Genomic DNA, 72,089 nt, shown 5'->3' with positions numbered 1-72,089 from the left:
TTTTAAGATGTTTTTTTTAAATTTTAAATTTGTGTTGCCCGCTACTGGATCATAAGTCGTAGCGCTTGGTTGAGTTAATAATAAATAATAAAAAGAACGAAAAATGGAAACTAATTAATGCTAATATTTATTAATTAGGCTAGCAAATTATTTGAGATAAAGACTTTTTCCATAAAATATTTGCTTACATTACTTATGTATTTTTTTAATCCATAGACAGCTCATTAGCGTTATCTGAATGGGTGGGAAATATTTTGGCACTTATTTCGAAACATCCTGGATTAAATTTCTTAGATTTTTTGAAACATAATAACCATCTAGACAAAATTTTAAAACTTACAAAAGAACCATTTTTAACATTTAAATATCCAAATGATCATTTAAAATCCTAATAATATTACCCATAATCAGTCGCAAACTGTATTTGTAAAAAGAACAATAATAGATAATATAGAAAACTAACCCTCCTGGAAATTAGAATTTGTAAAGTATTTATCTAGGTGCAGATATTTGTATGTCAAAGCATCACCCTTAGATACCCAGTATTGCTTTTTAGGGTTGTTTTTCCATTGTGTTATATAATAAAAAAATGTCAGTTGCTATATTATATTTTTGAAAACAATGCTGTTAATAATCAACTGGTTTTGTATATCAAAATAAACAACCTTTCAATTCTTTTTCACGGAGCCAAAAATTAAAAGGTAATACTAAAACCTGTATTTGCTATATTTATAGTATCTTTTTACCAAAAGTTACCAATTTTAGAATAAAAGCAAACCACTAGCCTTAATAGACTTATGGCATACAAGGCATTATACAAAGCTGCAGCAACATTTATAATATAACTTATACTTTAAATGTTAAAAAATACCTAAGAAATGTAGAATGTTACTAAAATTGGTACCACTGAATAAATATTAAGAAGGTAGAACCAGTTGTATTGGATCAAATTTCTTGTCCAATTTGTCGAAGTTAGGAAATTTGACACAATGGTTGTTACATGTCTCAAAATATAACCATTCCCTTGATCAATCTACTGGTTCAAAGATTGATAACTGAAAAACAGCTTTAAATATGGTAGGACACATAATGATATAAAAATGCAGAGTAATTATAACGAAATAGAATAGTCACATTTTAATTCAGTTACGAGCATAATTTCCATACGGTTTGACTCTGGTTCAATTAGGAATTGCATTATTTATAATTAATAATGTAGGTATAATACTGACTTAAATTAATGAACATTCAAAAATATATTTAGGTTAATTTATATGTGCATAAGTTCCACTTAAAGTGGCATTAATACATGGAAAATTGTGTTTGGTCATAATTAGTGGAGTGATAGTGTGGAATAAATATTTTTCACTGTTACTTCCGCTGCGTAGGTTTTCTCCCGTAATAATATGAAACTAATTAATATTATTCACGAAATTAATCATTAATTTATAAATGTACTACACAAAAAACTATATTATCTTCGAACAAGAAGTTATTTCTTTGGGTACTCTTTGCACTTTCTTATCTTAAATAAATAAGTTGTTTAATTTGTAATTATGGCCATACACTCCATATAAATGTGTAAATTAAAAATATTATTTTTATTTGTGCACATTTGTGGAGATAAATTGTGTCAAAATTTTGTAATAAAGGAAGACATTATTTTTTATCACTTTTCACATTACTGAAAAATTATGAACATATCTAGTAATGTCGTTAATCCAGATCTACAGTTTGAGAATTAATAACATATTTTGCTGGATTCTTTTGAAGTTAATATACCTACATAATTATTAAAGTAATTCTTGAAAATTTAAATAAATATCTGATCTAAACAAAAAAATATACCGACATTTATAAAATTATAATTCAACCCTATCACTTCACTCAAAGTGAAAATATTTCCTAATATTTCGTTTAAAAATAATGAGACACTGGAATATATTTTGTACGAATATGTGCTGCGGCATAATTTTATGTAATAAACATTACTTGTACAAATACGTTTTCTAAATCTCAGTATGTTGGTAATTTGCTCAACTCAACCAGTCAAGTGTGTTTAGGTGTATTTAAATCACTGATGTGCTTAAATTATACAATGGACTGTTAAGAAAAAAAACGAATTGTTAATTATGTACGGTTATTAAAATAATTGTTAAATATTTGTGACTCTACCGACTGAGCATTGTCACTGATTAATATTAATTTTCCCAAACCTAAGAAACGTATTATTTAAAAATTATAATCTAAGAATTGAAGGGTTAATAATAATTTTAATCATTTTTAAAAGGAGAACTCACGTTGTTGTACCAAAAAATAACTCAGTAATACAGGGCATATAAATCATTCTTATATATACTTTTAGAATGTACCTATATGCGTATTAGCAGAACGTTGTAGAAAAATTTTTATTGAATACATAGATTTATATTTCGTTATTGCGTGAAATATTTATCAAATGTGCTTTCTAAGAAATTTTACGATTTTACTGAAATATGTTACAATTATTTTATTATATCTTATGAAACAAACAAACGAGTACGAAAGAATACACTAAAACTGAAAATATTTAAAATTTTCCATAAAATATATCCAAATCTAATCGTTTTATGTAAAAATCAATATGTGCTCTAACTTTCTAGATTTTTATACAAAAAAAAACGTTGAACTTTTCCTAATTTCAACTTATATGTATACCGTTTTCTTTTGAACAAGGTGGTTAAATCCAAACTAAATCATGATTTAAATACGACATTTCCTCCAAACGTGATTCATATTCATTCCAGTGTATTAATTTAATAATTTCCACTTTGATATTATGATTGAGTTTTGATTCCATAATCTTTGTGCAAAAGAAAATGGTTAACCTCAAAAAAATATTTATCCAGACAGTTTATAAAAGTTTTACTGATGCTATTGTATTACAGAAAATTTTATTTTTGTTCCAATTATAACTTACAGTATTTGGCCAATCTTATGTGATTTGTCCGCAACTTACTTGGCATACAAGTTCCCTAAATAAAAACGCTACATGTCAGCTTCTGAAAATAAACAATTTTACAGTATGATTATAATTTAACTCGCCTAAATAATTTCATTAACATCTTGGTATATTAAATAACTTTCTCCTATTAATTAAAATAACAAGCATAGTTTGCTGCAAAATATTACGTTATTATACAGTGTGTCAGTTATAATATGTCAAGTATTGGTATTTATAGGTAACTAAAATGGGCAATTTTTGTAAATTAGTAAACCTGCTATTATTTATTTAAAAGTTGCTGGCATTCAAAACAAATACTTCTTCAAGATGTTGCGCGTTAGATTCTACCAAGGACTAAAATTTTTGAAAAAGAATAAACTACATCAATTTTAATTAATTTACATCCTATTTTAATTACTAAAATACTTTAATGACATTATCTAAATTAATGAAAATAACATGGTTTATTTCAAGTTGTAATAAACAGTTGATGGACGCCATGTAAATAATACTCTTGTTTAATAAATAATTTGATGTTTTGGTACTTTTAATAACAATTGTCTAGGCGACTTAATTTCTATAAAGGTACATTATAGCAAGTGAAAAAATAAATGATAATTTGCCTCGATCATAGTAGCGAGTCAATTGGAAATGCCTTCTCCTGAAATTACGCTCCTGTATTATTCGTCGACAATAAAAAATTGAAGTAATTTTAACAAAATCGCTTCAACTTCAAACATATATTTTTTATTTATTAATGACACTGAATCCGTCATTAAAGTTTAGCTAAATATTTTATTATACCCTTGAAAGACCAATGATATTACTTTATAAGAATGAAATAACGGATTTTACATATAACACATTGAAAATAGAATTTTTTTTAAGTCTCACTCAGAGATAAACTTCTAGATAAGGACTACGTGAAATGCGAATTAAAGAAATAATTAACAAATTAGTATTATAAACCAATTGTCCCGGGGTCAGGCAAAAGCCGCTCAGGAATTCGCTCTTTTTTAATTTTTATTTCTGTAAGTATGGCAACTCTCAATGAAGAAAATACTTTATTGGTAATTTCGTAAAATTTTCTTGAAAGCAGACACTTCGAATAAGTTTAGATCTCATATAGCATATTCCTATATACAAAATAATTTGTTAGCATTTAAAAATAAATTTATTTATTTGCCATTTGAAATGGTTTGAATTTTACAAAAACCTTAATGTAATTTAATGCAATCAAGTGAATCAGTAGAAAAAGGGACTAGAACATTGTCTCATCATTATTATTGAATATATAAAATTTAGTAATAGTTGATCCGTATGTAGTTTTAATGAAATAGATATGTATTTTTAAAGAAATACATAATAGTTTAATAATTTAATATTAATACTTATGTCATAGACACTAACTGTAATTAATTAAATATGTTAATTACTCTCTTAATAAAAAAATAATATAATTTACCTTCACAGATAACTTAATTATAACTATAATTAGCAAAATTAAAGCTAGAATTATATTCGACAATAGTGAAAAAATAAACAAATATGTATTGAGTAACCTTTAATTTTTTAAATTTGTAACAGTTACAAAACCCGCTTTCTAATATAAACGATTTTTTTATGTACAGTTTATTAATGTTTTTTTTTTTCATAGTTATTTTTAAGTAATTAACGTATTTCATTAATCAAATAGGTATGTTTACAAAGAAAATATCCGATCACATAAAAAATGTCAAATTCTGCTATCGACAAGAGGATATTACATCGCACAATTCAGTTAACAAACTTTATTTACGAACTTGGTGCATTTTAATTTCTTAAATGCCAAGTTGCTCAATATATCCTAGTTGTTTATATTATTAAGTATACCTTCGTTACATTTTTTATAATTATTTTACATATTTATATTTATTGTAAATTTTGTTTTCATACCCGTTGTAAATTTCATTTGATCGTAAACCATATAGATCTAAGACTATTTTATTTGTTTAGTAAATTTTTCACAACTTAGAGCAAGTTTACTTGAAGATCAATGCATAATTATACTGAAAATATGTAAAATTTGCCATTGTAATTGTCAGTAAGGAAAAGCCAAGTGCCAAAATCAAAAGAAACGAATTTAAAGTATTTAAACCTATAATGTATACCACATACTTGTTGGTTGCGCAAACTCTACATATTTTCCTCATTAAACTAAGATTTTTCCTGATTTTCGATTTTTCTAGAAGTAAGAATTTCCTGTATGTCTGTATGTATGTAAAATCAACATAAATGTGCGTATGTATGGACCTACGAAAAGGAAAATTTCAATTATACAATTAAAAAGATGCCCGAGTGTTATTTAATATACCCCTTCGAATTAAATTTTTATAATGAAAGTTGAGTACAATATGCAAAATTGTATACCTATATGTACAGGGTGTTCTGAAAGTCGTCAGGAAACTCCGGGAAGTGATTTTACAGATTAAAATAGTAACGGTATGTAACGAAAAATTTTTTCGAATTGTCAGTTGTTTGCAAGTTATAACTTGCCAAAGGTCAATTTTTTTTATTTTTCTATTTAAATAATTTATTTACTTCATGTTCGATTAGTCTCTCATTTGTAGAGACCGACCGATTAATCGGCTTCGGCGTCGGCTTCGGACAAAATTAAGCCGAACTTTTCGCCGAAGCCGAAGGTACCGTCGGGACGCCGCTGGACTTAACAAATCTAATCAAATTAGGGTTAAATTAGCCCCTTAACACTTCAAATAACACTACCAATTTACAACAAAATTGGGTAAAAGATGTTTAAAATATTTACGAAATAGCATTTTTTTTTATAAAAGATTAACACCCTGTATCTTGAAAACGAAGCATCTGCGGACCAATGTTTATATGAACTTTTTGTATTAAAATCACTCAAATAATCGTCTGTTGAATTTATTGTACATACTTAATTAACACCTTATATACAGAGTGTCCCAAAAGTGACGCCCGTCCCTCTGGGTTTTGATTAAGGGGACAAAAACAAATCGAAAATCAAGAATGGAACATTTTAAGATTGTTTTTCTTTATTGAGTTATTCAAAAAAAATATTTAAAAAAAAATAGAAATAAACATTTGGGCTGGGTTATTAAATAATTATGTAGTTTAGAGCGATATTTACTGCAACTGTATGTTTTTAAATGAAAACTTACCATTGCCATTGCTGGATGACGTTCCGTTAGCAGTTAGACTAAATTATTGATTTCAACATGATGGAGCTCCATCACATTATGGTTTGCGAGTATGAAATTATCTGAATCAAAACTTCACAGGCAGATGGATTGGAAGAGGTGGACCCATAGCATGGCCTCCTAGGTCACCAGATCTGAATTCCTTAGATTTTTTTTGGGGTTATTTAAAAGAAAATATTTACAGCGAACCTGTTGTAAATCCAAAAAGTGTAATAGCCTGTATATACGCTCCTGTCGCGGTAATAGACCAACCGACAATCGGAAACTATACTTACCTACTAATGGTTATAAATTATTTGTCTTGGTCCCCATAAGTATAGACCTCAATTTTGAGAAGAAAAATTGAATTTTCACTTTTTTAGTTTTTTGAATAACTCGACAAAGAAAACCAATCGGAAAATTTTCCATTCTTGATTTTCGATTTGTTTTTGTCTCCTTAATCAAATCCCAAAAGGACGGGCGTCACTTTTGGGACACCCAAGTAAAACTACAAGGGCTGGAGATCGGATTAGGTCTGCGGGGGCGATCATCCCTATGTATATTATACAGAGTTTCCCGAAATTCATGCAACAAAATTTATTCATAGATTCTTAAGACAAATTTAGGGGACCCGTATTTTTTCGTTTTGCCAACTGGCCCCCTTTTTCGGAGTTACAGCCCCCTGAAATCTGCCCATAAAAGTCTTTTTTATATCTCAAAACCATGTTGTACGTGAATCACTAAATTTGGTACACAGGGGTTTTATGACATGTAGAATCTCACAGTGCTACGCTTTTTGGCGAGAAACCCCCCTTGTCATTGGAACCAGAAAAATTTGGTCGCAATTTTTTTTTTAATTATTAGTTAGCTAGAAAGCCATTGAATTTAGAAACTTTTTTGTCTCTTGATATTTGTTTCGTAAAACGCAATGTTTTTGAGGAAAATGGCGAATCATGATATACATTAGATCACATTATGACATTTTTCTCGAAAACATTGCGTTTTACGAAAAAAGTATAAAGAGACAAAAAGTTTTTAAATTTAATGGCTTTCTAGTGGACTGATAATTTTTAAGAAATTTAAATATGCGACCAAATTTTTTTGGCTCCAAAGACAAGTGGGCCCACGAAATATTGTCTTAAGGGAGTTCCCCGCCAAAAAACGTAACACCATCAGATTCCACATATCATAAAACCCCTGTGTACCAAATTTAGTGATTTTCGTACAACAGGGTTCAGGGGCCTGTAACTCCGAAAAAGGAGGCCACTTGGCAAAAATAAAAAAACGGGTCCCCTAAATTTGTCTTAAGAATCTGTGGCCAAATTTTGTTGCATGAATTTCGGGACACCCTGTATTTCCAAAGTATTATACTTTTATTTTTGACCTACTTTTATGTTATCATATTTTTGTTATTAATTAAGATTTTCAAGTCAATAAAAATATCTTCGGCTTCGGCCGATTAAACCGAAGTTCGGCTTCGGCTTATGGGCACACCCACTAAGTAGGTGAAGCTTCATTGGACCAGTCAGAGAAAAATTTCATTATACGCCGCTAGAGGACGCTTTACCTAAAACGCAAAATTTGTTCTGTTCATAACTTTTTTCTCTTTCTAAACATCCAGAAACTTTGTAAAATAGTGCACTAACAAATTCAAATTGCAATTGTGCCAAAACTAATGGTCCGACAGCGCCTGCTTTGTGCACACTTAAATTATCTAATTCTAATTATCCGATCGGATTGATCGACCTCTCGTTTTATTCATATTTCGATTCTCTACAAAATGTCTCATTATAGCATTCAGATTGCTTCGTTAGTTTTGGTTTTATAAGCAAAAAACTAAAAAATTGCTTTTTTGCAGAAAAATGTTTATAAAAAATTAATTTATGGTAAATTGGAGTAGGATACATATAAGTATATATCTACAGACTGTCTTTTACATGATGGCACAGTCCGTTTGTCACAAAATCGCTGATTTAATGCTCTATTGATTGCCTTTAATAGTTTTAACCGTGAAAATTATGTTATGGATCCGCCGCAATGTGTTATACATACACAGTTTAACTTACATAGGGGTTATTTTTTAGGGGTAATATTCCTCAGAATATAATATGAAAATATTTTGTATTTCTTTAGGCCCACAAATTTTGACGCGTTTGAACCATTAGGGTGCAGAAAAAGTACACGTACCCAAAAAGCTGAACCAGTAATATGAAAATCACATACTATTTTTTAAAATTCTTTGTATTATTTTAATACTACTTTAATATACATTATCATAATTGACAAATCATTACTGAATCTCCAGTTTCCCATAAGTTTTTCCAAATTCTTCCTTGTGGATTTAGAGTTTGGAAGGTTTCTTTTGGTCGGCGCCTTATTATTCGGTTAAAGTAAAGTTATATCTGTGCCATCTAAATTCTGAAACAATTTGACCTATATAGTCTGAGATAACCACGCCCCCAAATGCGCACTGGATACGGCAGGGCAACCACTCCAGAAACCGCTATTCCAAGTCACTAAGCCTACGTCTTATTCCTTCCAGCCGAATGCAATCTTCCTCGCGCAGTTTTGTCTGGGTCAGAAACGCGCAAACTTATTAAAGTGAATTGATTTTTATAATGGTTAAAATGTATGCGGATATTTGTATTTATTTGATTGGATTTTTTTTATGGAACTCCTCATATTAGAAGTCGCTTTTCGAGATACTCCTCTCAAAAACATGACATACACGAGTTAAGGTGTGATATGACGTGAACATCCTTTTTATATACACTCTACTATACGACCCCCATAGTTACGTATCCTTTAAACTCAAGTGCCAATTAAAATTTAAAACTGTTAAATCAAAAGTTTAAACCTCCCCTTCTGCAGTAACTGAAACCCTTTCATTACCTAATGAAGGGGTGTTGCTATAAATCTTCGTTAAAAGCGTGTATAAAACAAGGGATTGCGTACAACTTTATGGATGCCGTCATTTTACTAAATTTATGTCAACTGTTGCCGAATTTGGCCACATTAAATATTCACTCTTGTAAAAATAATTTAACTAAAACCTAAAAATAAACCTATAGAGATACCAGTACCTACTGTGTTTCTTGCCTCATTCTACGCTAACTTTTTATTTGGATGGTCAAACTGCATTAACTTTTCTGTATCTAATATGATATAGCCCCATAAAAAAAGTTAAAGAAACTTTAGTTGCTACGTGAGTTGGGACTTCAGCAATACCCCAAGGAATGTCTTTATAGAAAAGCTGGACAACAGAGATAAGAAGTTATGTAACTGGCCTACAAATAGAATAGTCTTAAATTCAAAGTGGAAATAACTTAGATTGTTTTTTTTCGTCTGTTATTTCCTTTATCTTCCACGAAAAAGGTATTTATATGTAATAATGAATAATGTTTTGTGAAGACAAATGACTTTGGTCGAAAATAAAAGAAACACACACCATGGTGAACCACATTTATTGGATATCTACAACTATCAAAATCCATCTATGAAAGGATCTTGGTTGTTTTTAAATCACATAAAACACACCCTCATTAAAAATACTGTTATAATATTAAAATTTGTCTAAATTAACGTATTATAGTTTAAAATTTGACATTGGAAAAATGCTTACAAAAATCCAAATAAAAATTGTGTACTGAAATACGAGTAAATTAATGCAATCTTTGGCTACTGATTTGTCTATATAAAATACAAGATCATGAGTGCAAAAAAATGATGGAATTATACAGGGTGTATAATTCTAACTCCTTGGGTCATTTTTGTAGGCGTTCAGGATCCCGGGGGCACTGCGATCGACGCCTTCTGATCTAATAAATTACGAATTTTTATTACATTTACCACTTTTATTATGACTACTATGACAGTTTAAGCTAGGAACTGTCTATTTTTATAGCATTTTTCCTTAGATCTGATGACGTCAATCCTGCTGCCCCCTGGCTGCGGACTGCCTAACTTACTCTAAAACTATGGGCAATGTCAACAATTCATGGACCTTGTCCATCACATCTAATGCGTACGCGCCTATCATTGTTGGCTGTTGTTACCTTTTTGAACCAATTATACAAAACAAGGATAAAACTAACAGAGTAGCAGAGAGTGAAACTGCAAAAAAATAATTTTATAAGACCAAAGTATTTTTCTCTGATCTGCAACATTATGTTAAAGCCACTATATATTTTTTTATCAATGTGAATTATGCTCCGAATGTTACCTAATAAAATATTCGATTGTTTTTAAAAAATGTGTACCACATTTTGCGTAATTTATTTAATATTAACGAATATTGGTATGTGGATAAGCACACATACTAATTGTAAGAAAACTAATTTTTGTTTTAAAATGATTATTTTGCTGTTCTATAAAATGTACATAATGAAGTTACTTAATCTGCTTTAATAAAAAATATTTGGTACTATTTGTTGAAGCAATGTGTTTAGTTTATGAAACTCAATGTGAATGACTTTTTTCGTTGATCTATAGTAGGATCGTGTTCGAAGCAAAGTAGAGCAAAAAATTGTCGGTCTTTTATCAAAGGAAAATCATGTCATCATTATTAGGACGCGTAAGATCATCATACGCATTGTTCTGGTAGTAGCTGTAGTCGCCCATGTGCATCGAGTGTACGAAGTGGTCGGTTATACGTCAAATACTATCCTGGCGAACTTGGTCGTAAATCAGAGATCGCCTCCAAAAAACAAGTATACAATAGTGGCGCGTACAGTGGTAAAATGTATTATATAATAAAAAATGAATTGTATTTATAATAAATTACATTTAAAATAAATAGTTTATGAGAATAAAGGCATTTTTGTAGGAAAAGAGGTGCCAGACGTGAACTGATCCCTTCATTCCTACATAATGCATAAAGAAATTATTCAATTTCTAAACCCCTTAAAACCGTACTGCACTTGATTCATTGACTGGTAATGATTTATTACTTTGCATCGAATTTAATCCTACTATAGTTTAGTAGTTAATATCATGATATTAATCCAGCTGATGTGAAGAAATAAACGGGCAATGAAAATTAAGCAAAATTAAGCCGAATATTTATTTTAGTTTTCAGATTATAGGTTTACGAAAAGGTGTTTGGAGTGCGGTAGGTTTCGTGATATGTAAAATATTAGTTTTTCAGTACGGTATGTTTATATAATATCTTCCATTATAAAATTTTTATGTGATATTTGGAAAAAACATGTTTACGAATCAATAAAGTTGAGATTTGTCGACAACGTATGTTGCACCAGCGGATAATGCATACTGTTGTTTTAGTATGTACTAACCTGTCCAGCGACGGGCTATGAAAATTGGGAAGAAAGGTTAAAAAATCATCTTTCACGATGAGACATGGAACAAGGTGAATCAATGTTCCAACAGACGTCTATTTTAGGTCCTTTATTATTTACAATTTACTCTTTGGAAATTCATATGTTATTTTACTGATACCTAGTACTTTTATAGAAAAAGATATACAACTAAATTGTTAATAGGTATTAGGTTATTTAATGATCAGTTGCAGCCAACAAGTCGTAAGAAATCTGGATCTAGCTATAAACACTTCCTTAAAGTTCACTGAACAGGAGAATATGATCTTTTGGTAGATCCAAATTAATATTTGCAAATAAAGAAGTACAGAAAATAGAATTGCCTCGTGTGAAGCATTGATATTATAACATTTAAACTATTATGATTCGGTTTATTTTTAATGAAATGCGATTAATTATGTAATATTAGTAGGCGTCAATACATTTCCCTGAAAATTCAGGTAATTGATTAGTTGAAAATGGGACAACAACAATTCCTCCACAGCTGTTGCTTATTTCATAAAATTTTATACCAAATCTTTACGATATAATTAAACGCAGAACTGACATTCATAACTTAAATTTAAAGTTTACATGTTATTTATATCTTTTTAACTTGATATTACATTTTTGTCAACACCTATTTAAATACATGGTATTACATTTTCCCATTTACCTTCCTTAAAATTTTATTAGGAAATCAAATTTGAGGTAACTTGAAAGAAAAAAAATAGGAACAAAAATTACTAAGAACATACCCAGAACTACACGCTTCTGTAAGAAAAAAAAACATAACGTTATGTTGGTTGAAAATCAGTAACGAAAAATTCTTATCAAATATGCTTTTTCGCAATTTCAGAAAAAAGACGTATTTTTTTTTAATCACTTCAGGTTTTACGAAAATATGTTCTTCTTAATTTCAGACGTAGAATTCACCCTTCGGAAACGTTAAACGTCAATTTATGCGCACTTTCAGTGTATTCTACTGCGAATTTATGCAGAGGTAGACAACGAAGGTGTTTAAAAATTTTTTTTTAACATTGATTTTTTCGGATGAAGAAGATATACTAAAATAAAAGACATATGTGTGAGAGTGATGACGTCACCGACGTTTTTTTAAATACAAATGAAGGCCATGCGAAACTCTTTTGAAAGGTCTTGAAATTCTCTATTTAACCATATCAATAAATTTAGATAATAGAATTTTATATAGTGCCAAAGGAAAAATTCTAAAATTAACAAACTACTTCAATACCTAATATAAATGCCATTCCTACGAGGCTTTTTAAGATTCCCGGTAAGAAATCTAAATTCAGTAAATCAATAGATTTAGAAAGCTGCTATTTTGCAAATATTCGTCTATTACCAATGCATGTATTCATACATAATTACAATATTCCTAGTAAACCCAGTTTCGTAGAAACGTGAGTTTCTCTAAATTTTATATTAACGAATAAATATTTATAAACAAATGCCATGTTGACTTGAAACGTGCTAAGATATGAATCGAAAAAAAATGCAAGATAATATAAGGTCAAATTTACTAACGGCAAACAGCAGCAATTAAAATAGTTGAAAAAATGTGTATCTCGGAGAAAGTATCTTACTTTAACGTATAAATCAGTTCCGAACTTTAATATATTGTACGTAGAAAGTACTAGTAGTCAAGCAATTAAGCAGTTAATATTTGTAATAGCTTCCTATTAATCGGGAGTCGAACAAGTCCATTTTAATCTTTTTTGAGTAACAAGTATTACTTACAATTAGTTAATTTTTCTGTCGCAGAGTGTTGAACTTTACAACAAAATCACATATACTCAAATACAGGGTGTCCGAGAGATATTTTCCCAGGTAATACCTCGGAAATGGTTGGGGATTAAAAAAAATTCTTTATACAAAAGTTGTATGCTTTTAGAAAAACCATAGAATTATGTTACAGAACCCCAGGTGGAGACTAATGAAAATGAGCAAATGAGAAGTTTTTTAAGTGGGACACTGTATTTTTTTTATTTTTTATTCTTCGTAAAATTTGAGGACCACTTTGTGTTGCATTCCCTATATACCTACAGTGGTTTAGGCGGCAATTAATATTTTATAAAAAAATTAAAATTAAAATTCCATTGTTGGCTCAGCACGAATATCTTGACAAGTTAACATCAATTATCTCCGAAACCAATGTGTTTATTTGTATATTTCAAATGTCCCGAAATATACAGCGTATCCCATTTAAAAAAAAATTAAGTTACACATTTTACAGTTTTGTTAGTTACCCTATAGATTCTATAACACAATGATTTTATGGCTTTTGTAAAACCATACAACTTTTGTATAAAGATTTTTTTATACCTCGAACCATTTTCGAGATATGGCCTGGGAAAATAGCTCTGGGGTATTTTTGCCATTCAATTATTCTGATTCTTACCTCGTCGTTGACAATATTCAACCAATAATAGTCAAAATTATTTGAATTATGTGAAACTTATCTATCATCATTTAACAAAATCAATTAAAAATAAATAATGAAAATACGAAATAAATGACACCATAAAAAGAAAATAGATGTGTCAACTAGTTCCTAAAATTTTGATTATTTTTGGTAGAATATTTTCAAGGACGAGGAAATAAAATAAATGTTATATGATATCTTATATGTATATCTAAGGAAGGTAGATAAACAAAAAGAAATAAATTATCATATTTTACTTTTGCCAATTGGTAAGAGAACACAGTCTTTCGAAACTTAGAATTATCTGCTTTGTCAGTGTGATATATTTTTGGTTAGGCAGAACTAGGTACCGTGATAAAATCAACCCTTCGACTGATCCTTTTGGTGCAATGGATTATTTATTAATTTTTTTTTTCTTTTCACTGTGATAACAACCACTTAAATAAAGACAGAAACTAAAAATACCACTAATAAATAATTACAGACAAAATCTCTGAAGAATTTATATATATTTTAATTAAGAAAAAAAGTTAATAACAACATCAAAAGGAAACTTATCTATTCTCAGATTTATTAGGAAATAGAAATTAATACGATTTCTTTAGACAAACATTTATTATTATATATGAACAGATTATCACAACTTGTTTGTCAAGTCAGAAAGTAGTAACAGGTAAAATCAATATTACCTACTAGACTAGTGTAAAACAACGGAGTCATACATAAGTGGTAACATACCAAATCTTTCGTCAAATACACTGCAATCATATAGGGCGTCCGAATATTTCATTTGTGTATTTAAACTTTACGTATAAATATATTAAAAACCTCAAATAAACATGGAACTAGGTCACCTTATATCAACATAAACATAGTGCCTTTAGAAAGAATTTTGAAATATATAACCATGTCTTCATCCATAGAATTACCTCGCAAACATACAAAATAAATTCTGGACAATCTGTACAGCAGAAAATCGGTCTGTATACATTATCGACTCAATCCTGATGATTTCGAATTATGAACTTGAGCGTGGAAACCAGTTTTCCAATCCGCATAATATTTAACAGTCCTCACATTTCCATTGTCTTCCACAAGAGAATATTCTCCTCGCACCACATCACCATTCTTCTCCTCCTTATGAGATTTTATGTCATGCGTATGATGATCGTTCACTCCGTACTCAAATTTGTAATGGTCGTTTTTGCCATGATGATGATCTGCAGCACAATTGACCTTTATCATATTCATAAACATGTAGGTATTGTAGGTATCAACACATTTTAACATATTTAAATAACTCAAAATTGATTATTAGACATTATTAAATGGACAACATCGCTTGTTTTTTTTTTTTTTTCTTATGAAAATATTACATTGTTTTAATGTTTTATATTGTTATATGTTACTATTTTCAAAAATAATTTGTTTCGCAGAAATAATATCAAATGTTACAAAACATATATTCCAACATATGTCCAAGAAATGGTTGGCAATTTCTCAGATTTGGGTAGGGCTTATAAAAATAACCTTACTTTATATGATTTTTTTTCGAGCTCACCCTATAAAGCTATTAGCCCTTAAAGTTGAGATTTCGCTATAACTTTTCATTTTTCTGTAATTTTTGGATGATATTAATTAATTAATAAGATTAATACCTACTATTTGAACCAATTTCTCAAATTTACAATTTACTGCTAGCTACTTTAATAGGACGGAAGCAGAGAGCTCTTTGTAGTCTTGGCCCCCTAAAGAAAAGGTGAATTAACCAGTATGGACTAACTTTTTAATATTTTATTTAATTTTTACGCCGTTTTTAAGAGGGTAATTCACTTAACGTTCTACCCCCCTTATGTTTTTCACCTTTCTATCTAAGAAAAATGGTAAGAATAAAAGTTTCCGGAAATTTTCCTGTGATATCAAGGAATTTTATAAAAAAACAACTGACTGCTGAATTTGGAAGATATGAACCAAATTTTTGTTTTAACGAAATACTCAAATACAGACTTATGACAAAATAATATATATTTGTCATTTATTCTTCTGACAATGGTATAAACATGTCATATATTTGGACTGTCAATTTGCAAAACATTTTGGTTTATTTACTGAAAAGTATACGGGGAGTCGAATGTTGTATGAAGAACTTTGTACGTTTATACGTATTTTATACCCATACAACAAACCGGTTTCGATATAAATAATGAAGATATACTATTTTCGAAATATCTTAATAGTAATAAAAACATAAAAACATGATTTAATCCTTTGTACAGCAAAATAACAAAATTTTCCTACATAAAAACCATTTGTTGTTTTTAGGTTTTTATTACGATTAAGTTATGTAATATACAGTATGTCCGCGGATTCAGTTTACAAGAGGACAAATCGTCCAAAAAGTGAAAGATACGAAAAAAGCCATTCTTGATAAAAGTTTTTGCTTGTTTAGAAAATACGAATTACCATGACAAACTTCATTTTTGTTTTACAGGGTGGGTCAAAAACACAAAAATGTTAATTTGCTTAAGAGTAAACATACCTTATTTTGCAGGATACGAAAAAAAGGCATTCTCAATGAAAGTTTTTTCTTGAAAAATGAATAAGAGTCTATATCTGTCCATGCCATACTTTTACAATAACACCTGCAATAGAATATCGTACTTAGAAAAACATTTACCATTAAATTTTCGCCAAGAAATGTATTTTCAACAGGGTGGTTGTTCAACATATTGTGTTCGTGAGGTAACAGAATGGCCTAACCATAGATTTGGTCTAAGATAGATTGGTAGAAATGGTCCAATTTTGTGGCCCTCTAAGACCTCTTTTATGCACGCGTTTTTCTCCTCTCAACGCGAAATTGAGAAAAACGCGGCATATTTTTGCTCCATTTTATGCACGCGTATTCTATCAGTTGTCGCCAGTTTCATGCCACACAGTAGTCAGTGAAGTACATGAAAATGGATCCGTGTATATTGTATTTGTGCTATAAAAAAATATGTAATAGAAAACGTAAGAGGCGATGGGCAGTACATCCAATTAATAGAAATAGAATTCAATTGCGTCCATTGCATCCATGTCCCGCTTGATCAATAGCTAAACTAAAACTAAAACAAACTGTGCTAAAACTATTCTTGACAGACAGAGCCACTGGACTTGCGACAAAGAGCGCTTTGCATAAAAACGCCGATATACTTTCGTGCTTTTTCGGAACGCGTGTCGCCAAGCGTTCTGTAAAGCCATCGCGACAGATTTGAAAACGCGAGAACAAATAAACGAGCGTAAAATGCATAAACGTAGTAACTCTATTCAGGGTATCTTGAAACGCGGCGTTTTTGTCAACTCCGCGTTGAGAGGAGAAAAACGCGTGCATAAAAGAGGTCTTAGAGCCCTGACTTAACCATGACCGATATCTTTGTATGGAGCCGTTTAAAACAAATTGTTTATGCTACTCCAAAACCAAATAATATTAAAAGGTTAGAAGGCAGAATGTTCCAGTCCGTCCGTTCAATATCCCAGGAAGATATCAGAAATTCCTTCAGATATTTAAGGAAGCAATTAGAATACCTAATGTGTTCAATATGGGTATGGTATTTTTGAAATTTGATATCTTCATCAATTGTTGTAATTATGTTCTTATTATTTAAAAATTACACTTAATAAGACGTATTTTAGTTTTATACTTTATTCCCTGTATAAAAAATCAAATTTTTGATAACCTGGCTCTTATTCATTTTTCAAGCAAAAACTTTTATCAAGAAAGCCTTTTTTCGTATCTTGCAAAATAAGGTAAGTTTACTTTTACGCAACATAACATTTTTGTGTTTTTGACCACCCCGTACAACAAATTTGAAGTTCGTCATGGTGATTCGTATTTTCTAGCCAAGCAAAAACTTTTATAAAGAATACCTTTTTCTCGTATCTTTCAGTTGTTGGTTCATTTGTCATCTTGTAAACTCAATCCGCGGACGTACTGTATATATTCATTGTTAAACGCGCTTATCTCGAAAACAAAACGTTATATCGATAACATACCTTTTCAACTTAAAAACATTCGAAAGTCCTAGAAATGGTGACCAAAATTATAAAAATTTAAGAGAAGCAAAAAGTTACAACGAAAAATAGATTTTCAACTCTCAACTTCAAAAGTTAATAACTCTACAGGGTAAACTCGAATAAAAGCTACTGACGCTATTTTTGCAGGCCATCCCAAATTCGAAAGATTACCCACCATTTCCTATATACCCTGTATACATATTTTCGAATTACACTCAAATTTTTTACTAAAAACTCTGAGTTAAAGATTTGTTGTTTATCCTAAATAAATATCTAAAAAATGATATATTATTCAGTATTACGTAACAATATCTAAAACTGAAGTAATACGTAGGTATATCACCTCATATTGAATTTTAGTTTTACTTGTATTATTCCATTAATATAATTGGAAGAAGGAGTCCTTAACATTTTTAATAGGTATATGTATAAACTTACCTTTCTCGTGTTCCAAACTATTGGCAGCTTCAACAGAACTATCATGAGGACTGACCTGCTGCTCAATTTTTATATAATGGTTGGCATCACTAGTGGACACCTTTGAAATCTGCTGCTGTTTCAAATTGTCATTAGATACTGTCAATTCTGTATCAGCTGCTCCCTGTCCTTTGTAATCAAATGACGGTTGTTGCGACGTCTCTTGAAGTCCCAACGCAATATCACCAACCCCCAGCTGTGGAGAAGCTCACAATAAAATAGAAGGAAAAGATTTTAAATTTGCAGATAATAAAAAATATACATCTACATACAGATGATGTCTCAGTAATGATTGAAAATGGTGAATTCTTTATTTACTTTTTCGGAAGGAAGATCAATTTTGGGGAAATTTGATATACCTGTACTTGTTAAAGTTTTTGAGAAGTCTCGGGAAAACAAATCTATTTCCAAATATATTTGACGTAGATTATTGAAGCGTGCAATTTAACTTAGAAATATAAAATTTTCTACATCACTGACTTTTTCGAGCTTAATGCTTACATATTTATTTTTAAAATTGCATTTGCAAGAAAAAATCCTATAATTTTGTTTGGTGAAATTTCTAAAATACTCAGCGGCGTTAAAATTCTGGGGTTTTCAATAACAGTATTTTCAGATATTTCCTCCACTAGTTAGTTTAGCTAAATCGTCAGCACAAGTTTAATTATTTTACATCGAATATTTTTTTAGAGGTACTTCTGTGTTTTTGATATTTTTAAATAAATTTAACACCCTATATCGAAAACTAAGTAATTTGTTCCAACCATCTCCTAGACAACCTATATAAAAGAAACGCTACAAACTGTTATACATTATGTAATATTCCTTCCATCACAGCAATATTAAATAACATGTCAGCCTTCTGATGACTATTCATTGGAGTTTTCAAATCATAATGTATTATAAGACCTTTAAATATTATGAAATTATCCTAAAGGAGTGGTGAAAAACTCGTAAACGAAGGATGAAAAAAATTGTTTAACAACGTTATTACAAGAATACTTACGAAAATTGTTATTTTTGACATAATATTTCTTCTTTACTACACATTTATTTGGTGTACCTGATTTCTGAAAGCTGTTTACAAAAAATATATTGGTACAGCTTTTAACCTTTGCACCTCCTTAATTGTTTCTTCATCATCTGTAAACTGCTAGTTCTGCAAATATTCTTTAAAAAATTCAATCAAACAATACAACACTTCTCAAATTTGAGTGAATAATGAATATAGTTTTTAAAGCAGCAGTATGCGCGAAGGTGTTTCGATTTAGCAAAAGTAATAACTATTAACAACTAACAGCAACTCAGGGTTACTCTGAACTGATAGTAGTTACTATTTTTACTAAATTGTTGTCAACAATTGCCTTTTTTACTCTACTTCCGGACAATTCGATGAGATTGTCTTATCTTGTTTACTAGCAAAGCACTGTATCAAATATCGATCACAATTTCATTTTCTTCAAAGTATATCTATGTCACTAGAGGATGGTTAGGACTTATGAGGAAATATAAAATGGCAAGTATTTGTACTACAATGACACCCATCTACAATTTGAAGGAACATTTGTTTGAAACGATAATAGAGGCAGTATGAAGTTGATTAAAATCCACACCAAAACTATTTTTTTTTTTGTAAAGGGCAAGCAGAAGGATCCTGAGGCGCAATGGATCCAAACAATTTTTGAAATCACATAACAATGTTATTAGACAATCTGTCTTATTTAATTACCTTCCCTAGTAAGAATTTAATAGGTGTAAATATTTATGATTACCTACTTAAATATTGATTTTTCAGAGATGTTAAGGTTTGAAAATTATTTTTTTTTTTTCTAATACACAAAATAATGTTGTATAAACTTTCATTTTTTTTTAAGGACGGGATTTTGTACAAAAAATATCGCCCAGCGTGAGTCACGAAACGGGACCCCGGCAGGTGCTGCTCTAGCGGCCAACGCTTCAAGTCTAATAATTTACACTGCAACCATATTCGCCCGATTTTTCAGGAACGGCTCCAATTTGTGTATATACAATCTTATAAGGAAAGAGAGTAAATATTTTATTAATCAGTAATAGATTATCGAGGACAATAATATTTTTTTATTGGGTAGGCAATAATTTTTAGTTAATAAGCTTAAACAATCTTATAATTACTATTCCTTCATTATAAAAACAGAAATACGGTTTTTAAAATTACATGTAGTTTCTTCTTCAAAAGTGACGTTAAAACACGTATAACATGGAATAGTCAACAGTCTAATGTTTATATTTTCACATTAACAATGCGATAATGTAAATTAACTGCTATTTTCAGTAAAAAAAATATATACCTAACCTGAATTATTTTTTTACTTTGGCGAGTCGTATTAACTTAAAAACACTGCTTAATTACTAAAATATATAGAAACTTGCTACTAATTACGTTTGGAGAATAATATGTATAGGCATAAAATATATATATAATATTACTGTATGTATTTAGTCCATTGAAATGAAGGCTGAACCTCCATTTTTTCCTCTGTCGATCAAACCTGGGCGCAAATATGTTTTCGACCCTCAGGAATCCGAATCCGCAAAAATTTTTGACCTAGGTGATCAGGCAAGGGGTCAAAAGGTCAAAAACCCGTAAAAATAAGGTTTTTCGCAAATATCTTAAACTACGGCAAGTAGCAAAAAAATAATTGCACCATCGTGTTCCCAGGGAAATTTTACATCGATTTTATGCTATTGCTTATTAAAATTAAATAAATTTATGTCATGTTTTGGACAATTACCAAGCAATATAATGCGATTTCAAATATAATTAGCCTGCAGTTATAGTGGATCTGAATTCAATTGCCAGATACACTATTTTTTTTGCTACTTACTTTAATTTTTAAATGGAAAACCAAAAATAATACTAATGAAGAACAGAAAAAAAACTTTTTTAGAACGAAATACTTATTGCAAAAATGAAATATAGTGCTCTGAAAAATCGACTTGTAAAGCTTATTCTACAAATACTAAAAAAGTCAAAATTTGTATAAACAATTGTTCCCAGAATGACAACTTTTTATTTCTAAATTTTGAAGACTTTTGAAGAATTGAATAATGAATAAAATAAGCCTAGTAGTCCGGGCGAATTAGGTTTTTTTTCAAAAATCGGGCCTAAATCTAATCTAAATAAATTTTAGTGTCATCTAGACACTTGAAGGAACACAGGAAAATTTGGAAAATAATTTTTAACTTGACTTTTGTTAAAGTTATTCAATTGTTAATGAACTAATTTTTCGTGGACTTAATCTTTCATAAAATTTGTTGTAAAAGTTTAAATAATGTATCTAAAAATTTTTTTCTTTCTCGAAGGTCTTTTTATATACATAATAAACAAGATTCCGTTGTAAAAGTTTATAACAGTTTTATCATTTGTTTATAATGATTTTTAAAGTTAACAAAAAATGAAAAATCCGGGAAATGTTATAAATTTTTTTTTTACCAAATGTTTGATTTTACTTGTTTTTCTATTAATATATTGCGTTTATTAACTTAGCTATAACAAATTTATAAACAAATGGACAAGTTTAATATTTTTGAAACATTTTTTTGCTATTTTATTGTCTTGGTAAAATAATGATTTTTAAAAACAAAAATTTTTCTTGAATAAATTTTTTAATTGTTTATAATCGTTTTTTTGATTTATTTGTCATTTAAATTATTTATTAAGAATTTTTTTTTAAATCATCATTTGCTATTATCAATATAATTACAAAAAAAAAATTATTCAAATTTTCATTGTTTATTTTATAACTCAAAAGTTCATTGTATTCCGTAAATATCTTCCAGGCTGCACAATTGGTTAAAATTTTGAGTTTCTGCTCTTACAAAAGTTAAGTGTTTAATTAAAAATAGACAAAATTGAAGAAAACAACAAGAAGAATATAAAATATTGACATTAGTTAGAAAAAAAGTACAGAAAATCCAGAAAATGTACCCTTAATCGTGTGATAATTTAAACAAATAAAAAAACATCGTAAACAAATGGAATAAAAAATATAAAAAAATTTTTATTGAGTAGTCCAGTAGTTACTCTATAAAATTGTCTTAAATAGTGGAATCCGTAACTTCAATAGTTTAAAAGTTTTAGTCATTTAAAGAATTAGATAATGCATTTTTTTATATACAAATGTTTATAAAAATATAACCATTGTAGATATGAAGCAGGTAAAAAAATTCATGTTATAGATCAATAAATTATCTAAAAGATCTACCTGAATGTCAAAGACCGTATCATCAATAATTTAGAAATTATAACAATTTATAAGTTTATCAAATAGGTGACCGTTTCAGCTTTGATGTGATAAAGTATTTAAAAATGCAATAAAAATTAGAAAAAAATGTTATTTACCACTTTGATGCACATAGCTGTATTTATAATTCGTTAAAGTTACGAAAAAAAAATAAAATGAAAATCAGAATTTGTTTATAACAAATTGTTTATAAAATAAACAATGAAAATTTGAATAAATTTTTTTTTTTAAATTATATTGATAATAGCAAATGATGATTTAAAAAAAAATGATTTCTTAATAAATAATTTAAATGACAAATAAATATAAAAATCGATTATAAACAATTAAAAAATTTATTTAAGAAAAATTTTTGTTTTTAAAAATCATTAATTTACCAAGACAATAAAATGGCAAAAAAATGTTTCAAAAATATTAAACTTGTCCATTTGTTTATAACAAATTTATAAACAAATAACGTTAAAATTTTTTTAGCTAAGTTAATAAACGCAATATATTAATAGAAAAACAAGTAAAATCAAACATTTGGTAAAAAAAAATTTTTATAACATTTCCCGGATTTTTCATTTTTTGTTAACTTTAAAAAATCATTATAAACAAATGAAAAAACTTTTATAAACTTTTACAACGGAATCTTGTTTATTATGTATATAAAAAGACCTCCCAGAAAGAAAAAAAATTTTAGATACATTATTTAAAGTTTTACAACAAGTTTTATGAAAGATTAGGACCACGAAAAATTAGTTCATTAACAATTGAATAACTTTAACATAAGTCAAGTTAAAAATTATTTTCCAACTGGGCTGTGTTCCTTCAAGTGTCTAGATGACACTATAATTTATTTAGATTTTTAAATTAATATTGAATACTATAAAAAAATTATTTTGTGTTGCACACTTTGCTTGGCGGCGACGCGACGACGCGGAAACCGCCGCCGCCGCGCGGAGCTATATTTTCAACGTCAAATTAAAATTATAAATAATGGAGCTACAATTCCTGACTTATTTTGCTGAAATTTTCTCCTCTTTCAGGATCTTTTTTGAAATTTCAGCTATCTTCAATATTTTTTTAGTTATAGTTAAAAAACGGAGACTCCCTTTTTTCTCTTCGTTTTTTGTTTATAACAATTGCTATTTTTAATTGCGGATAAATTAAAAAATACTTCTTTCTCTGAATTTAATTCCGAATCCAATGTACTAACAACCATATTTTTAGGATTACAATAACTATTTTTCGCAAAAAAAACTCACTTCTCGACTAGACTAGTGGTTTCCTTCTTATCGGTAAGTAGCTACTGATTTGTAGATTGAAACAGAAATCTACCTGAGCCAGACCAATTTTTAAGCTGTAAATTTATTTTGAAACTACCAAGGCTACAATATAAATAACGATTTTATGTGGGACACCCTGTACGTAAAATTTAATCTTTATTCTTAATAAAGAAAAATTAGTACATATTATTGGTTTTTTATGCGTTATATTTTCGTACTACTTAAGCTTTACAAAATCTTATTACTTAGGTACCTACCTACTTTTAAAATATTACCCATATTTATATATCAAAGATAATATCAGACCATTATGGGTCCCATATTCTGTAAATAGTGTTTTCCGCAAAGACAAATAATTTCAAACATTTAATAACTGAATAATCTAAAGCTTATCAAATAATAGGAATGTTATGTCATGCCACCTGAGTATTTTCAAAGACGCCGGCCGCAGTAAAACGAATAAACAGGTGCAAAAAACGATCAAACCATTAAGGTTTTAGGTACTGAAATCTACGAAAATACTATCTTTTTTATATATAATTCCACATGTAAATATTCTTATAACATTTACTTGCTTAGTCCTACATATAAAATTGTTTACTTTTTATAAGTACGTGAAAATAATTGTTAAAATGTGGGGTTAGGATAATAGCAAACGCATGTTTTGCAAACGCTTTTTTTTAGTTATTATTTTATTTGGGTAAATTTAAACGGTAACCATGAATAAACAAAACATCAAGGATTTTATTTTTGTGCTTACCCCTACTTTTGTTCTACACGTTTTACTTTTAAAGATTTCAGTACCTAAAAACGCCAGAAATTTCACTATTTCTCGGCCAATACAATTTACAATAAACCAACTCTGTGTTTTCGCTTTCATTTTCAAGGGTAGCGACACCTGTGACAGAGTACACAAACTAATTTTATTTAGAAATTCTTGTAGAAGATAGAAACCGCTAAAATTCTGGTTTAAATATATAATATAATATAATATAACATGGAGTCGTGTGTAAAATGTTGTCATCTTACTTGAGGACACAAATTATAGAATTGTTAATAAATATTAATCTGAAAATTAAATACAAATGATCCTAAGTGTCCGTTCTAGTGAGTGAAGTAGTTTGGTTATTGTGCCTGACTTAGTTCCGTCGTAAATGCAATATATTGTCAGACTAACAGTATGGTTAAAATTGAGGTACTTTGGCATTTATTTAAATTATTCTTCTGTTCTCATGAGCATTGAAATTTATTTCACTCACTAGCGGGAACCATTGCGAATACATTGATATATAATTCAATATAATGATAATATAATTCAATATAATGATATATAATTCAATTATGTTAGTTTCTTCGACGATTTGTGTCCTCATCTGAAGCTCTGTTACATGGTAAAAATATACATACTAAATCGCCCCCTTAAAGCAAAGTAAATTTTAGGCAGAATATTAACAAAAATTTTAATTTGTCTTTTTAATACATATTAGGATAAAATTAAAACTACCTTGCTTCCTGCATCTAAAGAATTTTCAATTCCTTGTCCATGGACATTATACTGACGATCAATACCACCAGTACTTTGATATCCAGCACCATACGAGGATTGTGTATAGCCAGCGACATCTTGGACTGACGCGTGTCCTAAGTTTTGGTAAAGTCCATGGTCAGATGAAGCTAAATGCGTAGGAGCCACTGGTAAATAGTAAAGATAAGGTTGCTGCAGTAAACCAGACTGCTGGCAGTCGCATTTACAACATTCGGCTTGTGCTGCTAACACATTAGCAAGGCATACGGTTATCTGAAACATAGTTTGATTTTTCAAAAATAATTACTCTTTCATCGAATTATTTAGTTAACGTAGCATTAGATGCGTTTTTATGAAGAAATTAAGTTTTTTAATAATATTTTTGTTGACCACTGCTTGACAGAAATTCACGTTACCTAATAAAATTGTTTTGGGATATTAAATCAGTGATTGAAAGAATCTTTAAAACTGCAAGCGACCCCTCCAAAAATAACCACCGGTACTCAAACCATCCTTAATGGCTTAGTTTGAGTGTGAGAAAGATAAAGGTAACCTACAAAGTTTATGTCATCGACACTCAAAACATGTTGGTAGATAAATATGCAAATATTTAATTAAAACTAATAACTTCCAAACCGGTCTGTGTCTGGGGGTTCTCCTGACGAATGATCTTAGTTGTTTAATTGCGAGAATGATTTAATGCTGGACGGGGCCAGTAATCTGCAGAGTCTTTGTTTTTCACGCTATGAGTAATTAAAAAATGTAATAGCTTATATCTCGGTAATTACGAATAGTAAAAAAGTGAATACGCTCCGTTAAAACAATTTTGGAGAAACGAATCTATCACGCCAAGTCCATATGTGATAGCTTTCGAAATTTCCGAAATACAGAGTGCTCAGGTTTAAATTGAAAAACATTAATGGTAGTAAGGACACACTCAACTGACTTCGAAGCATTGGTTCTTTAACATTAACCGTTATAACTTTGGAATCATTCCATATACCTGGATCAAATTTTTTAGTAGGTATAGTAACCTTTTAATCCAATCCAAAGCGAAATATAATTACTATTAAAACCTTCTAAAAACGGATTGTTTTTTAGTGTAGTCTTCAGCATCGATAATGTCACCATTAATGTACATCAATAAATGTATGTAGAAGGTGTTAGAGTTACAAAGTTTATTTTGGTTCTTCTGCGCTAAGGCTAAAATTGACAAATAAATATTTCTTTGGGTGATAAACTAGGTATATGTAGAATATTTTAAAGTAGTTCTTAGACCTCATTCAATAACTATCAAGCCCTAGCTTTTACAGATAAATATTTAGCAATTCCACGAAAAATGTTAATATCGTTACATCTAAATAAAGAAGATCTACATATAGGTGAAATGCCATTAAATTTTAGTTTTTTTTTGTCCAATTAAATAAGCCTTTAAATCGAAAATTTGGTCAACTTGCCTAAGTTAGTTTGAGGTATATTATAACAATAAGTGACAGTAATTTTTTGTTCAACCCCCGGCCAAGAGTGAAAAAAGATAAAACAAAGAAGTTTTTCAAGATAACTCAAAAGGGGCAAGGGCTAAAAAAAAAGTTTCTTATAGAAGTTGTAAAGCATACAATTCTACATAAAAATGGCATCTAGATTTTTTCTTGTACTATTAAAATTAACAGAGTTAGGGAGGCTAAAAGTTAAGGGAAGATTTCAGAAGTTTAAAAAAATCATAACAAGCAGAAAAACGAATGAATTTTATATATTTTTTTTCATTCTACTCTAAAAAATGTAAAGAGACGCGTATTTTTTTTATCGGCGGAAAAACATATTTACGGGGTGAAATACACCCTCAAAGTTCGCCCTCCAAAACAGTTTTTTCAAAATATCTGGGGTTCTAATCAATATTTTTAAATGAAACAAAATAGAAATTACTTATAATAAAAAAACAAATATTTTGCAAGTGATTCCGTGTTTGGGGATTGTTACCCTTATTTTTTATTTCAGAAAAACTATATTTTTTATTTATAAAAAAATCATATTTACTCAAAAAAATTAAAAATATGATTTATGTAAACAAATTAACAAAATTAAATTGACCTGTTTTGAGGTTTTCGTTAAAATCTCTGTTTAAGGGGGTGAACAACAAATTTGAAATTGTTATAACTTTCTTATTAAAAATTAAAAAATATAGGTTACATTTTTTAGAGTAGATCGAAAAAAAATTACAATTTCTGCTTATGATTTTTTTAAATTTCTGAAATCTTCCCTTAACTTCTAGCCTCCCTAACTCTGTATGCTTTACAACTTTTATACGAACCTTTTTTTTCTAGCGCTTGCACCTTTTGAGTTATCTTGAAAAACCCCTTTGTTTTATCTTTTTTCACCCTTGGCCGGGGGTTGAACAAAAAATTACTGTCAATTATTATTATAACATCCCTCAAACTAACTCATGTCAAAAATTCAAGCAAGTTGATCAAATTTTCGATTTAAAGGCTTATTTAATTGGACTATTTGAAACCTTTGCAATTTAAATATTCTAATTAGTCTCACGGTGAATCAATATTGATTACGATACGATCTTAGAATAAGAAATAAAAATAAACATTGTAAATCTAATGTCCAATTTGGTTAAATAATATTATTTTAGAAATATTATAAGTTCTTCTTTTTTATCTAGTGTTTATTTATTTTTTCTTAATAACAGCCACCAAGCGTGCTCCACCAAAAATTATTTTATTCTGTTCCATCACCTTTTCTAATGTTCGCCAAGGTTTGTCAGAAGATAGAAGGTTAGGTATCGTATATTATCGACACCAGAAATATCGTTAAAAAAATATTGAAGCCAACCCTAGAATTTTAGTACAGTATTTGATTTTGATTTCATCAAAAGGGTATATACTTACAAAATGTTGTCCCAATACAGGATGTTCCACCTAAGAGAGATTTTTCTGTAACTCTGTAACTGTCGTTTTGCGTTTTGTTTTAGTTGTTGTTAGTGGTTTACTTTTGCTTGTCAAACCACTTTTTAAACATGCCAGTAAATATTGACACTGTCAGTCCCAGGCTTGATAAAATATGACAGAAAAATGGTTTTGCAAGGCCTTCTTGACGCTGTTACATAGCTACTTTTTCGGACTTTAGAAAAGAATCTGATTTTTCTGCAAAACTATTAGAGATACTATGGACAACCTTATATCAGTCGAAAGGGCATTCAATTTTGCATTCACCCATGACAATTAATATGGGTCATTCCATTTGAAAAAAAAAAAAGTTTTTCAACTCGTAAAATTAAATGTAGGTCTCAGTATCTCCGAATCTGATTAAGGTACACGTTTTGCTCACAGATGACAAGATAGAGTAATTTATGCTAAAATGAACTGGGAAAACTGCAGGTTTCTAACTCTTTCGGTTTAGATGCTATCTAGCCTCATTTCGAGAGCTGAAATCGTGATTCTTTTCAAAAACAACAAATTATCTCGAAACGGTAAGTTTTAAACACCATGTACATTTAATAAACACTACCTAATATTAACAAAGGAATTCAAAAATGCAATAATATGCAGGGTGTTCCATTTAAAACAACAAAGTTATGTAGCGCTCACGCGAAATGGAACACCCTGTAAAGCTGAAAATATTTTCTTTACATGGCCCACATAATTCCAGGCAACTTTTATTAAAACCATTTTTTTATCAATTTTACAGTTGCAGTGTTACAGAAGAATCCCTCTTAGGTGGAACACCCTTTATATGGAAAGGTTCTCAAATTATAGCGGCTTTTAATTTCAGTCAAAGTCACCAGAACACCCTGAATATTAACGTTTAACGATTAACGTTAAAGATTTGAGGAGTGTTTTGAAATCATTACCTTTCAATGAAGTCTATAATTTTAAAGGACCCCGCACAAATCTTATGGAAATTGGGTCCTTGTCAAATTCGCTGAATTTTTGATATGTGATAGAGTTCATCATACTGGTCAATTGTCTCAATGGCCACAAAGCTCAAAAATGGATAGTTTGGCCGGTACAGAGCTTTAAAGCTCCGAATATCCTCCACGGATTTATGTATATGCGCAGTGTGTATAGACTTTTGAAATAGCCTATTTCATTTTTTTTATTATCTAGGTTTATATTTTTGAGGTTGCTGAATTCAGATCTGTTGTTAGATTTTCAAAATTGACAGTTGGCAGCTGTCAACTAGCTGTCAATTTGCTATAATAAAGCCAGAAACTTGTTTTTTTATGATTTATTTTTTTTTTTTTTTAGTTCGATAAGTTCAAAGACGATATCAAATCAATAACAATGACTATCGGCAGCTGTCATTTAGCTGTCAACAATTCTTCAAAGTCCGGTAATAAAGTCAAAAAATTATTTTTTGTTTATAACTTCAAGTTTTTTAGATAAGTGAATATAAATATGATATAAAATTATGTAGTCATCAGCTTACAGCTGTCAACAAGCTGTCAACTAACTGTCAAAATGCAATAATAGAGCAAGTAACTTATTTTTTGTGCTTAACTTTGTGGATAAGAAATCAAACATGATATAAGTTTATGACATCACTTTTGAACTCAGTGATCTAAGCAACTTAAAGCTTTTTAAAAAAAGTAACTTTTTGACTTTATTATTGCATTTTGACAGTTAGTTGACAGCTTGTTGACAGCTGTAAGCTGATGACTACATAATTTTATATCATATTTATATTCACTTATCTAAAAAACTTGAAGTTATAAACAAAAAATAATTTTTTGACTTTATTACCGGACTTTGAAGAATTGTTGACAGCTAAATGACAGCTGCCGATAGTCATTGTTATTGATTTGATATCGTCTTTGAACTTATCGAACTAAAAAAAAAGAAAGATAAAACATAAAAAAACAAGTTTTTGGCTTTATTATAGCACATTGACAGCTATTTGACAGCTGCCAACTGTCAATTTTGAAAATCTAACAACAGATCTGAATTCAGCAACCTCAAAAATATAAACCTAGATAATAAAAAAAATGAAATAGACTATTTCAAAAGTCTATACACACTGCGCATATACATAAATCCGTGGAGGATATTCGGAGCTTTAAAGCTCTGTACCGGCCAAACTATCCATTTTTTGAGCTTTGTGGCCATTGAGACAATTGACCAGTATGATGAACTCTATCACATATCAAAAATTCAGCGAATTTGACCGGGACCCAATTTCCATAAGATTTGTGCGGGGTCCTTTAACATAATCGTGTATAACACAGATTTGAGAAATTTCGGAATTGATTTCAAAACAACAGCTCTAATTAAAATTGAATATGAAATTTTATTTTTAATTTTAAACAACCCGCTAAATCTTAAAGAGAACTCATTTATGAACAATTTGAGACATTAAACTGAGTAAATTCGTTAAAAAATTTCATTGATACTGAAAAGTAAAGAATTTAGTTACTGTTTAGAATTAAGTTTTATAGTCTACTATTAGCTCAATAAATCTTCAAGTTTGCAACATGATTTAGTCACAACTCCTGCTCTTGAGTGTAACACTTGCAATTGTCAAAGGGACACAACTCACCGCGAATTATCTTATTATTAAACAATTTTTGTTTTATATTATTCGGCCAATAACATTCTTTGCTGAATATGAAACAGATAGTTTAACAAAAACACATCTACGATATGGTTCTAGAGATATAATGAACAAAATCTTGATGCATTCGCACATTGAAAGTTTTTCTAAGCCATTCAGAGATGTTCGAAGTAACTTTCAATCACCACAAAATCTATACCATCTCATATCCCTTCACTCAAGTAAAATGGCGATAATTATATAACATTTCTCAGGAAGTGGCTAATTATAACAGTTATATGTTTCTCAGATAAACCATATCAATTCAGTTCCATCGAACCAAGATTAATGCGTTAGATTACGACAGTGGAAAGTAACTATTATCAAGCAATAAACTTATGTATACAAATAAAATTCCACAACTTCATGGTACATCTAGATCACGACATGAGTATAATATAATAAATTACAAATTTAAATAAAAAGCTTAAGTATGGTTCATAAAATAGTGTTTGAAAATTCAGCATTCTAGAAAAACTGTTATTTAAATAATTTCAACAATATACTGTCTGATTCTCTTAAGATGTCGAAGATGCTGAGTGGAAAGAGTACAATACGGTAAGAGGTAAGAGTACCTACAATGTTGTTTAATTATAAAAACGTAGTAGTAGTAGTAGTAGTAGTAGTAGTAGTAATAGTAGTAGTAGTAGTAGTAGTAGTAGTAGTAGTGGTAGTAGTTTTCTTATATTTTCTTCTTTCTTCAATTATTTTGTAACACAAATACTAGACACTTTAAATTTTCAGTTATTAGTGCATATACATATTTGCATCCATCGGTACTATTAGTATTTTTATTATAACATTGGCCATAGTCAACATTGCAAAATTATGTTTTTATTCAACTGTAATTGAACATTTTTAAACTTACAGAATTTGTCCTTGAAGGGCATTAAAAGTTCCTTTTAAGAAAAAACAATTGAACAACACCTATGCAACTTTTAAATGAATGTATTTTTTATATTTCGGTCTGTTTTATTTTTTATATTTCTACCTGTTTCTGTGATTTCAATAATATAAATATGTTATAAATTTGCTTCACAGTGTTTTTTTTTCTATAGGTATAAGACTTTTTAATTCTTTTCGCCACTATGGATATTCCAATCTGCAACTCTATCCCATATACAGGATGTTCCATTATGACAACATTTACCATTATTTTTTTCTCATGTAGTCATGTATTTGAAGGAGTGAATATGTCCTCACAAGTAAAACCTAATTAGCACTATATTTTAAAAGAAAAGAACAATATATTGGACAAAAACTAAACGAATTATAAATTTGTTACAGTGTTAACTAAAACACCTTGCATATAAAATAGTATGTGTTTTAAGTGATATCAATTCCTATTTATTACAATTTAATGTCAATTTTATTCAAAAAAAAAGTCGTCTTCAAAAAAATTAATTTCTGTAGTAGTCTATAAAACTTACAAGAAAACTAAAGACATCACTCAGGAATCGTAATAACTTTTTCTTCATTTAACCAACTTTGTAGTTCATACCTTATATACGAAATATGAAATCAAAAATAGGGATTGCCCTCGCTAGCATCTCGAAATGGGTTGTTCGTATGTATGCAAAACATTTTATTTTTCCCAAAATTATATTTTCTTCGTAGTTATACGTATTTAAATTTTAATTTGGTACTGACATTCTATTTTTAAAATTTCATAACTATAACGTCATGAAAAACGAAAATTTTGAGAAAAATAAAAATTTATCAGTTAATTCTGAAAAAAAAATATTTTGCAAATACATATACCTCTTTTGGAGATACCAAGTAGGGCAACTTCTACAACTCCTATTTTTTATCTTTTATTTTGTAAAATTCGTTCGAAATTTTTTCATCATGAACATTCCTTTCAAGGCTTAGAAATCCTATACTAAAAACCGTATGGGTCCTATGTTTTTTTATAAAAATATTCAATTTCCACCAACTAGCGATAATAATAACAACAATGGTCTATATGTATATACAAAATTAAAATCAGTAGAATACTTAGGAAAAAGTAAAAGTTTACAAAAAATAGAACTGTATTAATATGTTTTATACGTAGGTATTCGTGTTTGATTGATTTGATTCTTTCTAGGAACCTACCTCTTGTCTTGTTTTATAACAACAAACAACATTTTGATACTTATCTCTTGCTAAGTGTTTATATAAACAAAAACTACCTATTCCATTGAAAAAAAAATGAAGAATAGATTGCTCTGGGCATTACTAAATACAAAAACATGTTGTGTAATTGTTTTTTAACGTTCTTAAAATTTGGTGAGGTCATCAATTGATTAATCTGGTCTAATAATTCGCCGGTAGCTCTTAAAAGGAATTTTTTAACCTGTCGATAGAAATGTAGCCTAAGGGTCCCAAAAAGATCATCTCTTCATAAAAGGACGTGATGTCATTTGTACACAGAGTATTTTTTTATTTTCATTTCATAATTTCAGGACTGCATTCCTTGGATCATTTTAAACAAAAAAAATATAGGATGTTGATATTTAAAAAAAAAATCACATTTTATCAAATATTTCTAAAGAAAGATAAAATTTAACTAAATATGTACTCAATGAATTGGTATAAAAGTCTCTCAAGTACACATAGTCATCTTTCGTTCGAAATATACTCTTAATTGTTATAAGCCATATTAACGCCTAAATGAAAGGAGTAAGGTTCCCTAATCATGTATCTATAAAGACCTCATTTATAAACTCTACTAAAGTTTTTTAATATAGATTTTTTTAAATATTTTTATGACACAAATGAATTCATTATTTACATTGCATTATCCTCAAAATTGAAAAACTTAAATAACAATTTTTGACTTCCTTCCCAAAGTTCCTGTTCCAAAGTAATTTAGGACCCAAGTTTTTTTTGCTTACGTCGCGCGTCGGTCTTTTATATCCATATTATAAAAAACACGATCACGAACTAAGAATAAAAAACATCCACTCACCAATACTAAGCCACGCATAGTCATTGCGACTACTTCTTTTGAAACTGATAAATATATCATAGTAAGTTATCTTTTATACTTGCGCTCAAAACTAGATCGGCTCGAGATATACAAATGTTCAATTAAACGTCTATGGGATTTATACCTTTCCTTATCTACAAAGCTAAAGCTGACCAACTGATCGCAATGTCCATGCACTTGGGAGAAAGGTGCACGCTTCGTGTAAGGACCGAAATATGCGATAAAGGATAATTTTACCCAGTAGCGGCTCGTTGCAAGGACTGCTGTAACAAAAAAAAAAGTCATTTTGGCAGATGAGATTCAATCACCATAGATATAAAAGCTGTCTAATGTAGAAAGTATACCAACTGTACCCTATATTCGCGGTGGAAGATTCGTCGAAGCTGGTTTGCTATTCGAATGCATTTTTAAAACTTCGCTGAAGCGGGCCGTTTTTCAACAAAACACTGTTTTAAGTGAATTTTTTTTGTAGTTCGTCTATGTCGATTTTAATCCCTCTGCTTGTATAGCTGCAATTATAATTCGTTAATTACATTTAATTCATATATTATCATGAACTAATTATGGACAAATGATTATAATAAAAAATGTATAATTTATTTACAGAAATAATTATCAGTAAAGTTCAGTTATATTAATTAATTTCTTTAATATTACTAATTAATTATAGATGTTTAAATTATGTACTGTGCAAAACCATACTTATCGTATCAACTTCGACGTCACCTGTAACATGAGTGTTATACAATAATGAAAACGTAATATTGACAGTTGGTAGAAGGAAGCACAAAAACAAGCGCTTAGGTGGGGATTTCTGAAAGGAAACCTAGATAGTTGAATACGAATTTAAATGTTGTCACGTGATCAAGAACGCATTTAGTGAGACTGATAACACAACCTTCTTCCCGGCACTATACCGACTATACTGACTAGACGAAACCTAAGGAAAGGTTCATGCGCATGCGGGAAGTATCAAAACAAAGTGACTAAACTATTGTTATATACTATAGTCATGCTGTAAGGCCGTCTTGTCCCTTCTCGATTCTTGATAACACTAAATGACGTAACGAATTAGAGCAGCAGCAAACATCCGCTTGCCCCACCAAGCTTTAGTAATTAATTATGAATTAACAGCCTCTAAAAGATTTCTTATGTCTAAAGGGTGTCTGGAAATTACGTGTACAACGGAAGATAATAGACTCATTGACTCAATATAAGTAGATTGAACCCAATTTACCTATTTCCAAAATTGTTCCGTTTAGCCGCTAGAGAACGCCGAAATCCGATAAAAGTTTGTGTTTATTCTGAATATCTCGAAAACGACTCTATCGATTTTGACCATTTTTGGGTTACAGAGTTATGTCTTTAATTGACGTGTTTTAACGCTATTTAGAATCATTTTCGATCCCTGCAAATACAAAAAAAAATCAAACACTGTATAAACATAAGTACATATTTTTTTTATTCCCCTGTACAATAACTCCCAATTTTTTCTACTCTAGCAAAATTTTGATCAAATGAATAGTTTAGACAGAAAAAAATAATTTCCGTAAGTCTGCATCATAATTCATTGTGCAACAAATGACGAAGTAGGTAGGTACGAGAAGTTGACTATTATATTTTGAGGATAAACTGAGGTTCTTTCGTTATAAGTAGTCAATATTTAGAAATTTCAGATACTTTTGTTCATATAACTTTGAAAAGAATAACAAAACAACAGTTTCACTAAGCTTAAACTTTACTTATGTCCTATAACGATACCATTCGGAAATTTAAGAGTCAGAGGCTCTTACACTCTTTTTTAACAATGTTTTCTTGTTGTTGAATATTGGCTTTATAGGCCAGGAAATATAGAGTTGGATGGTAAATATTATGTACAATAACATATTAGTTTCCACAGTCATAAAAATGGGGGAATGATTGTTTACAGGGTGGTAAATTGTATAATTTTTATGTAAATTCACGTTTTTCGCTTATAACTTTTTTCCGTTCATTTCCACGAGAAAACAGTAAAGTAATTTTTTTTCGTCTTAGACCTACAAACCTAGCCCTCGAGCGTCAAAAAATATTGATTAGATCAAAAGTTATAAACAGAAGAAGTTTATTTACGACTTTTGAATTAAACATTTATACCAGAACGTTTTGGCATCACATCCTCTCTTTCCTTATCACTATCTAATAACCCACACGAAATCTGAAATCGGTAAGTTGAATAGTTTACAAGTTATAGTCTTATAAACAAATTATCTAGTTATTAGTCTGGACGATCCCGAGCATTTTCCACAATCGCACTGATTTTTTTCATGGTAGATTTCATAATAATACATTGAAATCTATCATTTTTTTTAAATTTCAAATTTGCAACCTGGAACGTTTTTTTATTTTCTAGGCTTAGTTGCAAAATGAAATTATAAGACGCACGCGCGTGATATAGTTATATATTATTACATATTCGGAAAGCTTATGAAAAGAGCTGTAAGTTAAAAAAAAATCGTCAAGATTCGTTGGAAAACAATGAAGTTACAGACTGTCAAAGTTGACGGCCTATTGTTAAACAAATTTGGTTGGTAGCGGCAAAAAAATACTGTCATAACCGGCAACCCGAGTACTTTCCCAGATAAAATTATTTTATTTGTGGAAGTAAGGTTAAGTGCATAAGAAATATTGTCAACAATATCCTACAACCTCCTATTTATGAAATGTAGAATTTTTAAAACGTTTTTGTCTGTCATTTTTTTTAAATTTTATTATGTATATTTCTCATTAGAAGACACCATCAGGATCATTATTCTGAGGAAAACATCGCGTTCTTTTTTTCAATATTTTATGTATTTTGGAAGCATCAACTGAAACGGTGTATTTTCAGATACCTACATTTTATAAGTTGAATATAGGTAAAATTGTTTTAAATTTGCTTCTTCAATGTAATCAGGAGAATTGAAATTTTTAGTAAGAAATAGAGGCTGGCAATAACTAGCGACGTACTTACTGAGTAATGAAACATGTAACGGAACACCCGATCGGTATGGAAATTAATTCGAATTGCGGGGCTGCTATATTTTAATTGGACTTGTTAATTGGTCATTTACCTTTTTATGCTGATGCTGACAATAAAAATTTACAAATTCATGTAAATTGCTTCATTATTCTAGATTAGAAATTCTGTGGATACGTACATAGGTACACTTGTTGCGTAATATGTTTTCATTTTACATGTTCGTATTACGCGGTACTTGCTCCAGTATTTGATATTGAATAGTTCATAAACTACGGCGCATTGCGTAAGTTCTACGAGGGGTGGTCGCTTTTAACTGGCAGAGATTTAAAAAAAGATATTTCGGTATAAAATACTAAATCCGTAAAGCGTCATCATAACAAAACATATTTATTCCCATACAATAAAGATCAACATTAAAAAATTCGAAACCTTGTTATTTTCTGACTTCTATAAAAATTGTGGATGGCTTTGAGAATTAGAAATAACAATTGAACACTGTATGCCCTGCTTGTATATGTAGGTTACGTTTCTTGTTTCAAATCGAACACTGTATTTTTCGTATTTTTTAGACTTGTTTTTTATTTTAATTTAATAGTAGTTACATGACAAAAGTAACGATGCAGGTTGAAATATCCATAATACTAATAATAACGTATATTTCCTCTGGTCAATACAACAATTGAATAGGAATAGTAAAAAAAAAGTACATAAAGACAAGACTAATTTACAACTTAAGATTAATTAACAGAAAGTTGATTAACAACTAACTATTATGAATTAAAAAGTCCGCAAAAAAACACTGATGCAAACATATAGGATATTTTTACATACATACATTTATTTTTTTTAATGAATTTTTTAAGTTCTCGAAGAACAACAACCGCAACAACTTTTATTTACTCAATCTAAAATATTTTGCAATGTAAATTTTTAAAATAAACGTGAGATTAAATATTATTCACATTTGTAGGTACCTTCTTACTTTGTTAAAATTTCAAATTTTGTATTTTCAAGAGAAATCAAAGCAATTTTTACAACTCAATTTTATGTTGAACCTGAATGGAGAGTATTAAATTGAAAAGTAAGGTAGACTTTGCAGCTTTTCCACCCTGTTCTAACAAAAATTAGATACAATGAGACTTTTTAAACCCATCTTGGATTCTGATCCTGAAGTGAAAGGTTCAAAATAGATAGATAGAACTTTTCGGTTATGAAAACAAATAAATGTTATCTTGTAGAAAGTACAATCGTGTAACATTTCTAGGACCATTCACGATCAGAACCAAAACAAACGTGTTATCATTTAGTCCGGATTGATTTACTTTTTATTTTATTTTTATTTTATTTCATTTACATATTTATGAATTGGGAAACAAACAAAAGTAATATATTTATATAAATACAAATAACAAACAATACATGTACTTTATAATACATTAGAATTAAAATTTATAGTTTTTTTTACAAATTGATTTTACATTAGAGACTGTTGAACAAAAAATCTATGTCAAAGTCATTACGTATGCTGGCCTTTGGTAAATGAAAATTTATCAAATCCAACAAAGCAGGACAATCCACTACATTATTAATTAACTTATAGAATATTATTTGTAAATGTATGGTAAATATATTTAAAAGATTGTACCTTATGACGTTTTAGCAATTTTGATTGGTCAATATCAATCTCAGGATATAAGTCAATGAAGCTGTATAGTTGGAGTACTTGTCTGAAGATACAACTTTATTTTTCTTGGAACTAAATAATAATATGTATTTTAAAACTGCGATAATTGTTAAAAAAACAGTTAATTCATTGTTAATATCTTCCTATTTTAAGCCATGATTATAGTTGACTGCAGTAGATAGAAAGATTGATTTTAGTCGATAAAAATACTAGTTTTTCAAATTTCGTCCCAGCAAAAGTCTTTGAAGCGAAACCAACACACACCTCTTAAACACACGATTTATCGTGTCATTAACAACAACCGACCTCAACATAGAATTTAACATTAACACGATTTGCTTCATTTGCTTCACGCCAAAAAATAATTTGCTTATCCAAGCGTATAAAAGTTCGTAGACAGGAAATGAGATTCAACACCAACAAATTTATTCAGCAAGAGTGCAAGATAATTTTGTGCAGAAACTGATAAATTTATGCAAGTCCATGGTAATGCAGCAGAAATCGCATATCTATATGGTAAATTATACACTAGAAACTAGTCTGATAGGAAGAGACATATCGATAATTGCGTCCAGTTCTTTTTTAGTAAGCGCTTGTTTGAAACGAGGTATTTACCGCATTCAGTGGTATATACAGGTATATGTAACTATATCGAATCTGTACCTACACCTAACAAAAAGAGAAAAGGCAATAAATATTTGTTATATATTAGGCTATTTCTTGGTATCTATTTGTAGCTGCGACCGGTTGTGTAGGGGATATACGTCTCTTATCTACTCCTTACCAAGACATTTGGTACGTACAGTCGTGGACAATAAAAAATTTCCGATTTAAACTGTCTAACGGGTGTACCCTCTATTTACTGTAAATTAATACTACAATAACATTAAACTTAATCTGAACAAATTGAGCAGTTAAAGTGTTAACAACTGGATTATAACCTGAAATGTTATGTGCATTTGAATCCACAATAGAGGAACTAAAAAAATTCAATGATATATGTAATATCCTTCACTTTGTGAAATTAAACTCGAAATAATAAACAGTCACTTTATTGGTGTGTCTTGTACAACAGTATATTACCAACTAACTTAATAATTATTCTCGAAACATATCTTAACGTTACATTATATAAACATACTTTTTGTACATTACAGGGTTTCTCAAGATTACCTATTATGTGAACATTCTATTTGTATACTACAATATATAAAAATCATTTGTCAAATAAATAAATAAGCTTTTTAAATAATTTATTACAAAAAATTGTAATTTTTCTATAATTTTAAAAGGTCGTTTTTAGATCGTTAATCCTAACCAATTTTTAAGTACAGAAATACGCAAAAGGGTCCAAAATACGGAAGCAACGAAGGGCTACTTCATCGACGACCATAAGTGCTTTAGTTTGGAAGCTTTTCATTGTCCACAGCATTCAGTCGCATCATACACAATAACTTGCGTAGATATGTAGAGAAGCTAGTAAATCAGGCCATCATAAATGGAGATTCCATTTAAAAAAAATCATTAAGAAATTATGGACTAAATTGTATCCACACTACCTCGATTACACAGGAGGAAAGAGCTACAAAAAATTCAGCCTCAGATCAAAGTAAACTATGGTCTGCAGCTGAAAGTAATCACTCCTTTGTATACACAACTAATCGGATAAGGAGATAGATTTATGTGGTGAATATTATTTCAAAATGAAACTTACAGAGGACCGTTTCTATGATTGCGTAAAAGTAGATTTTTTATTTGTTTATTTATATTTCAATAATGACCAGAAATGGCACGAAGTTGGCTGCTTATTTGGTGTATAACCAGTGCCATTACAGAAGCAAAAAATAACTAAAAATATATAAAATGTTCTATTAAATAATAAATAACACAAGTTTGAGCTAGAACTGCAAAACCACCAACACTGCTCTGATATTTAAAGAATATTTTCTAAAACTTTGGTCCTTGTCATTTTTTATAAATTCATAAGAAAGGAGGTAGAATTTTTTATTAATAACCTGTCTCCATATCTGTCGGTAATCTGTTTTATTCCATTCTGTCTCCATACAAGAATATTGTACTGTTACTTTTTTGATTTGGTGTCGTGATTAAGCTTCCAAAATTTATAAAAATTATTTTTTTCTGTTTCTTTGTGCATTCCAATTTATTTTTATTGTTCTGTTTTACGAAATGCACATCTTAAAGAGCATGTATTATGTGTTGCCTATATGTCGAGTAAATCAATCGAATTTATTACCTTTACTTTTATATGTAGATTGTAGATACATATGAGATACTTTGACCTAAAATACCTAAAAAAAAAGAAAAGGCTTGATACGAAATCGAAGCTGGAACGGTTCCATGTATCTAAAAGAACCGTGCGCCACGCGCTATTATTCCATGGCTAGAAATTGGCCTCAATGACTTGGGATCGAGGGGGATTATCCCTCTTTATCCTGCCTCATCTCGTGTAGGCCTGGATAGCCTTCGTAGGTGGGCTCCATCCGTCGTCTACCCCGACCGCAAATGCGGCCGGTGTAGGCGCTTTGTGGGACCTGCTTTTGTCCTGGCTGGACCCCACCAGCTAGGGCCCTTTCTTCTGGCGCTCTTCTTGCTTCGCCGGCTCGTCTGTGTTAACCCTGGGGGTGGTGTCATGTTTATGTGTGGTATGGTTGGGTAGGGTAGTGCGGCTATGCAGCCTGGGATGCGCTTTGCTAAGGTGGCCCTTAGGTTAGCGCGGGAGTGAAGAGGTAAGGAGGGTAAAAGAACGCTCTTATATATTTTAAGTATTTATAAGAAAAATTTATTAATATATTCATAAAAAGTTACATAAAATAAAGTTAATTTGATATTTCGATATCTATTTTATTCTACGTACACAAAAGTTTTTGCTATTATAAAAGCGCAATGGGACAAAAGGTAGGGTTAGTTTTTAACTAACGACTCCCTGCTAACGATGTTGTGGAAAACGACATAGACATTGTAGATTAGAGAAGTATAGACATATACCATTGTTTATATATTATGTAGAACTATATAAACATTGCCTATACATTGAGTAAGTACAGTAAAAAAGGTTGTGTTCCGATATTATCCGAATTACCATTTCTGGTTTCACCGAGGTAACGGTTGGTAACTGAAAAGAAGGGAATAATGGACCCGCTTCGGTAGTAAAGAGAAAACAAAATTATTAAAACTAACTTAACCCTGCCTAATCAAACATTTTATTGTTTACAGGAAGTAGTGAGCGTGATGTTTTATGTATAGTTTTATTTAATAGTGAATGACGTCACTTGTTAGTTGAAATTTTGATACAATAATTGTAACGTAAAGTTGAAACTATTGCATGATTCTGGACTGTTGATAGTTTATCAAAACATGCCTAAATATGTGACGTTACACTCCCTTCCTTCCCATGCCTTCCATCAAGGACATGAATGTCAAAATAGAAACATGTAACATGCGTATTTAATAAATCATGTTTTCGTTTAAAACTACAGAGGAGTCATAATTTACTACCTGTTCGGGAACATTTTAAGCAGGGGTGCTTGTTCCATGACAAACAAAAAAATGAACTGCTGAATGGTGCAATATCTTATCGACTTGCGCAACAAATGTTACTATCTTTTTTTCATATAAAAACGCAGATTTTAGTTTTTTAGTTAATTGTTCAATGTGGTGATAAGTGTTTGCGCTGCAAACCGATAGGTGTTATTTTAAGAAAGTGAAGGAAGCTCGGTAGAAATTTAATTTCATAATATTTAGAGATACCTATATAAAAATATTTAATAGTGATTTAAAATGGGTCTTTTAACAGAAGGTAGCCCCCTTTCTTGGGAGGAAACAAAAAAATTGGCCTCACATGTTAGAGAACATGGAATTTCACAGTTTATAAATTTATATAAACGGCTTCGAGATAGACAAGGGGATGTACTTAAATGGGGTGATGAAGTTGAGTATATTATTGTTAAATTCTTCGACGACAAAAAGGAAGCAAAAGTAAGTTTAAGAGCACAGGAAATTTTATCTGTACTTAATGAGAGAGAGCTTGCCGATCCAAATGGAGTGAAATCATTGTGGAGACCAGAGTATGGAGCATATATGATCGAAGGGACCCCAGGAAAGCCTTATGGAGGTTTGTTAGCACATTTTAATATTGTAGAAGCGAATATGAAGCATAGGAGAGAAGAAGCCAGTCAGTTACTAAAACCGGATGAAGTTATTATGAGTTTAACCAGTTTCCCAAGGTTAGTGATGATGGATCTCACAAATTTCAAAATATTTTTTTTCTTAAACTATTGCATAATACATAAAATCAATAAACTTCTTATGACTTATTTCCCCTAAACTTGTGTTTGTTGTGATTAATGGAACAATCAATATTGGTTGGTAGTTAAGAAGTAAATACCGTTAAATACCTTTAATAAAACATTACTTTGATCCTAACATTATACAATATTCATTTAGGTACCTACGTCAGGAAATATATTACCTAATATAAGTATCATTAAAATGATTTGATCAGTTTATCATATTGGTCAGTCTTATTAACATAATGTATCGTAACTATAAATTGTTAAGTATATATTTAAATGAAAAGTCTTGGCAAAATGACCAATGCCTTAAGAATATGTAACTTACTGAAGAAAGTGACAGGTTACTTTTGCTCATTTATCGATAATTTTCAAACTTGCAAAATTATATTTATCTGTGTTATGCTTATTGCACATTGCTTATCGATTTTTGTACTTTGTAATATAATAACTGCCTTTTCTTTATGGTCGCATGTACTCGCATGTCCTACATACCATATTTTAGAAACATTACATTCATTATTTGAAAACTTTGAAAGTAACTAAATAAAACGTTTACTTTAATCATATTTACAAAAGAAAAATAGTTATTTATTTATAACTGTAAATAATTAAAGGGATTATTGGAATATAGGGAACAATTGATCATTTTAATATTCAAATATCACTTTCAAATTCAACCACTTATCACTAAAAAAATAATTCTAATGAGTTTGAAATTTGAAAATACCAAATGGCAGCAATATTCACACCTATAAAGATAGCAGTTAATGGTACAAAGGCATCTACTCTGAATCATGTAATATGAAATTATTTTTTAATGGCTAGCGTCTTGCTCAGGATATTCATAAATGAACGAAAAATTCTCAAGAATAGATGTATACATGGCATTGTTTCCATGAAGTCGATGAATGTATCGCCATATTTTTCAATATTTCAATTTTTAGTAATTATAAAACTGACATTAACTTCATAAACATTAACTATTTCAGAAGTTAGTACAATTTTTGTACATCTATAAACCTACATTATATTATTTTAGGATATTAAAAACGATTATCAAATTTGCAGTGATTCGTGATATAATTTCAAATATGTGATTATACAGATAAAAATTTATCTTAATAGATCTATAAAGGATTTAAGTGTCTAATTGTAATTTTCCTGTATTCGTCTATCAAAAGCTCTTTATCAATCAGACATTTTAAATAGCATTTCCTTTCTTAAGCCGTTATCAAAATTTTAATAGAAACCTGTACCAACACGTCTATTCATTTAATCCTTTAATTTAAGATAGTATAACATACTCCAGACATTAACACCTATAAAATGTAAAATCTGCATAATTTAGTTTGATTTGTGGACAATTTACACAATATTATCTCAAGAGTTATGCAATTTACTTGCATTGGCAATGAAACGATTTTGACTGTGGATTATATTTACACTTATTTTCTTTTATATACCTTAAAACTCCGTAGAAAATTGTAAATAAAGCATTAAATGGATAAATAAGTTGATGTACATATAGGTACTAAATTATTGTATGTGCTGATTCTTCATCATAACTTTTAATATACAGAACCTGAAGCCATTTTAAACTGCAATATATAGAAACAAATGAATATACCTACCTATCGGGTCCTCACTTTGTGTTTGAATAAATATTTAAAAAGGTCGATCTTTCAATTTTTGCAGAAAAATATTTTTATGGCTGCTTTGGATTTCGCACTTTTCAAGTTTGATTTCTACACAAGTTGTTTTTCAATTCATACAAACCACAAAATTGTTGCAAATAATGGTGTTATTGTAATAGGTACAATCTTTTAATATGTCATAAACTGATCATTTTCTAACAAGTTTTCTAAATATATTTAACGGTATGAAAAAGTAGCCTTGGTTGAAATTTATTTCTTAGAATTTTCATTATACAATACTTAGTGCTCAATCGTTGTTCATAATTTGTATGTACCTATCAATATAACAAAAAAGTTCATCTATTATTATTAATTCATTGAATTTTATGAAATATCCAGTTCATTAATTAAAATTAGGTACTTTGTAATATTTAGCTACCAGTATACCTACATTTATAAGGAAAATAATAAGTACCCACTTAATATTAATGAAAATAACTTTCCTAAGGGCAATCAATGTAAAACTTTTTCACTGTGTTGTATTGGATATTGATAGATTTGGCCTTGATAGATATTTCCTTGGTATATGATTAACTTCAGCTCATATTGAACTTGAAACTATGCTTAGTCATGTTAGCTATTCTGTACAAAATAAATATAAAGAAAAAACATCCAAATTTAACAAATCATTTTTATATAACAGATACTATACACGTCAAAAAATAACAGCAAATATATTCCCACAATACTAAACAGTCTGATAACTTTGTTCTAATTGGAAAAATTAAGTAATCATCTATTTGAATAATTATTCTTAGAAATAGATCCTCTGGTATTAATTTCAAGACATGTTTTTCATTTCATGTTAATTAATAGCAGCAAGTCGTGATGTAGTTAAAAGTATTTCATTTTATGTTATGTAATCATTATTTATGCTAGGTTAGATATTGCAGTACTTGTATTAGTTGATATTGTTCATAATATAAAAACATTCATGTACTTTTATTAAATTTATTTATTTATATATAATTTTATATAACAGTACAGGTATATTCATTTATTAATATAGGCATTATATTAGACATTATATTAGATCAAAAAATAAACTTTTATAACTGTAATATAATTAAAGCAAATTATAAATTAAATATACTGATTATAACAATGATTTGCAGTATATTTCTATTATCAGATAATCATTTTCCTTGAAGTTATTAGTCACATATCCACTTTAGATCTACATATTCTTTCAATTTAACTTAAAATTAATAGTCATGGATTATGCAATAACTCAACCCAAATTGTTTTTGAAGAAGTAGAAGAAATTGTGAGAAAATTCCTTTTTCTAATATAACTTGTTTTAGATTAGGTTCTGAAAATTTTACTGATCCTCCTACAAAACCAACTCCTAATGAAGGTGCTACTAGGTCACTATTTTTCCCTGATGAAGCTATATTTCCGGGCCATCCGAGATTTAAAACATTGTCTAGAAATATCCGTCAAAGAAGAGGAGAAAAAGTGGCCATTAATATACCTAGTGAGTTACTTTAGTATTTCTCTGAGATCTGATATCACAATATATTATATATCTAACGCAGTGGGTGAAAATTACAGCAGGTATACTTTGATAATGAAACATGTGGCCTATACCTTTTTTTTAATAAATAATTTCTAGGCCTTCATTGAGAACTTTCATGTTGAAAAAAATTGGAATGAAATGAAATCTTAGAGGGTTACGAAATATGTTTTTCATAATAAGCAGTTTTTTCTAGTTAAACCTATTTAAATTTTAATTTTTTCAGTATCAAACTATGACCACAGAGATGACCACTTAAATTTTGATCATTCCCTACTGATTTTCATATAATAATTTAAGGTTGGGGAAAATCCAACAGCCAGTTATATTTTTACGTCCGAGTATAGGATCTTCTGAAATATTTTAACAGAAAATTATATCTATTATTTAGATAGAGTATACTATGTTTCAAAATGAAGTCTTAATAAATGACAAATTATACTTTCTTCAATTTCGAAAAGTGAACACAAGTGCATATACATCCAACAGGGTATTGATAAGGACAAAAATCAATGATGATAAAGCTATAAATAAAAACACCAATTTCTTGGTTACTGGCGCCTCGTATCTTTAACTGAGATTATTGTAAGTTATTTTTAGAAGATGCATTCCAAATTCTGGTCAATTAATAACACTGTTCCGTCATATTGTTTATAGGTCCTATTAGAAAAATTACATGCACGTAAAAAAGTTTAATGATATAATCTTTACATAATTTTTATACTGTGTAATTAAATTTAACAGTGATAAGTGTTTCACAATTATTACTTTATTCATATTTTTATCTACTATAAAATTTGATTACTTCTAGTTATCTTAATTTTTTTTAATTCTTTAGAAGTAAGTACCGAAAATATAATATTTACAGATGAATAATTTAAATAAGATTTATACAAATTTGATATTCTAACGTTTTGATAAGATAAAACTAAAATGTTGTTATTATTGTTAAGAATTTGTACCAAATTTCTGCACATTTTGACCTTGTAGCAGCAGATTAAACTTTGGAAAATAAATTAGAAAATATGTTCTATGTTCATCATTGATGTGAGAAAAATATATTTAATAATAATAGTTATTTTATATCTATTATATAAACTTGTTGCAATACATGTGATGTGCAAAGATATATTCATGTGTGGGTGAGATACAACCTATAAAGTATATGTCATATCTTATGTTATGCTATTCAATGTCTAATAGTAGGTCCAATATGAGAACTAATAAGTTCTAAACAGGTTTGCACCCAGTGATTCTGCTGACAAATGTTTATGTTTACTAAATATTAGGATTGTAATTCACTGTAATGTTGGATGGTGGCATGGTAGTTGTTTCCGACGATATCATTAGTTTAAAATATTGTGTTGGGATTATTGTAAGAATTTTATAGGGAAACCAATGTTCTCTATTTTTCAGTCTACAAAGATAAAAATACGAAAATACCAGTCGATGACTCTTACAAGTACAGCAAAGCTGCTCTCCCCGATCATGTTTATATGGATGCAATGGGTTTTGGTATGGGATGCTGCTGCCTACAGCTAACATTTCAGGCTTGTAATATCAGCGAGGCAAGAACACTTTATGATCAACTGACACCGTTGTGCCCTATTATGGTAAATTATAGCTTCACATAACAAAGGCCAATTTGCTAATAAATATTTTGCAGCTAGCGTTTTCGGCGGCATCGCCCCTCCATAGAGGTTTTGTTACAGACGTGGATTGCAGGTGGAATATAATTTCCAGTTCGGTTGATTGTAGAACAGAAGAGGAAAGAGGGCTTAAGCCATTAAAGGAGAACAAATTTGTTATAAAAAAATCCCGATACGACTCAATTGATTCGTATTTATCAGAACAAGGCGAGAAATACAATAATATACCTTTGCTATATAACGAAGAAGATTATAAAAAATTGAGAGAAAATGGCATCGATCATTTGTTGGCTCAGCACATTGCACATTTATTTATTAGAGACACAGTATCGTTGTTCTCTGAAAAAGTTAATCAAAACGATGAGGAGGACTCAGATCATTTTGAGGTAAGAATTTTTTTCACATACACATTTCTATACATAAAGAATACAAATATGAGATTTAAAAAATGTTATGTTATATATTTATTATATTTCAGAACATTCAGTCGACGAATTGGCAGACAATGAGGTTTAAGCCTCCACCACCGAATTCAACGATCGGATGGAGAGTTGAATTCAGGCCTTGTGAAGTACAACTGACGGATTTTGAAAATGCTGCAATAGTTTGTTTCGTAGTACTGCTGACTCGGGTGATTTTATCTTATCAGCTGAATTTCTTAATACCAATTAGCGAGGTAAATTGTAGACCTTAGTTTTTAAGGACATCCGTATTTAATCTTAATATTTATTATGAGTTTGGCACATGTAATTACATAACGTAAAACATTGTTCCAAATTGAGTACTAACTAATCAGATAAAATAATAAATGTGGCTTCATCAAGTGGTAGAAATATATTGCTAAAGTGCTAATTGCAAAGATAAGAGTAATTTACTTTCACTACAGTAGAATCATTTCCATAAATGAAATCACTTAAATTCTATATAGGGTGAATCTTAAATGTGTACATATTGTTATGTAATTTATGTTATATACTTTATTTATGTATATACTTTATGTTTATGTACCTTCAGATACCTCAGATAGTCGACAGGAAAATCTACTTACCTCCAATTACTTAAAATGTAGACGCCAGTCTCAAGTAAAAATTTATTTATTTATTTTTTTCAAAACAAAAATTAGTCTCAAATTAAAATCTGAGTAATACAAAAATTTACTGATTTTGAAATTGAAAATCAAATCCTTCAAAAAAATAAATTTTAAATTAATATTTTTCCTGTTTGCTGTAGCACAAGCTCTCTCCCTCCAGGGGTGGTTCTTTAGAAGAAACAAACACTGACCTTTTTTCTTTTGTCTCACTGATGAGGACTAATAAGTCCGAAACCGGTCTGTGCCTGATGGGTTAAACTGACAAACAACCCTAGCTAATGCACTAGGTGTTGCGATTATAATTTGGCAGTCGTGCAACAAGTACCTGCGATATAGCAGGTCGCTTCCTACTGTAGCCATCTGAATGGCACAGTTGAGAGTCAACACGACAGATGGAGCCATTTGCGCTCCCGCGTACAAACACTGACCTTTTGTTTTTTTTTAATGATTCCAATAAAATTTTAATTTTGTCAAACTCTAAATAAATTAATGAAATCCTGATTTTCAAAGAAAAATTATATTAAGTTAAATTGACATTTTCTTGGACACAATTTAGATGGATTTATATTTTTCCCTACGTAACCTACGCCAGTAAAATTAACTAAATTACTTATTTCTATTTACAACTATATACTAAATCTCTCACAACTAGTTTCCAGTTTTTGACACAGATCTGCTCCTTTTCGTTTAACTTTGATGATCCTGCCTCGTTTTCATATTTCCAACTGCAATTCTTGTACCTAACTGATTCTACTGCTCTTCTACAAGAATAAATCTAATTTCTGTCTGCTCCTCTGTTACGTCTGGTATACGGTGTGTTATCTTGTATTGGGTCCTCCAAAAGGATATCCTACCATTTGGGAAATATTTATATATTAGTATGTACTTGTCAATGAGTTTTCTATTCCTGTTTATTTCTTATTCTCGCTCTTTGTCTTCTTTAGTTATTTATGGACTTTGTAATATATAAATTATCTTTTCTTCGTTTTATCTCAACTTTTTGATTAATTATTTCCTTCCTTCAATTTTCTTTTCCAAACAATTAATTTCTTGTCCGATTTCCTCATTTTTCTTTTGTGACGTTTGTTCCATCTTCTCAAAATTTTCCCATATTTGTACTATTCTATTATTGTATTGGTTTTCCCTAGTCTTATGGTTTTCTTCTAACTCAGTAGTTTTCTGCTCAATTGTATTTATTCTCTCTTCTATTTCACCTTTTTCTTGCTCCTTGTTTAATTCCTGTTTAATTTCTTCTAATTTTCTTTCCAATGCTGTTTTTATGTTTTCTATGTTCTCCGCAATTACTTGTTTCAACTCTTCCTTATCCAATTTTCGCATCTTTTCCTGCTCCTCTTTTTCCAGTTATCTCACTTTTTCCTGCTCTTCCTTTTCCATTCTCTTATTTTCTTGATACTTTCTTTCCTGTTCTTTTTCTCCATTTCCTTAAACATTTCAAGGAGATATGCTACTTTCGACTTCTATGGTCCTGTCTTCTTCTTCTTCATAACCAATTTCTTCATCTTCCCTTCTTGTGCTCGTTCCACTTCTCAGATCCATTTTCAGCAGATTTTCCTTTTATATTTTCAATATTTTCTTCTAAATCTCAAATGCTTCTTCTAAATTCGAAGAGCCTCACGTTCGTGCGCCAATTTATTACATTAATTTTCTGTTTTATTTTCAATCTCCAAACCAATCCTTACTTTACTAAATATACCACATTTCCATACATCTCAATTTGTTTTGTACAGGGTGTCTACCCACTCTGGAAAACCTAAAAAGTCGGGAAATTTTATTTTGGACCCTGGAAGTCAGGGATTTTAAACTAAAAATTAATTAATATGTATCTCTATTTGTAATTTCACCGCCTCATGTTATCTGAGCTGTAATAAATAACTTTAATCGTTTATAATATAAGGTAACAAAGATATAGTCTTTACAAAGTGATATATTTATGGCATATTTTAATGACCCCTATCTTCCTTATCATTAGTGGGAGACCCATTAAGTCTTATATCATTGCAATCCTGAAAAAGTGTTCTGTTCAAATATAATGCAGGTAACACCCTATACAAAATTGAATATCAAAAAATTATTATTTGTTTATAACAATTGTTTGAATTAACTTATCGAAAAATCCGTACATGTTTCTCTTCAAAATGTTGTTTTAAATATGTGGTTAAAATTTCAAAAGAAAATATTGAAAATTGTTGGAGTTATGGTGCGTGCCGTTTTGAAAAGCGTGTTTCGAGAAAAATGGGTTTAAAGTTTTAAAATGAGTTATTTATGGTTTGAAAATTTTGCTTAAATTGTAGACGCATACTCCCTAACGACATCTATGAATGTTTTAGAGAAGTTATAAATCAATAGGTGAGAAGGTACATGGTACCTTCCGAGTGAGTATATTCATAGCGCAGGTAGCGTTAGAGAAACGCCTGACACATTTCAGGAAAAGCGCAAAATAAAAAAAAAAATTTTCATGTATAAAACCTTTTGCCTCATATTCTAGATCTAGAAGGTTCAAACTACCTTTTAAGCAAAAAAAAAAAAAGATTTTTTGAAAATTCTACAATGGTGTAACCCCTTAATGGTAACATACATTGTTTTAGGTTGATGAAAACATGCAAAAGGCTCAAAAAAGAAATGCTGCAAGGGAAGAAAAATTCTGGTTTAGAAAGGATATTACAACTCACATTAGCCCTCCTGAGGCCAATGAATGTTGCAAAAAGGGAACAATGAATTGTGAACCCAAAGACTGTGATATGTTTGGACTTATGACCATAAATGAAATCATCAATGGAAAGGTATATATTACTATAACAAAAACCTTACCAAACCTTACCTTAAAGCTTATATTGATTTAAACTCTGTAAAAAATGTCTCCATTGACACATCTTTCACAGGAAGGTGAATTTCCTGGACTTATTCCACTTATAAACAGTTACTTAAGCGGCATGGATGTTGATGCAGATACACACTGTACCATACAACAGTATCTTAAATTTATACAACGCCGGGCATCGGGAGAAATTCTTACCACTGCATCTTGGATAAGAAACTTTGTCACAAAACATCCAGAATATAAGTAAGTGTTAGAAATTTTACATGCTAATTGTTTCTCTTCTTGTAAGACTAAAACTTTCATTAAGGGGGAACATCTGAGTAGACAGCGAAAAAAATAAGTGAATAGGTTTGTTTTATTCAAAATTATACATGTTGAGGTACGCTGACAAATTTTTTTATAAATATATTTCGACGGAGTGCTGCTGTTGTGATCGGTGTAAAAATGTCCCTTGCTCGCACGATCTGCAGTTCGCCAGATTACAACACTCAGTTGATCTGAAATACAGTAAAGCTCCGTTATAACGTACCAGCAGGATGTTATATCAGAAGTACGTTTTAAAAAAATTATTAAGAATTTTATTAATTCTTAACAAAAATATAAACGTACATATATTTAACAAAAGCAGCAATAGAATAACAGTATATAAGGATTTTTTTCTTAAAACTTAAAAGCAAAACTAAAAACACTTTATATATCTAAAACTACTTTCCAAAAAGTCTGTTATATGAGTTAATTTTTTGCGATTTATAAGGATCTGTTGCTCTAAATACATTTTTATTTCCAGCGATGCACTTAAAATCCGATCTTCAGTATTAATTTTACTTTCTAAAAATCGTTTAAATTTTTTTATTCCTCTAATTACTTCATCAAACTCTTTAATTCGAACAAAATTCGGTTTAACGTATATAGTTCGTATTATAAAGTCAGACTACATAATAAAAAGTAACCGCTAAAAACGTAATTCCCCGGCAGTCTCGGGGAAACACTTTTATGAGTCGGAACCTTTCTCAATTATATCTTTTTAGTTAAAATATTATTGCCATGCAAACATGTTGATATTTATACGACATATTTTACGATAATGTTTGGTTTTATTGTTATTTTTTGTCTTCTCAGTAACACATAAAATTTAATTCATATTACATGTATGCACATAAACATATTTACATAATAATATGTACATTTTTACTATCCAGTAACCCGAAAATATCGGTAATTCGAACTTATCTCTTTAAGCCCGTGTTTTAATTAGTTCGGATTCAAGCGCGTCTATACTGTATTTTATGTTTGTTTTTCAATATCGTGGACACTGTTGTTTTTTTCATATATCTAGATTTGCAGATGTCAACTTGTTTAACACCTCTTTCTATTTCCTGAATTATAGAAATTTTTTCATCTATTGTTAAAACCTTCCGAGCCATTTTACTAGGACCAGCTTGGGTTAAATCATCCATACTTAGCAGTATTCAAAATTTCGATTGCGCTTAGATACGTACTGTACGATGTCAACAAGAAAACTGAATAAAGAATGGTTAAAAGTTAAAATAACTTTAGACAACTGCTTTGTATCAACATGTGTATAAAGAGTACATTGTAATGAAATTTTTAGACACTGGGACCAGGTATTTTGGTACTTTATATCAGAAGTACCTTTTAACAAAATAATTAACCATTGAATATCTATAATAATGCCGGGACTTGTTTGTTCTGTACGTTATAACCATAAGTAGGTAATAAGCGTGTACATTGTAACCGAGCTTTACTGTAATAGGGTTGTTGACCAAATTTCAAATAGTAGATAATATAATTCTACACGTACTAACTAGTATGTATATATAATTAGAGATTGAGATATGCGTCAGAACAGTTTTAAAATAATTATTTAAAACTGATTTTTTTATAACATTTCAAAACGCCTGTGACGTCATAAGGGGCACCTTGTAGTGAAATTATGTGTAAATGATTGCGTAAAGGAAAAACATTGGAAAAAGACGCTCTGTCAACACTGACAGTAGTGTTAGTCTGTCAGTGACACTGTCGTATAAAATATTTTCAAGTCTATGAGTTATTTTCCTTAATCTTCAAATTCCTTTATTAAGTAAAGGAATTAAGTTAAGTAATTAGTTAAGTAAAACTATTATTTAGTAATAATCATTTAATATCTTCCCTTATAATTAAAGCAGAATGTGTGAATCCTGATTTGTGAAAGCTAATTTTACCGAAAATTGATATTTTTATGATCATGAATTGATTTTTTAAAAAGAGACGAGCGTTTTAATATTGGTGAAATCAGAGGTATAAAAGCAGTCAGATGAGGATCAACATATTTTAATGATTTTATTGTGTTTATTTATATAAAATACCTATTTATTTATGGAAATTTATAGTGCAGTTCGGGAGTCTTATGGAGATAACGCAATTGGCTATGTGGAATATGGAATGTGGAACAAAACACCACTTAAATTTTGTTGAATCCATTACAATCGGGAAATTAATAATAACTATCACAAATACTCTTAATTGATAGACTGCTGTCACTAGTGTCACTACTGTCACTTATGTTTAAAAAACAGGAAACAGGGCATCAGGGTTTGATGAACAATTTTGACATATTTTCTTCTTCAAAATTATGCAATATGATCGCTACTAGCTTGTTCAATTGCCCCTTATGACGTCAGACTAGTTTTTAAGTAACGCAAAAATTCATAAATGATTTCTACCACTAATTTGTCATATATTTAAAATTTGACTATACAGGCAGGTTCTTTTATATAAAATCTTTGACTCGACAACAATATGTATATGGCTTGTTTTTATAGTGAACAGCTCTATTTCAAAAAAATTCTCAAAATGTAATGTATTCGCATCGTAGGATTTTGCAGCCGATTGGACTTCAATTTTCAACCTAAATTTCTGAATTTTCTGGCTTGGTTAAAAAAAAAAATAATCAAGTGAAAAAAAATCCTACGTCCCAAACTAGATAACCTATTTGAAAATATTGTGTCTGATTTTGGAAGTAATCAGTCGTTTTCAGAATATTTTGGAAACCGTCTGAATAGTATGTTTCAAGATAATCGTGTTTGAAGTTTGGCAAAGAACTGACGGGCTTGGGAATTTGGTCGCTCGTCAGCTTTTCAGTAAATGGCCCATAACTTTTACAGTTCTTAGAATATCAAGATAAGATTTGCACATTCTTCATATTCTAAACTTTGATTTTTGTAAAAATTCATGTAAAAATTTACATAACATACAGGGTGTGTTTAAGTGTGGGTCAGTTTTTGAAGGGTACATGTTCCCCTGAATACGAATCTGAGATTCTTTTTTTTTTAATCAAATAATCGAGTTATAATTAGTTTTTTAAAATGCACTTTTATTCTTGTGTATGCCGCCACTGTTCATATATTACAAATATATGAATTGTTAGCAACCCACAGTGCATGCGGCGGGAGATGGTGTAGGTCAACAGTGACGAAGCGAAGGGGTCAGTTGTTGTTCCGCATTTGTAGACAGTACATCTAACTGTGAATTTGAGGTTATATTTTAACAGAAATCAATCCATTATTAAATTTCAAACGAACTCCGTATCCTGAAATCCAGATAATAATAAGTGGCAGGCTACACATTTAAGAGATAATGCACGCATTGAATGCCAATACAATATTGGATGGGAAAAAATTGAGAGAAATGTTATAAAATTCATGTGACTATTTTTTTATGTATTTCATTTATCATTATTAATTATTGCCTGAGTTTTTTGCCAAGTTACTTGGTTTGTGTGGCGAACATCCTCTCGTTTTCGCAGCGAGTGATGTGGTGTGGCATTATTTGAGGTTATACTAACTTGTCCAGTAGCGGGGTTAGAAAATTCCTAAAAAATGAAATTAGATTTTACGACGGAATTTGACAAAATAAACAATTTTTCAAAAGGTCAAAGGAAACCTCTGTATAAATATGATCCACACTCAAGGTTACACCCTGTATATTATCTTGAGAAAACTTTTAATTTACTTTACCGTTAATCTGCGATTCCTGGAAAATATAGTAGGCCCTCCGCAGCACCGGCAGCATGTTCAGCAATCCTTCCTTCACGGGCCGCATTGTGAGTTTAGACTGCGACGGTAATTGCCCATAACTTCCACCAGTATTGGAATTTCAATATGAAATTTACACAACAATATTCTTAAGACTAGAAACTTTTAAGATGAACGAGAAAACATTTTTTCTACTGGGATATTCCCCCTTAATTTTTTTACGGGGGCGACTGATATAATTTGTTTTTAGGCAGGATTCAAAAGTCACAGAGCGAATAAACTATGATCTTCTGAAGACAATCAAAGACATTCAACAAGGCAACAAATCTTGTCCGGAACTGCTAGGATACAGCACAATGTCCAAGACAAAGGAAAATATACCTAATGCTTTGTTTAAAGATTGTTGATAGTGATGTTTTGATTTTTTAAATAATTTTAAGAGTTACTGGAGGTTTGAAATTGTCTTTTAGAGTTTTTTTAATTTTATAGATTTTAATAGAATAGATTATTTCAGTATTCATTGAGAAAGCATTTAATTGTTTACATTTTACATACACATATACAAATGCTTAGCAGTTTTTGTAAAAAACTGTGTGGTACATATTTGTTTTTGAATGTTTTTTATATAATAAAATTGTAGTACAACTGTCATTTTATTTTTTTTTTCTACAAAAAAATTTTACCCTGAATATACAGGATCTTATAAAAAAAAGAGTCAAGATATTAGCCACAAAATTTTTAGTACTTTACAACAGTGTTTTTCAACATTTTTCATGTCGCTGTCTCCTTAATATGGAAAAATATTTCGCAACCCCTACCCTCTGCTTTTTCTAACTTGTATTTTTTTATGTTATAAATATCGAATCCGTACATAATTTTTACTTAGTTTCATAATAATTAGGTATCGTCTAAATATGTACTTAAGTACCTAAAACAGATGTTTTACATCGACTGGGTCGCCAACCGCCTCCACGGAAAAGCAATACAACAATAGAGATAACGCACGTGCGTGCAAGTAGCCGATGTGATACCGCCTCGCAAGTACAGCAAGCATGAAAGTCGAGTGAATGAGTGATCTCTTTAATTAACCGTTTCTTAATAAATATAACATTTTGAACTAGAATGTTTTTTTTTTACTTTAAAAGCCTCTAAAACAAACTGCGACCCCCTTAAAGAGACTTCGCGATCCACACGTTGAAAAACACTGCTTTACAGGACTGAGTGTCTCTGATGAAGATTCAAAAAAAGAACTGTTTGGCGAACTGCTTGGGTACATGCTTGCAACTGGCACACAGTTTTTTGTGGTTATATTCGAGGAGGGCCCCAAAAATAACCGGACGAAATTCACTGCGCGTGCTGCTGTAGTTCACCCACTAGATGTTGTGTTACGTAACTCCTGAGTCAATCTGCCAAGTGGTGTTACTTGAAACGGTTGTAGCGAGCTCCTGAGTCAGTTTTCGTGCAATGGCTATTTTGACCTCTTTGATATTTTAATACAGTTAATATTTGACATTGAAATTTTGTGTTCTGCTTGTAAAGAATATGTCTCCAAAGGAGTGTACGAGTGGTATTCCCAATTCATACGTGGTGACATGTTGATCAGACACTCAACGCCCGGGTCGGCCGTCCACGTCCAGAACTGATAGAAACATAGGAAAAATTTGTGCACTCATGTACAAAGATGGAAGGCATATTATTGATGTACTTGCTCAATTATCTGGCCTTTCGTGAAGCTCATTGCAACAGATTTTAGCCGAAGATATACAAATGAGACGAATCGCATCAAAATTCATCCAATGCTTGTTGACATCTGATCAAAAGGCGGCTTGTGTCACTGCTTGTCGTGACTTGTTGGACAACTTGGAAGTTGACCAGAACTTTTTCAACAAAATCACCACCAGGGATGAAAGTAAATAATGAACAATTTTTTAAAAATTCAATTTGCTGTTACACATTATAGGTATAGAAATATATCTGATTCAGTACCATGCAAACATTTTTTTTGTAAAACTTAGTCCCTTGAGATAAGTTGGGAAAGTAAACAGCAATTTGGTTAAAGAAGTTACAATATCTCGTAAACCAAGTCCCAAATTAAAGTCTTTACCTACGACCACTACTATAAATACTTAAAAACACACCGTCTGCGATCAATGTAAGAATCCTATTACGTACGGTAAAAAAATTGCACAGCTTGGTCAACGGTCAATACAAACAGTATTGTATTGACCGTTGCTAGGCAGTTGCTAGGAAAACTGTACGATTTTTTTACCAAGCTGTGCGATTTTTTTACCGTACATAATAGGTATCTTATATTGATCGCAGACGTTGTGTTTTTATGTCGTGCGTAACTTTTCCATTCGTGCATAAAATGCTTTTTACAACACTTGTTACATAATATACTATTACAAACGTGAAAACAAAAAAAGACAAAAATCATTAATGAATACTAAATCCCTCCTTGCCTCCACTGGTACTCCAAAATAGTAACGTTATTAGAATTCCATTTTTAAATTGTAACTTTGTCACTCTGGACCTTAAATCAGAAACACCCAAAAAATAAAAAATAGGTATCTATACGGTTGCCAGATCTCCGGGTTTGACCCGGAGTCTTCGGGTTTTGATGGTACATCTTCGAGCTCTTTTTAAACATCAATTATACAACGCCCCGTCGAAATCATCCATGTCTCTGGGTCACGAACTAGATATTTCCTTTTTTTTACATCGATTTCTTTAAACCCAAACCCCGTACGGTCATATCTCCGGGTATGTCATGAAATAGATCTGGTAACCCTAGGTATCTATGATGAATGACTTAACCCACATTTTTGTAAAACCCTGTGTACAAATATGTAGCTGTGCCATCGAAAATAATATACAGTATGTCCGCGGATTGAGTTTACAAGAGAACAAATGGACCAAAAAGTGAAAGATACGAAAAAAAGGTATTCTTGATAAAAGTTTTTGTTTAGTTAGAAAATACGAATCACCACAACAAACTTCAATTTTGTTGTACAGGGTGGGTCAAAAACAAAAAAATTTTATTGTGCGTAAAAGTAAACATACCTTATTTTGCAAGATACGAAAAAAGGTATTCTTTATAAAAGTTTTAGCTTGAGAAATGAATGTCATGTTAACAAAAATTTAATTTTTTATACAGGGAATAAAGTACAAAACTAAAATACATCTTAAAGTGTTTTTAAATAATACGAACATAATTAGAATTAAGCTAAAAAAAAGTAAACAAAGCAATATGATGAAGATACCAAATTTCAGAAACACAACCCCCATATTGAATACATTATTCTAATTGCTTCCTTAAATATCAGAAGGAATTTCTTCCTGAGATCTTGAACGGACAGCCTGGATAATTCTGTCTAATTCTTCTATTACCTCACGAACACAATGTGCTGGACAACCATCCTCTTGAAAATACATTTTTTGGCGAAAATTTAATGGTAGGTAAATGTTCGAGTTCATCGCTAAAAAATGTAACAAACATTTCTAAGTACGATATATTGCAGGTGTTATTGTAAGAGTGTTGCATGGACAGATATCGACTCTTATTCATTATTTCAAGAAAAACTTTTATTAACAATGCTTTATTTGTATCTTGCAAAATAAAGTATGTTTACTTTTAAGCAAAATAACATTTTTTTGTTTTTGACCCACCCTGTACAACCAAATTGAAGTTCGACATGGTGATTCGTATTTTCTAAACAAGCAAAAACTTTTATCAAGAATGTCTTTTTTCGTAGCTTGCAAAATAAGGTATGTTTACTCTTAAGCAAAATAACTTTTTTGTTTTTGACCCACCCTGTACAACAAAAATGAAATTCGTCATGGTGATTCGTATTTTCTAAACAAGCAAAAACTTTTATCAAGAATGCATTTTTTTCGTATCTTTCACTTTTTGGCCCATTTGTCCGCTTGTAAACTCAATCCGCGGACATACTGTATATTCAAAAATGTTGGATTGGAAATAACGCATCTATGAATACGTAAATTTAAAATTAAAATTAATATTCTGCTCATTAAAACAACAAAATATTCCTTGTAAAATAGTTTCTTTTAATTAATTCATGTAAAACTCAATATAAAAGATAACAAAATAAAAAATAATATCACAGTACTGCCACCCTATCACACAAAATATTTGGATTTCTGTGTTCGCACAAGGGACATTCATATCTGGAATCTGCTGTTTGATTGCCCTAAAAAATTATTTAAAATAAACAAATTTTCAATTATAAATGAAGCGAGAATATGACATTCAGTACATCACACCTTTAAACACAAAACAATCCATACTACAAAAATCTGCAATTTATTAAATAATACTCATGTATGAATTGTATTCAAAGGTAGAAATATTATACAGAAATTTTAATCGTATTAAGTATTAGGTATCTTCCAAACACAGTAAGTTTTCTGGATTCTGGATATTCTCTTAAGCAGAACATGTCTATTGATAAAAATACCTAATAAATAAACAATTTTTTACAGATTTACACACAGAAGCAAAACTGGCCTTCATCAAACTTTATATACACATTTTTTAATTTAATAAATGAAATATCAATTTCATTAGTAACTTACCGTTAAACAAACATAACAGAAAATATGTGCGCAACCCATATGATGGGGTAAAATTGGATTTTCTCCACAATATGCACATTTCGAATGCATCGTTATTACCCTATTAGACATAACAGTATAAATAGGTTTTCTACGTAGAAGATTGTAATTCCTCAATGTTCTTTTCATTTTATGATAATTTATAAGGGGTAAGATATACACTAAAATTTCCTGCAACACTATTTTTGTAAAATGTATTTAATAGGAACATGTTCTACTTACGATAAAACTATTCCACAATAATTCTCTTGCTAAATACTTTGATTCGTATTGACGCTGACCAATGTCAGACACATATACTTGTGTTAATCCTAAAATCCGTTCAATAAGCAAAGGTTTTACACCATTTCGTAAAAACACAGATAAATTAATAAAATCGAAAAGTTTAATGAAAGTATATATATTAGAAATGGTATTGTTTATTTCATGGGATGGTTTCCACAACTCCAATTTAACTTTTATATAATCTAAACAACAACCAATCATATATAATACTTTCTTAGTATATGACAGATTTTCATATTTGATTGATAACAACTGTTGTCCAAATGTATTACAATTGCTGAATATAGAATATTTTATTATAGCTAAACGAAGAAATAAATTTATTTCAGACTCATACGGCGCAGTAAGTCCGGGCTAAAATTTATAAGTAAATAAATATATAATCCATTTTTTTTTACTTACAGGCAAGTAACGAGTGGCTTGATCTAAAAGCAGTCGGAAAGCTTTATAAATTTCCTCATCTAAATAAACTGCATTCATTTGTGTAACACGCAATAAATTATTTTTCATTTTTGTTGTATTGATATATTTTGTGACTTCGTCAATAAACACAAATAAAACTTTCTATTATTTTGATTTGAGGTTAATTTCGGGTCAAGTCAAGCCGTCAATGTCAATACGTCTACGTCAATTCAATTTAGGGATTAACGATTGTTATACGTATCAAAATTTTAAAGTATCGATATGTGAAGCAACGAACAAAACTCGATATTTTATGGCTCATTTACATTTTGTTAAGTAGCAAGTGCAGGTGTTAAGTGATAAGTAAAATCAAAGTGTAAACGCTCACGCTGTTAACTGATTAGTGCAAGTGCGAAGTGCGAGTGCAAAGTAAAGTGAATAGAAGCACGGTCTATTTTCTCTGTTAAGTAGCTAACCCCGCACACCCGCGTACTCCTGCAATCGTAGCGCCGCCGCCGCTCAAACGTGGCCCGCCCGAACTACACTATTTAACTGTTTGACAAGCCGTTATTTTTGACAAGTACATAAGTACGGACGATATTTCCTATCATGAAATGGACTGAAGAACTATATATAGCATCACAGATTTTAGGAATCATCAACGATATAGCTGCTTTGGATACTCTAACGAAAAAGATGCGAAAGAGTGCATAAGCTGCATCCAGTATTAATCTTATACAGAAATATTTGTAGTTTAATTTTTGAAGATAATGCACTTCTCATAAATGTATTCGATTTTGCTATAGTTGGTCCAACAATAGTCAGTAACTCATTAAATTTATCTTCCGTCATTCGCATTGAATTACAAAATTCAGTTCGCCATTATTCTATGGCTAGAAATTGGCCTCAATGATTTGGGATCGAGGGGGATTATCCCTCTTTATCCTGCCTCATCTCGTGTAGGCCTGGACAGCCTTCGTAGGTGGGCCCCATCCGTCGTCTACCCCGACCGCAAATGCGGCCGGTGTAGGCGCTTTGTGGGACCTCCTTTTGTCCTGGCTGGGCCCCGCCGGCTAGGGCCCTTTCTTCTGGCGCTCTTCTTGCTTCGCCGGCTCGTCTGTGTAAACCCCGGGGGTAGTGTCATGTTTATGTGTGGTATGGTTGGGTAGGGTAGTGCGGCTATGCAGCCTGGGATGCGCTTTGCTAAGGTGGCCCTTAGGCTAGCGCGGGAGGGGAGGGTTAAGGAGGGTATGGGGGGTGTGTATGTGTGTGTGTGTGTGTCGTTGTCTTCGTTTCTTGATCCTGGCTGTCTCTGAAACAGAAAAGGTTAGCGGGCAGGGGGGGGGGCATTGGGGTGGTCACCCAGGGTCAAAAAGTTGGTGTCTAGGTCTTTTGTGTTTGTCGGTCACGTCGGGTACGTAGTCAACGGCTTGCCTGAGGAGGGGATTGTCATGTCTAGCGGCTACGTCAAATCGTTTCTCCGCGTTTTGTCTTATTGTCTGTGTAGCGTTTGTGTATTGTAAGTCTCGTAATATGTCAGTGTTTCTTACGTACCAGGGCGCGTCGGTGGCCGTGCGGAGGGCTATGTTTTCCACAGCCTGTAATGACATTAAGTGACTTTTTGCCGCGTGACCCCACGCCGTGATTCTGTACCGACACTTTGGACTTGTAAGAAGCACTTACCACTGTGTAAACATTTTGTTTACACTTAACACTTAACACCATAAAAACATGTTAACTAATCACTTCTCACCTGCACTTGTTAGTTCACAAAATGTAAATCAGCCATTAGCCACAACGCCACAACAAACCATAATAGATTTTAGCTGTGTGGATTGGATATGAATTGTCATAAATGTCATTTGTCAATTTGTCATCAAAGAATTTTAAGAATTATGGTTAAGTTTTAAGTTTGATAATAAACAACAAAGATAAAAATATATTCTTAGATAAATTTTAAAGAATATGTAGAAATATAATAATTAATTAAAATGTACAAATACCTACTAATTTTTAGTTTATTATTCATTAAAAATTCGTACGTATCGTCTCCCTTTTTAATTTTCTACAAATATAGTTATTTCTAATTTTTAGGATGTCCAATACTTCAGAAATTGACAGTGATGTCTTTGAAGATTGCACAACCGTAAAAGATAATTTTGCTAAAACTGTTTCAGAATTTACTAAGTGCTCTATTAATTATTCCAGACCCATAACGTTATGCAAAAGTTGTATTGATGTTTATGTCGACCTATTGGAGAGTTACAAAAATTTGTCGAAGGTAAAACTTAATTAGCATGAAGGTACAACACTTTCAATTTATTATGTTTATTCTACTAAACCACCAGAATATATTATAGAGTTATCATATCTGGAATTACATAGCCTATTGTAACGAGTAAGAAATATATGTTTAGAGCAATTCTATATAACAAAAGTCAAGTTATTTCTCTGACGATCTTTAGATTACATTTAGATTTAAAATCATAAGTGAAATAAGTTGCTTAGAGTTATCACTGAATACAGAATTTTCTATGGAAAGGGCTCCTCACGTGCTTCGCCTGAGTTTTACCTTTTAGTTCAACATTCGCAAAAATAGCTGTCCTATGTCTGTCTTACGGACTGTTCCCTACATTGTAATCCCGGACTGTCTAGTTATGTCTAGTATTCATCAATTCTCAACAGATTAAAATTTTATTTACAAATTTTCCATTATACGATCCAAGGTACCTGTTTCCAAATAAGTAACTAGCGCTGTGTTTATTTTAGGTATCCGTAAATGGAACAGAATGTCTTCACTACTATATAAATTTAGATAGGTTACAAGTTTTAGAAACACAATATTCTAATTCTATTAATCTTTGGAATCGAGCAAAATGTTACGGTAATAAATTTGAAATTACTTGATATTAAAATTTAATATATTTTTTTTGTATTTAGAATGTTATGTAGTTGAAAATGGAACCCAAACTCGTACAGAGTCAAAAATGGCAAAAACATTTCACAATTACTACAATAGCTTTAGTAATTGTACTGTAAATACAGATGCTGAGGCTTTGTGTAGTCACTGCATGGATGATTATATTATTTTAAGTAATTTTTATGGAAGCATTAGTAACGCGAATGAAAGAATTGGAGTTTGTATCGACTTGGAGGATTTAGTAAGAGCAATAAATATTTTGAAAAAAATATTTGATTGTGTTAAAGAATTATTAATTGAATTATTATTTACAATATTTCAGATGAATGGCACATGGAATTCCTGGAGTGTTAACTGTTGTAAATTTAGAAGACACAATGAATATGTATTTATAGTTTCTACTTCAAGCGTTTTGATAATAACGGTTCTATTATATATCGTTGTTCAGTTTTGTGGTGAGAAAAAGGCTCCGATAATTATTCAACGTAAGTGTCTTGCATTTTACTAAAAAATATGCTAATTTTTGTTTCATTTTAGAATCTAGATTTGCAGAATCTGTTAACAGATTTTAAGAGCTATTTTTTCATCCAAGTATTTAAGACTGAAGCTTTTATGCAATATTTAAGATTTCATTGCATAAATAAGGTATTTAATTTAATGTTTTCTACAATTACATGAATGAAAAGAAAATGGATAGATATGTTGCTCAATCTCTTTAGTTTAGTTACAATCTATCTGATATTAAAATAGTACAAAAAATTGCATAAATCATTGGCAAATACTATTTTAAATATTAATAAAAATGTAGAGATTTTCATTACATCCGGTCCATACAAATATTTTCGTTAACATAACAACAATCATCTTTAAATGAAGTCAATAATTTAACAGTTGTTCAGAAAAATGTTTAGATTTCTAGAACTTCTAAGACATTAAATAAATTTTAAATGTATTAATTCTTATTATCAAGGACTATAGTTTTCAATGACATTTTTATTTTTATTGAACCATTCCTCATTCAACATTGCAGTTATATCTTATTATTAATAATGGAAAATAATTAATACTTTTACAAAACTATATACTATAGTGTAAATAAAATGTAATATATTTTTAAATATCTTTCATACAATTTTTATAATACAATTATAAGAACAGTTCACGTTTGCTTAATTTTACAAGTAATTAAATATTAAACATTTTTTAATACCCGCCCCAATTTTTTATTTAAAGTATATTAAAGGACACAAATAAATAATAATACAGTAACTTAATTTTATTGTACTTTAAATAAGCTAACTAAATTAAATAGATCACATTTTGTACATTTCCATAATCTATTTCAATAATAGAGATAGTCACAAAATAATTTGTATAAAACTTACGAAGATTATTTCCAGTGAATTACATTATAAAATACTGAACGTTAAATTATTTTATTTAAAAACTCATTTTGTTACCTATGCCTAGCTTTTTTGTTATTATTTTTCTTCGCATTGGACACAAAGTTTTTCTGTTTCGCAGAAAGATCAGGAATGGGACTACCTCGATCTATACCATTTTGAGTTCCATTTGTAAAAGAATTTGCATTTGCATGCTGTTTTCCAGCTGTTTTTACTCCTGAGTCAATGTGATTACTAATAATACCAATATTTGTGTCACTAGAATCTTCATTAGTTGGAGATTCTGATTCACTTTGTCTGTCAACTGTGAAATAAGAAATTTATTAACCGGTTTTGAAGAACTTTAGGCAAAATATTATACCTTCACAGAAAAACATCCTTATTTTACATATTTTACATGATCAATAAATCCGTTCTCTGTAAATGATAAGATTGTATAAAAATATTATGTCTTGTTTGAAATTTGTCAAAATAGCTTTTATGAATCAAATTTTGTATTACCTGCAAATTTTTCTGTTGAGGTACCTACACGCTTATACATGCAACTTCATTCGATAGAAAAGTATTTGGAAGTACATATTTTAATAGCAATACTGTCACAAAAATGTAAATAACATTTTATCTATCAAGAACATTCTACTAAAAATTTATTTGTCTATTCACTATCTGAAAATATATTTTTTCATAATATTTATAGTATGATCAAAATTAAAAAAGATATTCATTTATAAAAATGGCATGTTTCAGAGTAATGTACCATAAATACACAACTGAACACCAAAACATAAGAAATTTTTTTCTTATGAACTATATTTTTTATTTTCATTAAAGGAGGTTAAAGTTATTTGTTTAAATACGGTTCCCATAAGTTTTTTGTTCTGGTATACAATAAAATAATATTACATGTTAAAATAATTACAAAATATATGTAATTTACATGACAAAATAGTTTCACGAATTTTGATAAGAGGACATTTTGGCATAGAATTAAAAAAGTATATAAAAAAATTAAATTTAGGACCCCAAAATTTGAACTACAAGAGTTGTAATCTAAAAAAAAATATTTTTGGTTTGCACTACAACAAACACCTTGTATAACTCATTTAAAAAGTAATAGCTACAAGTTATTTAGAAGTTATCAAAATATATGCCCGCCAAAGGAGGAGGGTCCCTAAGACCGGTTTTAGGCCTAATTTATTTTTGGCTGAAAAAATCTAAAAAAAATTTTGTTAGTACCTACTAGCAATACTGAATCATTTCCACCCTAAACGGACCAACCCCCTCACCCCCTTAAATGCCGGGGAAACCATCGCTTATTAGAGGAATCTTTAAAGAGCTTAGAGATGCGAGACACATTCAATTCTTATGAATCTTACATATGAAGAGTTTTTTGGGTCGCTGATCACGAATCTGGTCTCAGAATCACGAAATTCAAAATGGCGGATCCAATATGGCGGACAAGAAAATTGAAATGTCTTCAAAATGCATGAATTTTTTTGTAATGGGGTTTTTTAGGTCTATGATTACGAACCTCGACTCTAAATCACGAAATTCAAAATGGCGGAAAAAAAATTAAAATGTCTAAAATGCATGAATTTTTGTGTAGGTAGTGGGGTTTTTTGGGTCTGTGATTATGAATCTGAAGGCAGAATTATAAAATTCAAAATGACATTCCATATGGCGGATAAAAAAATTAAAAAGATCTTCATAATCTTCAATTATTTGTTTATAGAAACTTTCTTGGATCACTGATTACAATTATGAATTCAGAATCATGAAATTCAAAGTGGCTAATCAAATATGCACAAACATTATGTATAATTATTGATTTTTTTTTCATTTTATTCAATGTAAATGTGTCATCTCATTTAAGGGGGTGGAGCGGGAAAGGAGGATGAGGGGGTTGGTCCATTTAGGGTGGAAACAATTCAGTATTGCTAGTAGGTACTAAAAAAAATTTCAGATTTTTTCAGCCAAAAATAAATTAGGCCAAAAACCGGCCTTAGGGGCCCTTCTCCTTTCAATAACATATTTAGATTACTTTTGGAGATATTAGCATCTCATTTTAAGAAAATAAAATACGATAGGCGCAAGTTTATAAGAAAAAATCTTATTTTTTTCTGGCAACAGCTAGACTTATGGTACATCTTGTATATTGCGAATTGATATTTTTATAATAAAAGTACAATTTAAAATCAGCGAAAATAATGAATACATCTCTTATCTTCTATATTAAATATGTATTATTCTTTTCCACAAAATAAATACACTATTTTAATTTTAGTAAAACAGTTTAGTAAATGGAAAAAAATCTGTCTAAAAAATGTTTCTAAAAGATTGACAAATGCTATATTAAATTATGTGGTAAAAATTTTTGAAAGTATAAAAAAATATACACTTGAAGACATGCCTTGCTTACAGTACATTCATGCCCCAAAATAATGAAATAAGTATGTATTTAGTAAACATAATTCTAAAATCCTTCATATAAATTTTGGAACTTTCATGTTAATCCACAGGTTTGGAGATTACAACAGGTAACTTCAGGAAGAGGTATATCAGGAATTCTAAGGTAAACATGCATCGTATTCAAATTAAAAAATGTTACTAATCCTTGTCAAATATAAGAAGAATCCGAATTTAAAAATAAAACTTAAGACATTTTTTCTCCAAATATAATAAAGAAAATACTGTTATAGTGATTTACGTGATACCCGAATTAGTTAAAGCTCTGAAACTTGTACACACAGACCAAAGTGAACCATTTTAAAGTTCTTAAATGAAAGGCATCTCGTATCACTGATAGGTTTCTTTGAATGTTTCCATATTTTTCCTAGAAACTAGCGTGAATATTGTTTCTGAAGTATAATATTTAAAATTATTCTCTTGACAAGGATGATTATATTCAAATATAAAAAGTTACACTGAAATATTTCCTCCCTTTCCCAAAATACACAAGGGGTCATAGATTTCATCTGTATGTTCTAGTGACAATTAAATCACTCATATTTCCTCTTCTTTTTTAACCAATTTACAATAAAAAAAAATGAATGTTAAATAGTTGTTGCAGGATATAATTACTGCCCGATAATAGAAGTTTATATCAACTACGGAGTCTTCATAAATGTTTACAAGTCACGTGACTGCCGAACTTAGGCAATCGACATTGCACGACTGGTATTGCCAACTGAAAATCCCTAAATCTCAGCATCACCAATATTAATGATTCGTTTACGATGAACAATGACAAACTGTTACGTCTACGCTCGAGATAATGCTAATTGGTTGAATAGAATCCCACCAGCTGGTGAAATAAAATGTTATGTTTTAACGTAATCTTAAAAAAAAACATAAAACACACCACAGAAATGAGACAACCCCCAAATCCAAAAGCCAAAGGCTTGTGCGGAAGGGGGTACACTTGAAAAAACGCGGATCTTGATCTAATTGTTTTAATAATTTTTAATTTTATCCAAATTTATTTGCCAACGTGAAGGATAAAATTACTGTGCCAAACAAAATTACTGCTCGTTACGTGGCTTGTAGTAATTTATAAAGGCTCTGTATAAGCATGTTAAAATTTAAGTCAAAATATAGATTCAACAATATTAATACTACACCATATTAATAAATGATATACCAATCATGTTTGTCTAGACATTGCTAAAATAAGAAAAAGAAACGAGTGTTAAATAAAACTATAAAATAAAATGAAAGAACTAAATTAAAACAAATATATAAAAATAAAATATACTCTCTTTAATAAATATAACACTACTTACACAAAAATCTACAAAAATAAAAGCTAACTACTATTATATGCATATGGATTATTATTATCTACATCGTAAGAGTTCTTACTTTTTTCAGGATTCTGATCGACTATTCCACTCACAGCCTGAAAAAAAGATAATATCTATTAAATCCATTATTTAAGAATATTATTTTGGTCAAAATATAATTAAACTAAATAGCCAGCATATTTAATGCTTTATTTTCCTATCCCAATTTACTTTGATTTTTAATATAATGTAATAATAAACATTAACCTCTTAACTATTTGCAAAATATATTTCCAGCAAAATTTTTATTGAGCCTTTTCATGGATAATACCAATATATATTTTTTCTCAATCTGGTATGGTTAAGACATACATACACAATGATTCACTTTTTATGTTTAGGACTTTAACCATCGATAAATCTCGTTAAAATAATGTAATTTTGTAGTATACACTTTCCTTTCAGATATATGCTCTTGAGAAAACATTTATTTCTTGGTTTTTATTTATTTTTCTTAAACTATGAAAGCCATTTGTTTTATATTTAATGTGAAGTGTACGAATGAAAAGCTCAATAGATTTTACAAATTATTGTGAAAATAGATCAATCATATGCGTCCCTAAGGGGGGCTCTGATAACCCCTATTTTTAATATAATTTCTACGCCACTGGAAAATTTTAAAAATGAATATATCTTTGCATGCCATTGCATTATCTATCACATTAAGAATATGTGTGCCAGTTAAAAAATAAGAAAGATTAAATGAACATATCGACGTTCGCAAATAAGAACATCGTAACTCGATAATGATGGTTTCTCACAAAGTAGGTTTAAAGTTCTAGAGGTTTTCTCTTAATTGCAACACATCTTTTCAAAGTTACCATATGAAATTTGGTTACAGTCTAAATATGAGGTACAGAAACAATTTCTTATAAACGTATAGTGAAAATTACTATTATTTTTCTTTTTAAATTAACTTTAGTAAGATACGATGGAACTATCTGCTATTTTTTAAGTAACTAACATATTATGTAGAGATGAGATGTAACTATCTCTATATCTAAGAAACCTAGAATATCATATCTAAAGATACAGAGTTGTATACACTCACCACCGGCAGTAATAGAAAAGTAATAACATCGTATGTTAAGTTAAGATGAAAATACCACATACTTCTCAAAAAAGTATTAACATCTTATGTTCACTTGCAATAAAACGGTGTAATAATTGTTACACCTTCAATATAATCGTATATAAAAATACGATGTTCTTTAAAAAGCATGTTTGCTATAATCCAGGAGCAACTCTACATACGATTAATATGTTTATTTTAAACTGTATAAGCAAAATTGTAACTGTTGTTACGATAATATTTAGGTTAAATTTCTATACAAAATAGATACGATAAAAATACTTTTTCAAAAACTGAATATATTTTTCAAAATAAATTGGAATACATGGTTTTAGCTGAAAAAGAAGGCCTTCTTATATAGAAAAGTAATCTTTACTAATTTTTACTAAAAATTGAGATACGATGTTCTTATTTGCGAACGTCGATATATATATATATTGATTTTCAATGAAATACTTAAATACATATTTCAATTCAAACTGGAACTGTTATTTCAAAATGAAGCAATAAAGCATAATATGCCTTCAAGTGGTGGCATTACTTGTGCATTTTGATATTCAATTCCTTACTTATTAAATGTATGGTTTTTTTAAAGTTGTGCACATTTAAATATACTTACAGCCATAGAAGTTATAGATGATTTTGAAAAAAGTCGTTCTGCTTCTTTAAATTTTCTGTTTCTTTTATCAGCCTTGGAGTTAGTCGTCTTGTTACTCGATAAATACCTGTCCCACCCTCTAATAATATTACCATAAAGCTGTGTGTCCTCTAAGTAGGACCCTTCAAATGCATATATTTGTTTTTCTAAATTCGCTAAAGTTTCCTAAAATAAAATTCATAAAAGTATTTGAAAAATTTCAGTATAGTTGTAGCCTACAATTTGAAAATACTTACACCAATCTCTGATTTTCTTTTTACTAATTCTGCTAGTTCTTGTCTAGCATCAATTGTATTATTTTTCGACATGTTTATTTCAACTTCCTGCGTTCGGTCAAATGTCAAACTGAAACATGAATAGTGAAAGTGAACTGAACAGTGAACACCAAAAGCAGAGAGACTAGACTCCATGACCACATACATAGAGACTGCACAAGGAGCAAGGAGTACGAACTGCATGTAAACAAATATCTTACCAAATTAGAGGGCGTTAGTGTCCCATTTCGCAGCTAACCTACGCCTCCACGGCGTGGCGTCACGCGGCAAAAAGCCACTTAAAGTTATTACAGGCTGTGGAAAACATAGCCCTCCGCACGGCCACCGACGCGCCCTGGTACGTAAGAAACTCTGACATATTACGAAACTTACAATACACAAACACAAACGCGGAGAAACGGTTTGACGTAGCGGCTAGACATGACAATCCCCTCCTCAGGCTCAACGCGAAGTCCCCCATATGGCACAGCGGGACGACGACCACAAGAGGTCGCGTCCTGCTGAATTACCAAGACAGACACGACGACTTGACTATACTCGGACCGACAGAACCGCGCCACGCGCCATTATTCTATGGCTAGAAATTGGCCTCAATGATTTGGGATCGAGGGGGATTATCCCTCTTTATCCTGCCTCATCTCGACGAAGGGTCGACAGC

General features: G+C 30.2%; 5 protein-coding genes across 7 annotated transcripts; 2 read left to right on the top strand and 3 right to left on the bottom strand.

Annotated features, from left to right (window-relative positions):
* Nucleotides 1-14,586: 14,586 nt before the first annotated feature.
* Nucleotides 14,587-25,835, bottom strand: LOC108904938. Its single transcript, XM_023457400.1, has 3 exons — nucleotides 25,533-25,835; nucleotides 18,436-18,670; nucleotides 14,587-15,164 (listed from the first exon to the last, which is right to left on the bottom strand). The coding sequence occupies exons 1-3, from the start codon at nucleotides 25,833-25,835 to the stop codon at nucleotides 14,935-14,937; spliced, it is 768 nt and encodes a 255-aa protein (XP_023313168.1). The 3' UTR covers nucleotides 14,587-14,934.
* Nucleotides 25,836-42,247: 16,412 nt separating this feature from the next.
* On the top strand, nucleotides 42,248-56,533 carry LOC108904956 (glutamate--cysteine ligase). Its single transcript, XM_018707684.2, has 8 exons — nucleotides 42,248-43,048; nucleotides 46,116-46,288; nucleotides 47,744-47,940; nucleotides 47,994-48,362; nucleotides 48,455-48,652; nucleotides 51,673-51,867; nucleotides 51,967-52,148; nucleotides 56,190-56,533. The coding sequence occupies exons 1-8, from the start codon at nucleotides 42,603-42,605 to the stop codon at nucleotides 56,344-56,346; spliced, it is 1,917 nt and encodes a 638-aa protein (XP_018563200.1). The 5' UTR covers nucleotides 42,248-42,602; the 3' UTR covers nucleotides 56,347-56,533.
* Nucleotides 56,534-59,986: 3,453 nt separating this feature from the next.
* On the bottom strand, nucleotides 59,987-61,678 carry LOC108904946 (peroxisome biogenesis factor 2). Its single transcript, XM_018707674.1, has 4 exons — nucleotides 61,262-61,678; nucleotides 60,797-61,213; nucleotides 60,536-60,745; nucleotides 59,987-60,150 (listed from the first exon to the last, which is right to left on the bottom strand). Exons 1-4 carry the CDS (start codon nucleotides 61,367-61,369, stop codon nucleotides 60,061-60,063), a joined length of 825 nt encoding a protein of 274 aa, XP_018563190.1. The 5' UTR covers nucleotides 61,370-61,678; the 3' UTR covers nucleotides 59,987-60,060.
* Nucleotides 61,679-62,880: 1,202 nt separating this feature from the next.
* Nucleotides 62,881-68,328, top strand: LOC108904958. Of its 3 annotated transcripts, XR_001964249.2 has the most exons (7): nucleotides 63,266-63,299; nucleotides 63,356-63,542; nucleotides 64,031-64,145; nucleotides 64,202-64,422; nucleotides 64,504-64,666; nucleotides 64,719-64,826; nucleotides 68,104-68,328. XR_001964249.2 is itself a non-coding variant. In XM_023457401.1 (6 exons), exons 2-6 carry the CDS (start codon nucleotides 63,357-63,359, stop codon nucleotides 64,751-64,753), a joined length of 720 nt encoding a protein of 239 aa, XP_023313169.1. In that variant the 5' UTR covers nucleotides 62,881-62,929; nucleotide 63,356; the 3' UTR covers nucleotides 64,754-65,169. The 3 variants fall into 3 exon arrangements, 2 of the variants coding, with proteins under 2 accessions (XP_023313169.1, XP_018563203.1); XM_023457401.1 differs by lacking the exons at nucleotides 63,266-63,299; nucleotides 68,104-68,328 and adding an exon at nucleotides 62,881-62,929 and having other exon boundaries at nucleotides 64,719-65,169; XM_018707687.1 differs by lacking the exon at nucleotides 68,104-68,328 and having other exon boundaries at nucleotides 64,719-65,169.
* Nucleotides 65,253-71,505, bottom strand: LOC108904959 (chromatin modification-related protein MEAF6). The gene is made up of 4 exons (XM_018707688.1): nucleotides 71,393-71,505; nucleotides 71,118-71,321; nucleotides 69,446-69,482; nucleotides 65,253-65,888 (listed from the first exon to the last, which is right to left on the bottom strand). The coding sequence occupies exons 1-4, from the start codon at nucleotides 71,462-71,464 to the stop codon at nucleotides 65,638-65,640; spliced, it is 564 nt and encodes a 187-aa protein (XP_018563204.1). The 5' UTR covers nucleotides 71,465-71,505; the 3' UTR covers nucleotides 65,253-65,637.
* Between the last annotated feature and the right edge of the window lie 584 nt (nucleotides 71,506-72,089).

The sequence above is a fragment of the Anoplophora glabripennis genome, unplaced genomic scaffold (genome assembly GCF_000390285.2).
Source record: "Anoplophora glabripennis isolate ALB-LARVAE unplaced genomic scaffold, Agla_2.0 scaffold98, whole genome shotgun sequence".
Taxonomy (NCBI): Eukaryota; Metazoa; Arthropoda; class Insecta; order Coleoptera; family Cerambycidae; genus Anoplophora; species Anoplophora glabripennis.
The sequence above is the reverse complement of the archived record's forward strand: the minus strand, read 5'-3'. Positions and strand labels throughout refer to the sequence as shown.

Excerpts from the sequence above, each read along its gene's own strand:
- LOC108904938 (XM_023457400.1), bottom strand. The coding sequence starts at position 25,835 with ATGTTTCAGATAACCGTATGCCTTGCTAATGTGTTAGCAGCACAAGCC. Across the intron at positions 18,671-25,532 it reads CTTTAGATGCAGGAAGCAAG|CTGGGGGTTGGTGATATTGC; the intron begins GTAGTTTTAATT and ends GCTTCTCCACAG. Across the intron at positions 15,165-18,435 it reads TAGTTTGGAACACGAGAAAG|ATCATCATCATGGCAAAAAC; the intron begins GTAAGTTTATAC and ends ATTGTGCTGCAG.
- LOC108904956 (XM_018707684.2), top strand. The coding sequence starts at position 42,603 with ATGGGTCTTTTAACAGAAGGTAGCCCCCTTTCTTGGGAGGAAACAAAA. Across the intron at positions 43,049-46,115 it reads AGTTTAACCAGTTTCCCAAG|ATTAGGTTCTGAAAATTTTA; the intron begins GTTAGTGATGAT and ends AACTTGTTTTAG. Across the intron at positions 51,868-51,966 it reads ATGAAATCATCAATGGAAAG|GAAGGTGAATTTCCTGGACT; the intron begins GTATATATTACT and ends CATCTTTCACAG.
- LOC108904946 (XM_018707674.1), bottom strand. The coding sequence starts at position 61,369 with ATGAAAAATAATTTATTGCGTGTTACACAAATGAATGCAGTTTATTTA. Across the intron at positions 61,214-61,261 it reads AAGCCACTCGTTACTTGCCT|CCCGGACTTACTGCGCCGTA; the intron begins GTAAGTAAAAAA and ends TATAAATTTTAG. Across the intron at positions 60,151-60,535 it reads TCTGTTATGTTTGTTTAACG|GGCAATCAAACAGCAGATTC; the intron begins GTAAGTTACTAA and ends ATAATTTTTTAG.
- LOC108904958 (XM_023457401.1), top strand. The coding sequence starts at position 63,357 with ATGTCCAATACTTCAGAAATTGACAGTGATGTCTTTGAAGATTGCACA. Across the intron at positions 63,543-64,030 it reads GTTACAAAAATTTGTCGAAG|GTATCCGTAAATGGAACAGA; the intron begins GTAAAACTTAAT and ends TGTTTATTTTAG. Across the intron at positions 64,423-64,503 it reads GTATCGACTTGGAGGATTTA|ATGAATGGCACATGGAATTC; the intron begins GTAAGAGCAATA and ends ACAATATTTCAG.
- LOC108904959 (XM_018707688.1), bottom strand. The coding sequence starts at position 71,464 with ATGTCGAAAAATAATACAATTGATGCTAGACAAGAACTAGCAGAATTA. Across the intron at positions 71,322-71,392 it reads AAAGAAAATCAGAGATTGGT|GAAACTTTAGCGAATTTAGA; the intron begins GTAAGTATTTTC and ends ATTTTATTTTAG. Across the intron at positions 65,889-69,445 it reads CGATCAGAATCCTGAAAAAA|TTGACAGACAAAGTGAATCA; the intron begins GTAAGAACTCTT and ends CTTATTTCACAG.